At 41.0% G+C, this 72,089-nt stretch overlaps 1 protein-coding gene across 1 annotated transcript; it reads right to left on the bottom strand.

Moving 5' to 3' along the window:
• Positions 1 to 6,913: 6,913 nt before the first annotated feature.
• On the bottom strand, positions 6,914 to 32,617 carry MYOG (myogenin). The gene is made up of 3 exons (XM_073615651.1): positions 32,021 to 32,617; positions 19,042 to 19,120; positions 6,914 to 9,844 (listed from the first exon to the last, which is right to left on the bottom strand). The coding sequence occupies exons 1-3, from the start codon at positions 32,525 to 32,527 to the stop codon at positions 9,723 to 9,725; spliced, it is 708 nt and encodes a 235-aa protein (XP_073471752.1). The 5' UTR covers positions 32,528 to 32,617; the 3' UTR covers positions 6,914 to 9,722.
• Positions 32,618 to 72,089: the final 39,472 nt, after the last annotated feature.

A 72,089-nucleotide genomic window follows, 5' to 3' on the forward strand; every position in this document is an offset into this window, starting at 1 on the left:
GAGCTTCGAGTTCGAGTCGAATTCATGTTCGACTCGAACATTGGCTGTTCGCAAGTTCGCCGAACAGCGAACAATTTGGGGTGTTCGCGGCAAATTCGAATGCCGCGGAACACCCTTTAAAGTCTATGGGAGAAATCAAAAGTGCTAATTTTAAAGGCTAATATGCAAGTTATTGTCATAAAAAGTGTTTGGGGACCCAGGTCCTGCCCCAGGGGACATGGATCAATGCAAAAAAAAGTTTTAAAAACGGCCGTTTTTTTCAGGAGCAGTGATTTTAATAATGCTTAAAGTCAAACAATAAAAGTGTAATATCCCTTTAAATTTCGTACCTGGGGGGTGTCTATAGTATGCCTGTAAAGGGGCGCATGTTTCCTGTGTTTAGAACAGTCTGATAGCAAAATGACATTTTGAAGGAAAAAACTCATTTAAAACTACCCGCGGCTATTGCATTGCCGACAATACACATAGAAGTTCATTGATAAAAACGGCATGGGAATTCCCCAAAGGGGAACCCCGAACCAAAATTTAAAAAAAAAATGACGTGGGAGTCCCCCTAAATTCCATACCAGGCCCTTCAGGTCTGGTATGGATATTAAGGGGAACTCCGGCCAAAATTTAAAAAAAAAAATGACGTGGGGTTCCCCCTAAATTCCATACCAGACCCTTCAGGTCTGGTATGGATTTTAAGGGGAACCCCGCGCCAAAAAAAAAAAAAAAAACGGCGTGGGGTCCCCCCAAAGATCCATACCAGACCCTTATCCGAGCACGCAACCTGGCAGGCCGCAGGAAAAGAGGGGGGGACAAGAGTGCGGCCCCCCCCCTCCTGAACCGTACCAGGCCACATGCCCTCAACATTGGGAGGGTGCTTTGGGGTAGCCCCCCAAAACACCTTGTCCCCATGTTGATGAGGACAAGGGCCTCATCCCCACAACCCTGGCCGGTGGTTGTGGGGGTCTGCGGGCGGGGGGCTTATCGGAATCTGGAAGCCCCCTTTAACAAGGGGACCCCCAGATCCCGGCCCCCCCCTGTGTGAAATGGTAAGGGGGTACAAAAGTACCCCTACCATTTCACTAAAAAACTGTCAAAAATGTTAAAAATGACAAGAGACAGTTTTTTGACAATTCCTTTATTTAAATACTTCTTCTTTCTTCTCTCTTCCTTCATCTTCTGGTTCTTCTGGCTCTTCTGGTTCTTCCTCCGGCGTTCTCGTCCAGCATCTCCTCCGCGGCGTCTTCTATCTTCTTCTCCTCGGGCCGCTCCGCACCCATGGCATGGGGGGAGGCTCCAGCTCTTCTCTTCTTCTTCATCTTCTTCTCTTCTTCTTTTCTTCTCTTCTTCATTTTCTTCTCCGGGCCGCTCCTCACACATGCTAGCATGGCGGGAGGCTCCCGCTGTGTGACGGCGCTCCTCGTCTGACAGTTCTTAAATAACGGGGGGCGGGGCCACCCGGTGACCCCGCCCCCCTCTGACGCACGGTGACTTGACGGGACTTCCCTGTGACATCATGGGGAATGCCACAGGGAAGTCCCGTCATGTCCCGTGCGTCAGAGGGGGGCGGGGGTCACCGGGTGGCCCCGCCCCCCGTTATTTAAGAACTGTCAGACGAGGAGCGCCGTCACACAGCAGGAGCCTCCCTCCATACCAGCATGGATGCGGAGCTGCCCGGAGAAGAAAATGAAGAAGAGAAGAAGAGAAGAAGATGAAGAAGAAGAGAAGAGCGGGAGCCTCCCCCCATGCCATGGGTGCGGAGCGGCCCGAGGAGAAGAAGATAGAAGACGCCGCGGAGGAGATGCTGGACGAGAACGCCGGAGGAAGAACCAGAAGAGCCAGAAGAACCAGAAGAACCAGAAGATGAAGGAAGAGAGAAGAAAGAAGGAGTATTTAAATAAAGGAATTGTCAAAAACTGTCTCTTGTCATTTTTAACATTTTTGACAGTTTTTTAGTGAAATGGTAGGGGTACTTTTGTACCCCCTTACCATTTCACACAGGGGGGGGGCCGGGATCTGGGGGTCCCCTTGTTAAAGGGGGCTTCCAGATTCCGATAAGCCCCCCGCCCGCAGACCCCCACAACCACCGGCCAGGGTTGTGGGGATGAGGCCCTTGTCCTCATCAACATGGGGACAAGGTGTTTTGGGGGGCTACCCCAAAGCACCCTCCCAATGTTGAGGGCATGTGGCCTGGTATGGTTCAGGAGGGGGGGGCCGCACTCTCGTCCCCCCTCTTTTCCTGCGGCCTACCAGGTTGCGTGCTCGGATAAGGGTCTGGTATGGATTTTTGGGGGGACCCCACGCCGTTTTTTTTTTTTTTTTGGCGCGGGGTTCCCCTTAAAATCCATACCAGACCTAAAGGGTCTGGTATGGAATTTAGGGGGAACCCCACGTCATTTTTTTTTAAAATTTTGGCCGGGGTTCCCCTTAATATCCATACCAGACCTGAAGGGCCTGGTATGGAATTTAGGGGGACTCCCACGTCATTTTTTTTTTAAATTTTGGTTCGGGGTTCCCCTTTGGGGAATTCCCATGCCGTTTTTATCAATGAACTTCTATGTGTATTGTCGGCAATGCAATAGCCGCGGGTAGTTTTAAATGAGTTTTTTCCTTCAAAATGTCATTTTGCTGTCAGACTGTTCTAAACACAGGAAACATGCGCCCCTTTACAGGCATACTATAGACACCCCCCAGGTACGAAATTTAAAGGGATATTACACTTTTATTGTTTGACTTTAAGCATTATTAAAATCACTGCTCCTGAAAAAACGGCCGTTTTTAAAACTTTTTTTTGCATTGATCCATGTCCCCTGGGGCAGGACCCAGGTCCCCAAACACTTTTTATGACAATAACTTGCATATTAGCCTTTAAAATTAGCACTTTTGATTATTCATGTTCGTGTCCCATAGACTTTAACGGTGTTCGCATGTTCGAACGAACTTTTTTCCTGTTCGCATGTTCTGGTGCGAACCGAACAGGGGGGTGTTCGGCTCATCCCTATTAGGAACATTTAAATCCTATACTCACACCACGTGTTCAACAGTGAAACAAAACATGTGTTATTAATTACAATGTTACTTATGAAAATCAATCCGCAACAATGTAGTGAGCACCCTGAAACATATGTTGCTAGTAACAATGTTACTTGTGACTATCAATTCGCAACAATGTGGTGAACACCATACATATCCAAATTAGTGCTAAAAATGTTTATCAGTGGGACACTTATTCCCCTTGAACATCTTAGATGTAGAAACAATGATCAGTCCTTGATGGAAATATGCTAGGTTGATATTAGCACCAATCTTCTTTATAGAAAGAGACACACCGATATTCCTCCTTTTCACAAATATGGTAAAAAAGGCCGCTTACCGGATCAGATGGATCTCAGGTTAGCGAGATCAGATGAGCATGTTGCATTAGCCTGCCGGCCTTAGATTATCACCTGGGCGTTTTCCTGGGAGATTTCCCAGTGGAAGCCTGTTTAGGGGAAACGTGTCGGGTGGAGCTAGAGGCTGTGACGCCATCACGTTTGTCTGGTCTTTCTCCATGCAGTCAGCCGGTTTGCTCCCGCTCTGCATGTATGCTGATTTTTAGCTAATTTTTATCTGGTTCCCATTTTTTATCTGAGTTCCGTTTGGTGTATACTTGGGAGTTTTTTGATTTGTAGTTCCTGATGTGCAGTGGAGTGTTGCTGTGAACATTTGCAGTGGAAAGAATTGTTTTAAAGTGACTGTGAAAGAGATTTTGAATAAATCTATAAAACACATTTGCACTATGGAGCCCTTTTCGTTTTATTCCCACTGAGGTGTATCTTCTGTATGGATGAACTAATATTTTGAAACCGGATACATTGTATCAGTGAGGATAGATCTGCCTGTGTATTGGAGCGCAGTGGCTGAGGAAATCTCCCAGGAAAACGCCCAGATCTGCCTGTGAATTGGAGCACAGTGGCTGAGGAAATCTCCCAGGAAAACGCCCAGGTGATAATCTAAGGCCGGCAGGCTAATGCAACATGCTCATCTGATCTCACTAACCTGAGATCCATCTGATCCGGTAAGCGGCCTTTTTTACCATATTTGTGAAAAGGAGGAATATCGGTGTGTCTCTTTCTATAAAGAAGATTGGTGCTAATATCAACCTAGCATATTTCCATCAAGGACTGATCATTGTTTCTACATCTAAGATGTTCAAGGGGAATAAGTGTCCCACTGATTAACATTTTTAGCACTAATTTGGATATGTATGGTGTTCACCACATTGTTGCAAATTGATAGTCACAAGTAACATTGTTACTAGCAACATATGTTTCAGGGTGCTCACTACATTGTTGCGGATTGATTTTCATAAGTAACATTGTAATTAATAACACATGTTTTGTTTCACTGTTGAACACGTGGTGTGAGTATAGGATTTAAATGTTCCTAATATAGAAAAATAAGTCAATTTCACGATTTTTTAAATATATGTCTATAGTAATAACGTTTTTCATGAGTTTTTGGCTGGATTGAAATGGCTTTAAGTGTGGTATACCAATAGTAGTCATAACTATCGGGATCACTTATATTTAATACACACTAAGATATGATGCGCGCTGGTTACACTATTTACTAGTGTGTATTGAATAGTCATTGGGCTAGGAGACGTAAAGTCTTAAACCCAAAGGTCATGTCTCTGAGTCACCTAGTCTGGGTAAATGATTTAGTAAACTAGCTCATGTTAATTAGGTTAGAGTTGTATTGTTAGAGTAATATGAGCAGGAGGGGGGAACCTCCTCTAACGGTATATAAAGACTTGTAATTTTGGTTCTAATAAAAAACAGTCCATGTTAGCAGTGAAACAAGTCTTGTTTTGTGCTTATGAGCGGTTGGAATATCTGATATCTATATCCAGACTGGAAGGAAGTGGTATACTGACGGAAGCACTCAAGCGGAGTGTGGGACATTCCATGACGGGGGTACTTCCTGTCACCAACGCAGATGCTGGAAGGGGAGTTTCCTACTCCAACTGACTTTAACCCTGGGGACCAACAGGCAGGACTATGTTGCATTCTCCTGACCTTTGCTCTTTGTATCTTGTGCTTTATGTTTTACATGACTGACTGTTACATTGTATATCCTGCAATATATGACACATAGCTAACAACATTACACATTTCTGACCATAGTGTTTATTCTGTCAACAATTGCTGGTTGCTCTGTAGTCCCTAAATATATTATTACAATTTTTCTTAAGGTAGGATCAAAGTGTTAGCCATCTGTCTATATAATGTGCAGAGAAAAGCATGTGTTATGAAAGAGTTTCAATTTTACATAATGATCCTTTGTGCTGAGGTTTATGTGTGTCTGTAAAAAATTCATTTGTGCCACTGCAATTAAGGAGTATTTTGTGAGTATAAGGGCTGCAGCATACGTGTGCAGAGTATATGCTAGTAGCTGCAGGGTCTAGTAAGCCGCACCCAATAATAACCATAATTTAAGTATATGCACTTTTAGCCACGGCCCTCTGTGAATGCCGCTGGTCCTCATCTCTCTAACAAGTCTCTTTCTAAAGTTTGGATTTATGACTAATTGGCAGTCCCTTGTTTTAGCTGATGCGTACCACTAAATAGTAATTAGCTATACCTTTAATGCTTTCTTCTTATTGTGATTTATTTAATTACTTCAGTGTTAAGCTTTTGTGCATATCCATTATTTTATTCACCCTTTGCAACTTCCCATAAGCAGCAGTCACAGTCCAAAAATTATAATATTTACACCCGTTCCAAAAGTGATATTTTATTCCTCTGTTTTCTTCAAAGCTGAAGCTTAATCTGTACTTATTTTGATTTTCATTACATGCTTTATTTTAGACCCCATGAATTCCTCATTGGGTCTCTGCTTCTCTGTGCAATGCAGACAGTTCGTAAATGATGGGAATGGCCAGCAGGTGCTATTCATAGCACCCTGTTTCAGTGCTATTGTCAAGAGCCCTCAGCACTAATGCAAACAGTGGGATTACTCTACCGAGAGGTTTTGCTCATTTTAAACTGTCTTGATGGGTAAATATCCATCTGATGTAGTTGGAGTTCCTAGGCAGGCTGCATTTGCATGCAAACCACCCTAAGAAATGATACCATGTGATATTGAACCTCCATGATTGTAGGAACTGAAATCCAATGGATGAAAGGGGTACGCCAAAGGATAATCATGCTGGAGAGGAAGGGTTGGATAATGCTGGATGTACTCCAGCCAGGAATTTAGGCTGGCTCTATCTGACTTGCTGTAGCTTCTATTGCACATCTCGAGAAGCTCACATATTGCACTAAATTCAGACTGAGCATTTTTAGTACAGGAGATCAGCCTGTACAACTGTGTAAGGTTAAGGTTGGAGTGTCTGCTTCAAGCTTCAAAAGATCCCCAAAAAGTTCTTGCACTGAACCCAGAGCTGATATGATAATGTGTCATTCCGTCATATAACTGCAACTGTGACAAGATATGGAAAGGGGTTAACACGTTTTGCTAAATATATCCTAGTGCCGGAATTATATGAATTCTAAAGTAATACAAGTCAAGTAAGCAAGGATTTTGATGGTGCTGGAATAATTTGCAAACACTCACTAATATAATTAAGAGTTAAAGCCATTTCCATTGGCACTTGCATGCTGCTCATTACCTCGCCACAAATTTTCATCCATTATTTCACCCATATATTTTTCACACGCTATACATTGTCCTTTGACCTGATTCATTTACTGTAAGAACAGTAGTGGCTGCTCCTCAGGTGTGACTTTGGATGTCCTAGTTCCTCTAGACCGTGCAACCCAGAGCAAGGTGCTAAATTGAACCTCAGCTTTGTTAATGTATGTGTCTAATTTACAATGGTAAACTGTGAATGTTTAAAGAAGTGGCTACAGCACAATGTTTAATCAAACAATCTTTATTAAAAAAAACATACAAATAAGTTAGCAAAAATAAAAAAGGCAAACCCACACATTTATAATAAAAAAATGGCTGTTACACTAACATTGGTCAAACAATACTGCAATCAGTAAAAACCCATTGGCCCCAGTGAACAATAAAAAAAAAAACAACTTTATTTAAACCACATCATTTTATATAAATCCAACCCCTTTGATAAAAATATAATACAAAAAAAAAAAAAAATCTGATACCAAAAGATGGAATTTATATGAAGTTTTTTTAACGTTGTCCAAACCATAATTAATATTAGTAATAACTTTGTGGTGTTTTAATTTTACTCCTTAAGGATATTATTAATAAATATAAGCTGGGTTGAGTTTTAAATAAAGTTAAATCGAGTTCTCTTTTTTTAAATTAATTAGGTGTAATCATATTTAATTTAATAATTTAATTAAATAATTATGTGCTATCATGGCAACATTTAAGGCCAGTTTCTTAAATATGGCACATAAAGGAATATTAATAATTATTTAAATAATTCACAAAACAATAACTGATCATAATCAATTAAGAATTTCTGTTCTTGTAGGAAGAGCTGTCCAACACATATCTTAAGGATTTATTTAAAGGTGGTTTACAGTAGAAACAGAATTTTGTATAAGGTTATACATATTTACAGCAGACAAGTGCTACGAGTTTACAGATTTTCATGCTAGAAACCCACTAGCATGCATTTCTAGGTGTCATTTGCTGACACAGCTCACATGAGACTCAATTCACAAAGATAGCACACCAAGACGGGGATCCCTATTTTAAAAACAGTGACTTTTTTTTTTCAGCTGAGGTTTGAAAAATTAGTCACATGACTGAAAATAAAGAGCCATGCAGTTGTGTTAAAGCTTAGTGAATTAAGTCTAATGTGTTTCATTTGTTACTCTCCTTGGATTGGGTTCTCACTACCAGAACAAATGCCGGTATGAAAATATTTCAAATCCAAACCACCAATATAGTTAACTTAGTGCATTTATAAAAAGTATGTCTTCCAAGCTGTGCATTAAATTGTATCTACTTTATCTATCTTATAGCAGGCAACATGCTATGAAGAAGTGAAACAGAGCACAGCGGAACTGTTATTTTGTTTACATTAAAGAGACTTAATCACTTTGCCCATTCAACGAAAAGCGATAAGTTGTTTTAACAAGAACCCCCTTCCTACTTATATTCAACTTCACCAAGCCTCCCCTCAGCTGTCAGAACTGAGAGTTCTTGGTGAGGTCACATTCTCTCACATGCTTGGAAGCACCGGTTATTTACTAAGGGCTCAGATGGAGCACGGAGGTGGCAAGGGGAGTATGGCAAATGGGAAAATAAGCAGGTGTTGGGTTAATTTTACAAGACAAGCTGTCAAGTGACATATACTCTTTAAACATTGTTGTAATATCCACACTGCAATGATAATGTCAATCACTTATTAATTATCTGGTGAAACTAAAACTGTGGTATTCAAGTACTGTAAATAATTTGGCCTAGATCCCTTTTGCCTGCTTCCTTAACATTTTTTCAGGGATCACATAAGGATTTATTACTTTAGGACATTGTTTTGTGCATAATAATGTCTGAAAAAGTTTTAGCACTAGAATATGTGTGAAAATATGTTGAGTACCTTTTGCATGCAAACAGTGTGGAATAAACTCCCAGAAAGTACTATTTCAGTGACAGTAATTTCACTATTCCGAAAGAAGAATGTTATTTGGTCAACCAACAGACCATTTCTATTTCAATTGCCGCTAGGAGCCAGGCCCATCGGAGCATTTGTAATGCCCCTCAAGCTATATCCAGCATAGCTAACCCAGGCACAACACTGTACTTCTACATAAAAGAATCCCAAGCAGAAGCCTAACTGAATAATTGTTACCAATACAAATGAGTGATTATACAATAACTGGTACATTTGGATGTGTCTTAAGACAAGCATCATGGGAAGTATAGGAAAGTTCACTTCCCTGAGATGAAAAATCTGCTTTGCTTGGAACACATTCCAAACCAACTTCCTCTGAGCAGGCATTAATGACAGACATAAGTGGTGTAAATGTTTTGCCCCTCTGCACCAAAAGAAGTTTGAAAAAGAAGACTTTGCTGCAAAGAAAATATTTCTGAACAGGCCTTAAAGGTCTCCCAGTCCTGGAGACATTTGCATGCTGTATTTTTAAAAACTTGAGGCCTGGCATGATCAGGTCAAACTTGGTAAATATTCCCAGGTTTTGGTATTCTCACACTGCTCCTGAAATAGACCAATTTTTACATGCAAAAGAGTACTTTTAATATCCCTCAACCAAAGTGAGTGGTTAGTGGATGTTTAACTTAATACTGCCCTTTTGTTGACATCTATGATATTCTGTGCAATTTTTAAAATACTCTCACATTACTTTATTTTCTGTCACATATGCTTAGAGCATTCAGCTTAGAAGAAAAACTTAGAAAATAAAAGCAAAATATACCAAATATTAGCCAGTGGTATGAATGTCGCTCTTCAGTCTCTTGCTACGTGAATAGTAGAGGCAAGTTTCATTATTAAATATCTTTATCCTAAAGATTAGGTTGGACAAAACTTATTGAGAGGATCTAGGTTTAAATATGTTATCCATTTCTCCCAAATACCTTCTATGTCACTTAATACCCTGTACCACCAAATGTCGATGGCGTCACTGAGAGGAGATTTCATTTCTAAGTCATTTTATCAGACAACAGTGCTACGAAAATCGGTCCATAATATGTTACTTCCAGTGTGCTATTAGCTTACAGGAAGGTCCACAAACAACATCTTGCATAATTTAGTTTCCAATATGCTGCTCAGAATAGTTTATAGACACCTCTCCAGATGTGATGCTGTCAACGATCGAAGACAATGAACTTATGTCACGTTGCTCTGAGGAATCATCACTTAGAAGGTTTTCTGCAAGAGGAAACAGAAGGAATTAGGATGCCAGATAGATAGCAAATATGTATTCTATAGAGACATATAACTACTAAGTACTGCATCTTTGTCAGATTATCATTTTACCTCCACATATCTATGATATAAATCTCATGTTCATTTATAAATAATTATTTTATCACTCATTTGTAATTTCTTTACTCATTTACCTTTCAGCATTCAGTAGACATTAGGGATGGGCTTTATGTTCGGGTCGAACATGAGTTCAACTCGAACATTGGCTGTTCACCCGTTCGCCGAACAGCGAACAATTTGGGGTGTTCGTGGCAAATTCGAAAGCCTCGGAACACCCTTTAAAAGTCTATGGGAGAAATCAAAAGTGCTAATTTTAAAGGCTTATATGCATGGTATTGTCATAAAAAGTGTTTGGGGACCTGAGTCCTGCCCCAGGGGACATGTATCAATGCAAAAAAAAGCTTTAAAAACAGCCGTTTTTTCGGGAGCAGTGATTTTAATAATGCTTCAGGTCTGATATGGATATTAGGGGGACCTCGCACCAAAATTAAAAAAAAAAAATTAAAAGTGGCGTGGGGTCCCCCCCAAAAATCCATACCAGACCCTTATCCGAGCACGCAACCTAGCAGGCCGCAGGAAAAAAGGGGGAGACGAGAGAGTGCCCCCCTCCTGAACCATACCAGGCCACATGCCCTCAACATTGGGAGGGTTTTGGGGTAGCCCCCTAAAGCACCTTGTCCCCATGTTGATGGGGAGAAGGGCCTCATCCCCAAAACCCAGTGGTTGTGGGGTCTGAGGGCAGGGGGCTTATCGGAATCTGGAAGCCCCCTTTAACAAGGGGACCCCCAGGTCCCAGCCCCCCTTGTGTGTATTGGTAATGGGGTACAAATGTACCCCTACCATTTCACAAAAAAAGTGTCTAATTCCCTGTACACACGGTCGGATTTTCTGATCATGTGTGGGCTCCATCTGACTTTTTCCGTCTGAATTTCCGACACACAAAGTTTGAGAGCAGGCTATAAAATTTTCCGACAACAAAATCCGATCAGTTAAATTCCGATTGTGTGTACACAAATCTGACGCACAAAGTTCCACACATGCTCAAAATAACTTAAGAGATTAAAGCTATTGGCTACTGCTCCGTTTATAGTCCCGACGTGCGTGTTTTACGTCAACGCGTTCAGAACAATCGGATTTTCCGACAACTTTGTGTGACCGTGTGTATGCAAGACAAGTTTGAGGATTTTGGATTTTGTTGTCGGAATGTCCGATCAATGTCCGATCGTGTGTACAGGGCATAAAAGTTTTAAAAACAAAAGAGACGTTTTTGACAAGTCCTTTATTAATTTCTTCTTCTTTCATCTTCTTTCTTCTGGTCTTCCTTCGGTGTTCTTCTTCTTCCTCCATCTTCTTCTTCTCCATCTTCTTCTTCTCCATCTTCTTTTTTCTCCTCTCTTCTCATCCCGCATCTTCCTCCGGCTTCTTCTCCGCTCCGTCTGCACGATCCGTCTCAGTGGGAGTCTCCCGCTGTGTTGTCAGAGGAGGGCTGGGTCACCCGGTTACGTAAGCGGGTGACCCCGCCCCCCTCTGACAATACGGGAAAGCCATAGGGAAGTCCCTGTGAAATCCCCGCGCGTCAGAGGAGGGCAGGGTCACCGGTTGGCCCCGCCCTCCATTATATAAAAAGTGTCAGAAGAACCGAAGCCTCACACAGAGGAAGACTCCCACTGAGGCAGATCGTGCATACGTAGCGGAGAAGAAGCCGGAGGAAGATGCGGGATGAGAAGAGCGGAGGAAGAAGAAGATGAAGAAGAAGAACATGGAAGAAGAAGAAATTAATAAAGGACTTGTTAAAAACCATCTCTAGTGTTTTTTAACCTTTTTGACACTTTTTTTGTGAAATGGTAGGAGTACATTTGTACCCCATTACCAATTCACACGGGGGGTAGGATCTGGGGATCCCCTTGTTAAAGGGGGCTTCCAGATTCCGATAAGCCCCCCGCCCGCAGACCCCCACAACCACCGGGCAAGGGTTGTGGGGATGAGGCCCTTCTCCCCATTAACATGGGGACAAGGTGTTTTGGGGGGTTACCCCAAAGCATCCTCCCAATGTTGAGGACATGTGGCCTGGTACGGTTCAGGAGGGGGGGTGCTCTCTTGTCCCCCTCTTATCCTGCAGCCTGCCAGGTTGCGTGCTCGGATAAGGGTCTGGTATGGATTTTTGGGGGACCCCACGTCATTTTTTAAAAAAATTTGGCGCGGGGTTCCCCTTAATATCCATACCAGACCTGAAGGGCCTGGTATGGAATTTAGGGGTACCCCCATGCATTTTTTTAAAATTTTGGTTCAGGGTTCCTCTGTGGGGAAATTCCATGCTGTTTTTATAAATGAACTTTGTGTATATGTGTATTGCTGGACCGACAATTCATTATAGCTGGCGCTAGCGATAGTAGTTTTACATTACTTTTTTTCCTTTAGAAATGTCATTTTGCTGTCAGATTGTTCTAAACACGGGAAACATGCGCCCCTTTACAGGCATACTATAGTCACCCCCCAGGTACAAAATTTAAAGGAATATTACACTTTTATTGTTTCACTGTAAGCATTATTAAAATCACTGCTCCTGAAAAAACGAGCATTTTTAAAACTTCTTTTTGCATTGATACATGTCCCCTGGGGCAGGAGCCAGGTACCCAAACACTTTTTATGACAATAACTTGCATATAAGCCTTTAAAATGAGCACTTTTGATTGTTCATGTTCGTGTCCCATAGTCTTTAACGGTGTTTGCGTGTTCGAACAAATTTTTTGCCTGTTCGCATGTTCTGGATGCGAATCAAACTGGGGGGTGTTCGGCTCATCCCTAGTAGACATAGGTTAACTCAAGTCTGGCTTTAATGGGCCACATCTGTCTTTCCATTTCATCCAATGCTTAAACAGGAGTTACATTTGTGAAATCAACTACAAAACTGACTTGATTTTGTATTGGTGCCTTATGACACGGGAGAAAGTTTATACTTGTGAATAATTCAGGTTTTTTTTTTTTTTTTTATAGTTTTCCTAGTAAAGTTATCCTACCCATCATAGACCTCTTGATAGTAAAAATTCTTTGAAATAGAACAAGAAAATTATGTAAATTTTGTAGCTTTAGAAAGACAGAAAGCTCTCCTGAGTGTGATTCATCTGATATCCTAACAGGGCTATTTGCACATAATAAAAGGGACAGTACTGCCACTTTTGCATTGTTCAAACAATGTGGTGCAAGCTGAAATACTTATTTAGAACATGTATGTTTTTATAGTATTGTGCTTGAAGCTACAAAAAAGTAAAAAAAAAAAAGTTATTTTATTTTTTAGCTGATAACATATTAAGGAAAATATCTAGAAATACACTAAGGAATGTTTATAGTTTGTTTTATATTTTTTACTTTTCATATTTATGACAAAGTAGTAAGGCCCAGAAACAATGGTGTGCCTTTTGCTTTTTATTATCCTACCTAAACACACTGACTCTGGCAATAACTGAGACTAATACTAATTAAAAAAAAGTGTTTTTGTTTTTTAGATCCTACCTAAAATATACTGAACCTAACCTTTTACTCTGAACTTGATCCTTGACTATAAAGCCTTGTATACACGATCGGATTTTCCAACAGGAATTGTGTGAAGACAGGCTGTTGGCGGAAAATCCGACCATTTGTACGCTCCATCGGACAAATACTGCAGTTGCTGACTTTTAATAATCGGACACTTACCTGTCCCAGGGTCCAGCGATGCGGGGGATTGGAAGCCCCGCTCCTCTCCCCTTCCGCTCGGTGGCGCTGGCATTGCAACTGTGGCTTCACAGCCGGGCACCTACTGTGCATGCGCGAGCGGTGGCGCGCACACTGATTGGCCGCGCAATCATATGGGACCTGTCACGTGTCCCATATGATTGACAAGAGGGAGGGGGCAGAGCTGAGCCCTTCCTGTGCCAAGGGGAAGTGATGTCACCAGCCCAGGCACTGAAGGAGGCAGACTAAGAGGGACCCCCTAGCAACAGGCATTTAGAGGTGAGTAAAAAAAAAAACATTTTTTCCAAATATTTTTTTTTTTTTTAAGGCACTTTTATGCTTTTTTTTTTTTTTTTGGGGGGGGTGGAACACCACTTTAACCAAAAAGTGCATTCTATGAATCCAAAAATGTAGAAAATATACCAAACCAAATCATTATTCAGCCAAAAAATAAAATAAAAGCCTCATGCATGTGTCCTGCTTCTTAATATAGGGGGTCAACAATGCCAAGAGTTGGTGAAAGCAGGGGTCCGTCATCCGGAGATAATTCCAAAAATCATTGAAAAGCGCAAAATGAATATCGCGAATCAACATTCACCAAACTTCTACTAACAACAAATTAGCAGAAGGTGCGCAAAGGGTGGCGCCTGACAATTGAACTTCCTCTTTATCGGCTCGTAGTATGTCTAGTATGTCACTACGTTCATGTTTGTTGGCCGACAATTGTTTGCCGTTTGTATGCAAGACAAGTTTTTGGCCAACGCCCTTCGAACAAAAGTCTGAGGCTTTGTCTGCGGAAAACTTGATTGTGTGTACGAGGCTTTATTCTAACTCTGAAACTGACCCATATCAAACCTTGATCTGTCTATTTTTTTTACATATTGTTATTTTTTTATACACACTTTTGCTTATTTACTTTTAATATCAAATTATATTTTTGTTTTTTTTAATCAGGTAATTATAAATAATTACTTTTAATTTTTTTTTATACTTAGATGTTTGGCCAGCAGTGGAATACTATTCTCCTTTTACATGTAAGTATATTTTTGACTTCTCTATAAGGCCGGTTAGAATCTGGGTGGGTTCATCAGGAACTGGCCGAGATTCCAACCGTGTGTGGGCAAGCTGAATGTACCAAGCTTATCGATCGATGAACATGGGTGCAACTAGCCTGCCGGATTCACTTGTGATTATCGCTAGCGGCTGCTATAGTTATTGTCTGTGTTGATGGGGGAATTGTGTGAATTTACTTCCTGCAATCCACGGTTGCAGGAAAGAAATTCACACCGTCTGTGGCCTGCCTTAAAGCGGAAGTAAATCCATCCATAAAACAGTTTATTTTCCAGCATGTGCCGGAAATGTAACACTACCATTGGTTATGCTCTCAACCAAACTGTCAAGTCATCCAATGGCTGGTGTCTAAACTGATCACATGTGCAGCATCATGGCAGTTGTAGATTAAACAGAGGCAAAGATGGCAGCTTCCTTGGCTGAAAACGATAGGGGGGTTTACTTACACTTTAACAATATAAGCCTGTTTTTTACAGCGATTTATATCTCAAGGTCAAATTTAGATAACTTATGAGTGATTCATCCCCCTCCCTCATTACTCTTTTTAGACAGGATGTGCACATTCTCATTCAGAGAAAGAGCAGCTGCATCTCTGTAAAACATTTTTTTTTTAAATTGTTATAAAATTGTTGTAAATATTACATTTCAGTTTCCAACCTGAAAGGAAACACAATAGCAAAAAATCATAATTGTAAATGCAACTATACTACATGGACCTGTTTTACTAAACTGTAAAACGAGGTGAGGAGAAGCTCTTTTTTAAGTCCTCTGTACATGATTGGATATTAGTAATAATTTTCCTTCAATGTATTTCACCTAAAATATATATACATTTTTTTTTCAGTGGAAGTTCTTCTTTTCATTTGGAGCCTTTTATTCCAAACTAAAGGAATACAAAATTAAAATTGAAGTGAATGTATTGCATTATGGAAAAACTCTGATTATGAATTGTAATCTGTAGCTGACACATTTTCATGCATTTAATATGGCCCTTTAACACTCTGTGGGGGTTATGTACTAAAGGCAAATCCACTGTGCACTTCCAAGTGCACTTGGAAGTGCAGTCACTGTAGATCAAGAATGCAAGGGAAATAAAAAACAGCATTTTTGCTTGCAAATGATTGGATGATAAAATCAGCAGAGATTCCCCTCACTTCAAATCTTCCCCTTGGATCTACAGCGACTGCACTTCCAAGTGCACTTGCAGTGCACTTGTAGTGCACAATAGGATTTGCCTTTAGTAAATAACCCCCAGTATGTTCTCCTTTTTGAGTCACATTGTTTGAACACACAGCTGGAACTTAACTGATCTATTGTTCTTTGCCTGGCACTCTGCATCAGTGTATATTACTGCAAATATGACCTTCACAAACCATTTATTGGGGGCATGTGATTTTTCTAAACAGAGCATATCATTTGTAATGCAGAATCTGAGGCCTGAAGGGATTTCTGTTCCTATTTAATCCATTAACATAAAGTACGGAATTTTGACCTTTGCTGGAAGAACAATTCATTTACACTTCATGCAAATCTGTTCGGATCTGTTGTGCACAAATACAAAGCCCATGGACCCTCTCAATTAATTACACATGTCGGTCTTTCTCAATACTTTATGTTAGCTTTAACTTATCTTTCCTGATAAAATAGAGAATATTTATATGAGGTTAAAAAGTGGTTGTTCAATTGGAACATTTTAGGTAATGTTGTAGGTGCTCCCGTATGTAAAGCTTTTATTGCTTTTTAAACAAAATAAAATAAAATTACAAAACTTCCGGATTTAAATGCATTTCAAAATTCTTCTTGATACTCAAAGTTTCAAAGACATCTTTTCTCAGATGTATGTATAATCATTTAGGCTAAAGGACTCATTGGGGCTGATTTACTAAAACTGGAGAGGGCAAAATCTGGTGCAGCTGTGCATGTTAGCCAATCATATTCTAACTTCAGCTTGTTCAATTAAGCTTTGAAAAAAAAAAACTGGAAGCTGATTGGTTTCTATGCAGAGCTGCGCCAGATTTTGCACCCACCAGTTTTAGTAAATCAACTCTATACTGTACACTCGGACAAGAAAAAGTATAATATCCACTCAATTTGGAGAATCTCTCACTTTGCTATGACATGCCCTCATTTGCTGATACTTTTGCTACATTCCCTAGCAGCTCAGTTGCTTGGTCGGAGCCCTATGTAAATACTTTGTCAATCTCAGTATAAAAGAGCATCTGATTTCCTCCCAGATGTATGCACTTCATTAAGCTTCCTTACTTTTTGATTCCTGTATTGCCAATTCAATTTCCTAGACAGCTCTGAGTTTGATTCATCGCTTTGAGAAACTTCCTAGTAACAGTTGGGCATATAAGGAGCAATCTGCTTAATTTCCCATACTAGTCATCAAATGTCAGTTTAATGAAGTCAGAACAATGAAATGTTACTTCTGATTGGTTGCTGTGTATTACATTAGCATGTTAAAAAAGCTCAAATATTGCCTTTCTAATAATTAGAATTTACATTTCTTTTTATTGATGCCCTGCAAAGGTCATAATAGGTAAACAGACAAGACAAAGAAACAGGTGATTGTGTTCATTAGGTGGGGACATCATTAGCAAACCATTTTAGTTTTTCCTTACTGATCATGTTACATATGTGCGCCCATATTCACATTTCACAGTGTCACACAGGGATGACTGACAGCTTAGAATTTTAAAGAGTAGGTAATTAGGTTAACTTGAACTGAAGACTTAAAACCTAGAGATGTTGAGTTTTTAAAATCAATTCTTTGTACAATACCAATTTATATACTGATAAACTAAAATGTAAAGTTAATAAACTTAAATGAAAGGAGTAGATAAAAAAGCGTTAAAGTGCCTGTACAATTATTTTTTTCTTTTTTTGCTGTCTGTGTCATGTTGGGAAAATTTCCTCAGCAAAAGAAAGTGAGAGGAAATCTCTGGAAAAAGAGGGGTATCCCCATATTAGAAAGTTTTTACTGTAAGACCATTGGAAGATTTTCCATCACCTATTGTTCTGATAACAATGGTAACATTTAGATTTCCCATCACGTTCAGTCTCAATGGGGGTCAATTTGATATACTGTATATATACTGTGTGTATATATATTGGGATCATTATCATGTTGGAATACTGCCCTGCGGCCCAGTCTCCGAAGGGAGAGGACCATGCTCGGCTTCAGTATGTCACATTACATGTTGGCATTCATGGTTCCCTCAATGAACTGTAGCTCCTCAGTGCCGGCACCACTCATGCAGCCCCAGACCATGACACTCCACCACCATGCTTGACTGTAGACAAGACACACTTGTCTTTGTACTCCTCACCTGGTTGCCGCCACACACGCTTGACACCATCTGAGCCAAATAAGTTTATCTTGGTCTCATTAGATTACAGGACATGGCTCCAGTAATCTATGTCCTTAGTCTGCTTGTCTTCAGCAAACTGCTTGCGGGCTTTCTTGTGCATCAACTTTAGAAGAGACTTCATTCTGGGACGACAACCATGCAGACCAATTTGATGCAGTGTGCGGCTTATAGTCTGAGCACTGACAGGCTGACCCCCCACCCTTTCAACCTCTGCAGCAATGCTGGCAGCATTAATATGTCTATTTCCCAAAGACAACCCTTGGATATGACGCTGAGCATGTGCTCTCAACTTCTTTGGTCGACCATGGTAAGGCCTGTTCTGAGTGGGACCTGTCCTGTTAAACCACTTTATGGTCTTGGCCACAGTGCTGCAGCTCAGTTTCAGGGTCTTGGCAATCTTCTTATAGCCTAGGCCATCTTTATGTAGAGCAACAATTCTTTTTTTCAGATCCTTAGAGAGTACTTTGCCATGAAGTGGCATGTTAAACTTCCAGTGACCAGTATGAGAGAGTGAGAGCTATAACACCAAATTTAACACACCAGCTCCACGTTCACACCTGAGACCTTGTAGCACTAACGAGTCACGTGACAACGGGGAGGGAAAATGGCTAATTGGGCCCAATTTTGACATTTTCACTTAGGGGTGTACTCACTTTTGTTGCCAATGGTTTAGACATCAATGGCTGTGTGTTGAGTTATTTTGAGGGGAAATGGGAAATGTGAGGGGTGTACTCACTTGTGAGATACTGTATATATATATATATATATATATATATATATATATATATATATATATATATATATATATATATATATATATATATATATATATATAAAATTTTTTTTTTTTTTTTTCCTCCAAAATTTAATTTTTTTCTAGCAAATATAGATGTACTATGTACAGTACTACACAAATGTGGCCAGCTATCACTGAGAAAAATGTTTCATGCCAGTGAAGGGAAGATTGAAGATCGTTCCTCTTACCACTTTGACTTCCACTGAAGTCGGACTCATTCCACTCAGGGCTGCAAGATGAAGAAGTTGATCCACATTCACTGGATACCTAAAATAGAATAGAAAAGAATTACATGAAATTGTGACTTCAAGTTGACCCTAGCTGAGGCAAAGGATCAGTTCACTTATTCAGTCATTTATTTTCTGGCATATGTATGCGGCATATGTATGAACTATTTTTCTTCCTCATTGTAAGCTGGAATGACAGTTCACCTACTTGTTGTTTATGATCATAGCAGCAGTTTGGGTTTTTGCACCAGATGTGAAAAGTGGAGTGATAGATATGACTTGTTGGAAAGGTAGAGCTACACATAAATGGGGTTGCAAGACATAAGTAATATTTGACTGGTGTTCAGGAGAGAAGCTCCACTGTGGCAACAGTGGCTGTAGTAGACAGGTTGTATGGATTCTACTTGACACACCAATATTTCAGGCTCCAAAATACATAATTAGAGTACAAATAATATAAAAATGTTGTCTTTGTGATACTTTAAGTGCCCATAACCAGTCATAAAGATCTGGACCTTACAATAAGGAATACGCACTATATAAATCTGTACAGATTTGGAGATAAAAGTTGTAGCTTGATAACAGGCACCCCTAAAGCCCTGTACGCACGATCTGAATATTATACAAAAAATAACACTTTTGAAGCGATCGTACGATAATCTGATCGTTCGTACACCGCTGTCGTCTGAAAATTTCCAAAGGGACAAACAGGAAAAACTTTCTTGTATGATACCAGATTGTACGATTTTTCAGTTTTTTCAGATTCAGTTTAATCAGTACAGTTTTCATTCAAAAATACAATACAAATACACTATCACACATTACATCACTTCCGAATTTTTATTCTGTCGTATGAGAATTTACTTTACTTTACTTTAGTAACCTATTCATTTTCGATATGGAGATAGCATTTACATACTTTTAAATGTCAATATTCACCTCACATTCACATGACGGGGCCCTATAGCTGTGGAGGGACAGTTAAACTCCAAACTTCAAGCTTACCCTATTCAACCTTTATGAATACAAACTTTAGTTAATGGTCACATAAACAGGTTGAAAAAAAAACTGCTGTCATATGCTTTGCTATACAGAAATGCTGTATTGCTTCCTTTTTCACTATTGTCACTCTTAGTGGTCAGCATGGTCTTGGTCAATAAACTTTTTTTCCAAATTCAACAGCCTATCTAGTTTACCATTTCCTGTACTAACATACTGCTTTATACTGAGCAAATTATAAATGCAACACTTTTGTGTTGCCCCTATATGCCCCTATTTATCATGAGCTGAACACGAAGATCAACAACTATGTACACAAAAGGCCTATTTCTCTCAAATATTGTTCACAAATCTGTCTAAATCTGTGTTAGTGAGCACTTCTTCTTTGCCGAGATAATCCATCCATCTTACAGGTGTGGCATATCAAGATGCTGATTAGACAGCATGATTATTGCACAGGTGGGCCTTAGGTTGACCACAATTAAAAAGGCCACTCTAAAATGTGCAGTTTTACTGTATGGGGGGGGGGGTCAGGGGGGGGGTCTGAAAATCAGTTAGTATCTGGTGTGACACACCATTTGCCTCACGCAGTGCAGCACATCTCATTCACATAGAGTTGATCGGGTTGTTGATTGTGGCCTGTGGAATGTTGGTCCATTCCTCTTCAATGGCTGTGCGAAGTAGCTGGATTTTGTCAGGAACTGGAACATATACGCTGATCCAGAGCATCCCAAACATGCTCAATGGGTGACATGTCTGGTGAGTATGCTGGCGATGCAAGAACTAGGATGTTTTCAGCTTCCATGAATTGTGTGCAGATCCTTTCAACATGGGGCCGTGCATTATCATGCTGCAACATGAGGTGGTGGTTGTGGATGAATGGCACAACAATGGGCCTCAGGATCTCGTCACAGTCTCGGTGCATTCAAAATACCATCAATGAAATGCACCTGTGTTCATTGTCCATAGTATACGTCTGACTAAACCATAACCCCACCATCACCATGGACCACTCAATCTACAGCGTTGACATGAGCAAACTGCTCACCCACACGATGGCATACATGCTTTCTGCCATCTGCTCTGTACAGTGAAGAGAACACCTCTCTAAAGTAGCAGACGCCATCGAATGTGAGCATTTGCCCACTGCTGGATGTGGAGGTCCTGGGCTGGTGTGGTTACACGTGGTCTGCGTTTGTTAGGTCGGTTGGATGTACTGCCAAATTCTCTGAAACGCCTTGGGAGACGGCTTATGGTAGAGAAATGAACATTCAATTCAAGGGCAACAGCTCTGGTGGACATTCCTGCAGTCAGCATGCCAATTGCGCGCTCCCTCAAAACTTTGCGACATCTGTGGCATTGTGCTGTGTGATAAAACGGCACATTTTAGAGTGGCTTTTTATTGTGGCCAGCTTAAGGAACATCTGTGCAATAATCATGCTGTCTAATCAGCATCTTAATAAGCCACACCTGTGAGGTGGATGGATTATCTCGGCAAAGGAGAAGTGCTAACTAACTAAGATTTAGACAGATTTGTGAACAATATTTGAGAGAAATAGGCCTTTTGTGTACATAGAAAAAGTCATAGATCTTTGTGTTCAGCTCATGATAAATAGGGGTAAACACAAAAGTGTTGCGTTTATAATTTTGCTCATTGTACTTTACAGTGTACCTTTTATCATCAATGCAAATTAATCTTATGCCGCATACACACGAGCGGACTCCTCATCCGCCGGAACTCCGAAAGACTTTTTGACGGAGTTCCGGCGGAGTTCCAACGAAACGGACTTGCCTACACATGATCACACCAAAGTCCGATTGTTTCGAACGTGATGATGTACGACCGCACTAGAATAAGGAAGTTCATAGCCAGTAGCCAATAGCTGCCCTTGCGTCGTTTTTGATCCGTCGGACTAGCATACAGACGAACGGATTTTTCGATAGGAATCAAGTCCGTCGGAAAGATTTGAAACATGTTCTATTTCTAGGTCCGTCTGAATTTTCGACAGAAAAGGTCTGTCGATGAAGGTCCGATGAAGCCCACACGATCAGAATGTCCTATCAGACCTTTTCTGTCGGAAAGTCCGCCTGCCGGAAAGTTTGCTCGTGTGTACAGGCCAATATTTGTAGTAATCATACAAATATTCTAATACAATCTTGGCTCAACTAAAGCAGAAACCAAGCAGCCAACAGTTTGTTTTTGGAAGACCAGAAGAACTGGAGGGAACTTACACAAACATAGGAAAGAAGATACAAGTACTTGGTGCAGCAATGAACCTGGTGGCATCTAAACAGGACCATGAGGCATCAAGGCATCAATGCTAACTATAGCACCACCAAGCTGGCATTTCCATGGGGAAACAAATGTAGGTTCCCTAGTCTAGTGAGATTATCTTAATCACCTTCTTGAGTTTAACTATGGCCATAACTAATACATATGTGGCACATATTTTTTTTAATGTAAGAACGGACTTCAAGACAGTTTTCACTAATGGAACCTCCTATTTCTCCTCATTACATACCATTTGTTAATTCTACACAGATATTAATACACTTTTCCACTGAATAAAATTATAATTGTTATGTTTCCAAGAACTAGCTATGCATATAAATGCAATGTGTACTAACTTGGGAGTCAGCTCAGTCACAGCCTCAGGTTTGTTTGAAAAAAGGCCCATTGATTTCAATACACAGTGATGTGAATATTATTTTGAGCACCAGATTTGATACATGTGATTAGCACAAGGGAAGAAGCATTATTTTGTACATTTTCCTGTTTCCCTGTTTCAATTTAAAATAAATACTTTCAGGTGATACCTACCACTCATTATAGAAGTGATGCATGATGGGATAAATTGGATTTAGGAAAGCCTTGTATAACCTATGTGTCATCCTACCTTGTTTATAAATGCAGTGAGTTTAACTGAAGTCTCCTGATAATTGTGCATCAGTTTACCTATTGATTTTTCTAAATCTAGTCAGCCTGTTTGTGTGTGCCAATACATGTCATTTCCTAATATATCTGGTAAGGAAAGCGGCAATAATCTAATCTGTACATTATTAAGAGTTATAATGTATTCTGTAAATTTCTTCAGAAATATACTTATATAACTAGCCTGTATGTCATTATTCATTATATAAAAGAAGCTTTTAGGATAAACTCAGGGCAGCTAGTACACTATGTAATCTATTTAATACATTTATTAAAAAGTTGCCAGCTTTATTTTTATGTAAAACTAGTATAATTACCTGAATATATCTTGATGTCTGGCTCTCATTATTCTCTGAACAGACACCACGAAATGGGAGAGCAGAAGTGGCACTGTGAGCCAATATTTCATTGAACATTGCTGTCATCCTCCCTTCCTAAACATACTAACAGGATAGAAGAGCAGAGGGATGGCCTCATCAGTGTCTGGCTGCTCCACTCAGCAGGGTGACAGTGGTGGGTGAGGGCAGTGGGCTAGATTGGAGAGCTACAGTGGTGGGCAGGAGCAATAAACAAACCTGAGTCTGATGTCAGAGAGCACCAGATGTAGATATCTTACAGACTCTGCTAAACATCCAGGCCTTTCTGTGTTGAGCACAGGACAGTGTGACCACATACCATTAGAAATGTTGAATTGAAGGTAAATGAGTGAAAGGATGGGTCTGGTCCATCCAAGGTGAACTTAACACAAAGGAGAAATGTAAGGTCACCAATCTATTCATGCTGTCTGGAATGGGTTCCTAGATCACAAAAGCGGCTAAACAGAAATAAAATATTTTGGATGGTAAGATAGTTCACATGTATTTATTTCAGCTTCATCTTCATCACACAGAAAATAATCTTAGGGTGTGGATTTTATGTTTCTTTATAATATAATATACAATTTAGAATTTTTTTTTGCAAAGTTTAAATACTTAAATAGAGAAGTATGGATGTACAAAAAAAAACACCTAGGTGGATGCAGCATTGATCCGATGCTGCATCTGTCCCCCGTCAATTCTGCAGTGAGAACTGTGTGAGTGTCAGTCACTGACTCTCCTCTCTGCCCCTCAAGCACTCACTGGAACAGGGTGCTGTGGAGGGGCCGGAAGGGGCTGGCCCAGTCTCTCAGTGGATCACTGAGAGGCTGAGCCAGGTGCCAGTCCAGGCATCTGGGTGGATCCTGACTTATGGTCGAAATCTTTCCCGAGCCTGGACTGGCTGAGTGAAGTCAACCCTATAGCAGACTTTAGCCCACTGTTGGCTGAAAACGGGTCACAGGAGTGAAGAACAATCTGCACTCCTGTGACCTACAGGAAATGTAAAGCCAAAATAGCTTTGGCTATACTTCTCCTTTAACCAAAATACTGGTAAATATTTGGTGTACAAAACCCATTCATTATTTTTTCTAGCATAATTAAAGGAGATTTGTGTTGTAAAAAATATAAATATGCTGATCTGGAGTTTAAATTTATCAATGATTTCACTGGTTGTACACTTGTTCTGGATCAGTGACTCAGAACTTATCAAAGCCTTTGTGTCTACATACTATCCAGGCAACCAGTGTTTTCAGAAAGAGGTAAGATCAATGCCACCTTATGTATTTCTCCCAGCATATGTTCCTCTTTCAGTTCTGTGAATAAAAGATTATGTACTCTTATTTTGTCACTTTACTGGGCTGTTGCTGTTAAATTGTGCATGATATAATTACATGATTTTGCAACTAGGGGAGCTATACAAAGATGTACAAATTACATTTACAAGTCTCTACAGCCTGTAGTACATGACATGACTATGTACGATCCTTCCTAGGCAATGGAAACTAGACGGGGAGAACATAACTCCAACCATATTTCAACTGATCGAATGAAATTAATACGTTTAACAAACAAGATGGAACCGCTTAAAGCCATAAATTATTATGCAGTCTAAAGCCAAGTGTTTGTCTTTAATTTCAATTGAAATTACATGTTAATCGTTTTAGGCACTTCCAGCAATAAAGCTCATTGCCTTAAATAATACTGTGAAATTGAATAAATATACAGGAATTACTGCAAGCCTAATGAAAAACAGAAGTGCCTGCGCACTTGAATCTACGTAACGTTTATCCAAGCATGCTGAGAAAATGGAATTGTGATAATAGCCAAAATGATTTTCCAATAGATATGGAACGTAGCTAACTCATTTAATGCACACATGACGTAGAGTGACTCAACCAGTGACACACATGTACAGCCTGTTGCTGTCACTCATCAGTAGGTAGGCTTTGTATGAAAAGGGTTTATTTTTCTTAACTAAAAAAAAAATAAAGATAGAAAAAAAGATACAAATAAATAGTGTGAAGAGTGAGAATGTACACAGTGTTCTAACCCACAGTAGCTATTCAGATTACTGAAATTCTCACTTTAGCAACTTCAGCTCCGGAAGATTTACCCCCTTCATGACCAGGCCATTTTTTGCGATACAGCACTGCGTTATTTTAATCGACAATCGTGTGGTCGTGCGGCTCTGTACCTATATAAAATTGATGTACTTTTTTTCCCCACAAATAGAGCTTTCTTTTGGTGATATTTGATCCCCTCTGCATTTTTTTTTTTTTTTTTTGTGCGCTATAAACAAAATAGGCCAATAGTTTTGAAATATAAAGAATGTTTTTTACATTTTGCTATAAAACTTATCCAATAAAAAAATGTAAAAAATGTAATTTCTTCATCAGTTTAGGCCAATATGTATTTTATTACATGTTTTTGGTAAAAAAAAATCCCAATAAGCGTATATTGATTAGTTTGTGCAAAGGTTATAGCGTCTACAAACTATGAATTTTTATTTATTTAATTTTTTTACTAGTAATGGCAGTTATCAGTGACTTATAGCGGGACTGTGACATTGCGATGGACAAATCGGACACTACGTGAGTTTTGATACTTTTTTGGGGACCAGTGACACCAATACAGTGATCAGTGCTGTACTAATGACACTGGCATGGAAGGGGTTTACATCAGGGGAGATCAAAGGGTTAAATGTGTCCCTAGGGAGTGCTTGCTAACTGTGGGGAATGTGCTGTAACTGTGGGAAAACAGAAATCCGTGTTCCTCCTTAGCAGAAACACAGGATCTCTGTCTTCCCTGCTAACAGAATGGCGATCTGTCTCTGTCGGTAAGTGGATCCCAGCAAACATCAGATTCGCCGGACCCTCTGATTGGCTCCCGCGGGTCGCCAGCGGTGCCGTGCGTGCCCCAGACCCGGGAGTGCAAAATCACATACCTTGCACAGGAGAGCAGCCTTGCCACCATACATGTACAGTATATGATCAGCAAGAGGTTAAAATATATCTAGAGACAAAACTTTTTTTGTTTTGGATAGAATGTTGACTGATTAAAACCCCTATCAGTTTTTTATTGTGCTAAATGTTAACCACAATGCGAGCACCACACCAATTATGAGAGATTCCAGAAATCTAAATGTATTAGCCCTTAGTAGAGATGATACAAAATATTGCAACAAATGCACCTTCAGGGGTTACAAATGCCCCCTCCCCCCTTCATCAACACTAAAGGATTAAAAATAATAAATAAACTAAAAGTATGAAATGGAAAGTATATAGAATAATAAATAAACTATAAAAACTAATATTAATTAGAAAATGAATGAAGATGGCTCTGAAATGCATAGTCTGTAACATCTTGTGTCATTTTGATTAAGGAATTTTGAACAATATAATAACTGTGATGCTCAATTTGTGTTTCTAAACATATACTGGGAAATTCATTCATAGTATTTTTGTCACTTTTCTGGCAATAGTGCCCTTTAATACTACCTCCACCTAATTCAGGCAAGCATTTCCACCAGCTTTGGTACTGACATGTGCATAAAAGTTAGGTAGTTCCTACTACCACTGCCAGTTTCAAAACCTGTAGATGTGGCAGTAACATAATTACTGCCAATTCACAGATTAGAAAACTGGCAGTAATTAAGACCAGCTCTGAGCTGGTGTACAGAGGTATACCGATGTTCAGATTGGGGCATACCTATGCTGTGAAGCTGTCATGAATGTGGCTCTATCCCAAGAGGATACTGGTGATGTCATTACCCAAATATAACAATACCCATATTTGGGACATGACAAGCGACAGAGAAGGCAGACCTGATGGTGAACTAGTTCCTATGACCAGAGCACCTCTTGAGTGGGTGAAGCCCAGTGTAGAACTGAGAGACTAGTTATCCATAAGGTATGCCTTACTTTTGATTGACATTGGTTGGCAGTGGGTGGATTCAAAAGCCGCTATTAGAATTAATGGCTATAGATATGCTCACTGCCATAAGCTGTCAAAGAGGGAGCACAATGAGGCAGCAATGTCAAGTGTGAACACTCCAACCTCAGTGGTGACTGATTTATGTACCTGTTTCTGACAGGTACATGAATCAGGCACAATTACTGACAATTTTGGTGTGGAGGCCCAATGGAATTCTAAAGCATGTTTACAACACCCTTTATGAATTCCCTCCCTAGATTCTTCCATAGGCATTCTTCAAGGCCCCCTGGTGTATGTGAGCTACATCAACCACAGCATTGTGCTTCACAAATCATGCTTTTTTCCTATGATAACAGAGTAAAAAAGCCTAAGATCTAGCGCAGCACACCCATAACCATCAAACTTTTGTTTGTTTCTCATTGTCTGTATCCCCATTAGGCAGATTTACTGTAACTGTCCAGAAGACTCTTGCCAAAGGAAATACACAACTTTGAAATGTCACCCAAACAGATATAGAGGGCACATCTTCTAATGCAGACTCTTGTTACAATGATAAACTAAAGGACATTTGCCTCACTTTACAATGATTTCTTCATAAATTATAATATGTCTACAGCAAGTAAAGGGAAAATCTTCCCAAATTGATAGCAGTTTTTACAATCCCTACTCTATCCAAAATAATAAAAAAGTTTGGCTTTCGTTTTATTATAAGATATGTTTTCTGATCATGGGTTAATGCTCTTGTCATGTCCTCCTTCACAAGTGTATGTGGATGTCCCTACAAGATGCATGTGGTCAAGAGAACCAAATTAATTGTCGTCTTCATCTAGAGTATTTCATGCCATCTACATGATCTCTATATATTTATGTAGCTCTAAATACCCACCACTCCTATATTAGTGAAAGGTTACTTAAAATATTGGCAATTATCCAGATTTTCTTGCTTCTCAAAACAATTAATTCTGTCATTTTCAGATAGCTCATCTAAAACAAAAAATATGAAGGTAAATATTTATTAAAGATTAGCAAACTGAAAAGGTTGCCTAAATCCCGAGGATTTTTTTTATAATAGTAGCGATTCATAGGAAATTGTTTCAGGCGATTTACAAATATCAGACACTAAAAAGACCCCAAATGCACAGATCTGTGTCTCTGGCAATTTCATTCTATAGTGTCAATTATCTCTGCACTTACAAGGGAGAAACTGTGGAAAGGCAATGACATTTTTAGCACTATTTGTCCAGCTGCCTAAGGTTGTGCTGGATCTCCTGTGGACCAAAAAAGAACACATTATTGCACAAAGACCCCCAAATCATTCATACAATATAGACAAATGTAGGCTCCAGCTCTACAAAGTATCTGGCCTCAGTAGTCAGAGACATTAGATGAAGGTCAGAAAAGTCAGAGCAGAGTCAGAACCCCTCATCTGCATATTTATTCCAGGTCAGTGATTTCGAAAGTATTAAATAACCTGAATCAAGATAACAGCCTTTGCATTTTCCGCACACGTGGTTAGCAGCGGCAGCCTTCAGTTCCTAACTACAGGTTTCCATTAAAAGGAACCTATCATCTGGAAAAGAATGCTTGCTTAGGGAACATTTCAATAACTAAGCAAGCTTAAAGCTTTTTTTTCTGAATCTGTAACAGTCCAGGATAATGTTAAGTTGCCACCAGATATAAGATGGTCATCTTTCCTGATCAGTGGGATTGGTAAACAATTGTAAGTCAGCAGGTTCTTCCAGACCAAGTTTCTGCTAAGTTTCATGCACTTATTTTACCTTTTTAAGTGCTTTTTTCCTGTAAAAACACCAACCACACATAGGATGCATACAGACAGATTGTGGGTTGTGCGGATTTAAGCATATGTGCTCCAGTATAAGCATGCCAGCCAATATAGCCCTCAGCTTTAGGTGGATGCATCAAGGGTGCAGCAGTAAAATTTGTAACCCCCCCTCCCATATCAAAACTTCCTGTTAAATTAATGAACCAATTAAATATAGTAGGATAGTAAATGGTTCAATATACTGATTTTCCATTAAAAATCTATATTACTGGAATCTTGCCTTCATAAAAGCAGTAATTCATTAATTGGGCGATGTAACATGTTGCGGCTGAATAAGATTATCGTTAAACGGTCTTGTTGAATAATTTGCTGTAGTGCTCAGCTATGACTCAGTACATTTGTTTTTATAATTTTACGCAAAAGGTATTAAAGATTTAAATAGGACCTACCAAAACTGCTAAGTTCCAATTCTGATTACACAGCAGTGATTGTGTAATTTTAAAAAACTAAAAGTAATTTAAGTGGTTAATAACCTGATCTCAAATGATACATCACTTATGACATATAATCTATTGCAGTTGATCAGTTTAAATAAGGATAGGTTTGTTTTAACTAAAAAGCAGAAGTAATTGGTGGATTTAGTTTACACATGGAGGATTTTATCAAAGTAACTGACTGACATACTGAGCAGTAAACATAACAGCCATTCAAAGCTGATTGCCCAAAGTCCCATGAGGATTAGTACCAGCAAGGCTGCTGCATGCTGTTTACTGTCACCAGCCACTCACTCTCTACCCAGTGACCAAATAACCTTTGCTAGTCCAGGCAGTGATGAGGTCACACATAAGCCCTACTAGCATTGACATACTAAGGAGTTCAAGTGCTACACGAATGTGGAAGGCAAGAAACCAGCCTAATGACAGCAATGTGTTTGACACGCTTGTCACCAATGACAGAATCCACAACATGTGTTGTCTTCACAGTCTCTAAACAGTTCAGCAAAATCTTAAAATCCCATTAAACCACATCTGTCCTATTATATAAGAATTATAATTATATATAGTAAACATTTCATTATTTTTTTTATATACAACCGACATAGTTTACTATATTGTACGTAACATTAGAGAATAATTTTAATACATATAATCCATTATAATCCAATCTATATAGAACAATGCAGTTTCACAAAGTATGATAAAAATATTGTATTCTTCTGTTACAAACCTGTTCTACTTGCTTCAGATTTTTAATGCATGGACCACCGTAAATTTTTATATTAATGGTCCCAATAAAGCACACAAGTTGTATACTTTTGGAATATACATCATAGAACCTCTCAAGTTTTGTTTCTGCAACTTCTGTTTAAAATAGAATTTACTATATTGTATAGTATCTGTGTTATCATATTATCTATGCTGTCTATATTCATAGCATTTGTTCACCTTTAGTATAGTGGTAAATAACTTTTGAACAAAAAAAAAATCCAGACAATCATTAATTTAGGAATTCCGTAAACTTGTGTTGCACAGGTTAATGGAAGAAGCATATTTATCAAGCTTGGGATATTTGTATGACAAGAGTTAGGTGTTCAACTGTTTATAATAAGCATTATGCATTGACTTCTTTAAATATATCCCTATTTACTTTACTGTCCCTACAGGATAATGACTTTCAGAATTAAAAATGAACTTCTTGTACTGAGTGGTCTGCATTGTTATGCTGCTAACATCCAGGCTTGGTCAAGGTCAGCAAGGAGAAATTGATTGAGATGGTGCTCTCTGGTTAAGTAGGCAAAGGATTTCATTTAGGAGAAAAAATCAAGATAAAAGAGAATGTGTAAGGTTGTTCATACATAAGTAGATCTCTCACCAAGAATGGCAAGTGGTAATAGATCTACCGTATTTGCGTGAATTGTGACTTTCCTAGACCTGATAAAACCCTCTTTCCAATTTGCCTGATGTGTAAATGAAGGAACATGCGATGTATTGTTCCTTTTTAAACTAAGAAAAGCAAATTATTTAAAAAGCATACATCAGCCATTTTCAAGATGTTGGAAAACCTCAATGTGTGCAAATAAATACTTCTGAATGCTTGCTGTTGTTCATTATTGCTTCATAAGGGGCTTGATTATTACAACTGAAGTTTGTACAAATCAAGTCAGATAACAGCAAACCTTAGAATGATCACTTTATATTCAGCTTGATAATCACAAGACAATATATACCAAGAAAAACAGGTTAGGCATGATTTTAAAGCTGGCCACCTGATTGCAGTGTGTACTAAACCTGTGTAAATAAGATGCCTCGTTTTCTTATTAAAGACGCATTAATTATTTTTATTGCTGTTTTCATAGTGGGAAAAGTTGTCTTTATCTTATTTTATACATGAAACCACATCAATACTCCATATTATTCCATTAACTCCCAGCAATAATGTTAATTGTTCTGATTTACTCATGCTTGTATATAGATTATTTAGCAAAATCCAAATCTATCATACTAAAATGTAAGCTGTAAAACTTCTGTATTTTAAGGATTAGTTATACAGGAAATAGTTCGTATAGACTTGTTTGACAAGGCAAACAGTAATGTACACAGTGCAGTACTTAGCAAACAATAATTAATCATCTAACAGTGTCCTGATTGGTCTACACTGATGAAAAGTAAAATATGATTGGGTACTGTCATTGTCTATAAAACTGTACATCATCTTTGCACACTGGCACACCTTTATTGTTTCCCCTGTAGGATATTGTGAGTAATGCCAGGGTGGTATCTGATGCCATGGTAGTATCTCTATTACTAAATGTACAGTGTATGTTTTGACATTAAATATAATGTACCGATTCATCAATCTTAACAGGTATTCTATTGATAAAGAACAAGCAAAGTATTGTATTTATATGATTAATTTTCCAAAATCACTGATGCTTACCACACGCTGCCCTCCATTCGTTATGTATAGCAAATCTCTTTGGTCCCTGTCTTGCTGGTTAAGGGATGCCAGCAGAGCTTGCAGGCGTTCTATGTACTGGATGGCACTCCTCAGGATCTCAACTTTAGGAAGTCTCTGATTAGGGTTTAACAAAGTGCTTCTTTTTAAGGCTTCAAAAGCTTCATTTACTTTCTTCAACCTGCGTTTTTCCCTCATCGTAGCTGCTCGTCTTCTGTCCAAAGACACTGTCTTCCGTTTGCACATTTTGCAGGCCCATGGCAGGCATTGCCCGGGACAGTGGTCCTGTTGGCCTACGCTGGCATGAGGAGATACCTTCTCTTCAATGCCTGCTCCTTGCAGTATAACACCATCAGCGCAAATACCCATGGAGCCACGATCTTGAAATCCAGTCTGATCATAAGTGGGGAGCCGTGTGGAAAAATAATTTTCATTGTCAAAAAATCTTTGCTCTGGGAAAAAGTAAGGGCTGGTTTCAAAGAGTTCCATCGTGTTTGACTGTTAAGATGTGTTTCCCTTCAATAACAACACAGCAACTGCACTTCTCCCCTTCACACCAACTGCTTGATGCCATTTAAACCCTCTGCCCAGCATTAAATCACAGAGATAAATATAGAAAAAGGCTCACGAAACCTGATCCACTTTTTAGCTGTTGCCTGACATCAAAACTTTTTACGTCTGAATAGACGGGATTCTCCCTAGAGGATTCTTTTTTTTCTAGTACAAGTACAAAGGAAACATTCCCTTTTAAATTTTAAATACCACTATTAGATAGATAGATAGATAGATAGATAGATAGATAGATAGATAGATAGATAGATAGATAGATAGATAGATAAAGCGGGATAAGCTATATTACTAATAGAAATAAAGGCAGTTAACTCATGTTAAAAACAGTTAAAACTGATGGACAAAATAAAATTGTGTAGATGGATATCATATACAGTATTAGCAGTGCATTGATTTACTTATGAAAAATAAATGTTAACTATAATAAGTAGATAGATAGATTCTTCAGCAATAACTTTAGCAGCAGTTCAACTATCTTATGATAAAAAGCAGTACAAACAATAATAATAATAACTACAAAGATAGATAAAACTGATTTATTTAGATGTGTATCACATATCATTAGTATTAGTATCACATATCACATAGTATTAGCAGTATTTTGACTTACTTATGATAAAGATAGATAGATAGATAGATAGATAGATAGATAGATAGATAGATAGATAGATAGATAGATAGATAGACAGATAGATAGATAGATAGATAGATAGATAGATAGATAGATAGATAGATAGATAGATAGATAGATAGATAGATAGATAGGTAGATAGATGCTTATCTTGCCTTCAGCCCTATCAATAATGTTAGAGACAGATAGATAGACATGTACACTATAAATAGGTATAGAAAGTTGTGATACATTATAAAACTAATACAGAGATAAAATTGAGTCACGGAAAAATATGTTTTCCAGCGTAAATAGCAATCTTCATGGCTGGACCTTTCTATGCAGTGAATGTCTGCCCATAGACTTGTGAATAATGTATGTTTGTTTTATTCATGGTGACATTATACAGTATGGATGAGACAGAGATGTATCAGGAACAAACAGACTGTGACATGCATGCCAATTTCTCCACACCTTCCATAATGTAAAATTGGGGAATCGCACACACCGTGGTGACTGACCTCTGCTGCTATGGTGACTCATAAGACATGACATGACATGAAATGTCCTCATTGTAACATTGAAGTCCTCAGTCTTGGCAGTGACATCCAGTTACTTTTTTTTTAAAGAGGTCACCACCGTACATCTATGTTCCCTATTATTTTGTATTGGCGATACAGTATGACTGCATTCAAAGAATCATTTTCCTTTGATTTATCTTATTGTATAAAAATAGAAAACCCATATGCTAATTTGCTGGCTTTATTCTGGATTAGTACATTATGTTTGCCATTTATATCTAAAATAATATAGTATAAATTATACAGTGTGGTTGATTTAGTAAAGCAGCAAAAGCATATATTTGCAAATAAATTTTCACATGGCTTAGTGAATGAGGTGAGGCTGTGCTGACTTTTATCTCCAATAATGAGCAAGCATAGAGCCTTTTTTTTGTGGAAGAAAAGCCTAAAGCCCCCTACACACGTGCCAAATGTTGGGAGACATCGGCCGGTTAAAAAAACAACTGGCCGACATTCAGCCTGTGTGAAGGCCACCCTGTCCAACAGAAGCTGTTGGCTGGCTTTAATCGGATGAGCATGCCAGAAAACCAGCAGCCGGCCGTTCCCGAACAGCACTCTCCGTCAATGGCGGAGAGCGCTGATCGGAGTGTTCTGGGGCAGGGGTTATCCCACCGTCAGAACACAACAGCTCAGAAGGGGAGATCGCTATACTAACTTGTCATAGTTAGTACAGTGGCTCCGACTGGAGCTGACAGTTTTTTTCGTTCAGCCCTCCGGTTGAATGAAAAAAACTCAGTGTGTACCAGGCTTAAGGATATCATCACATGGGCTTTCTGACCAGATCTGCCTGTACATTTTTCAGGTGGACCTGGTTGGAAACTCAATGCAGCTCTATGGGCAGACTGATGTAAACAGTCAACCCGCCACCATCCTTTATGTAAATATGCACACAAACTGAATGGGCAGGGATGTCAAAAAACTGACATCCGTCCTGTTCAGCTCCAGTTCAGCTGGGGATCTGCTCACGGATCCCCTGCTGAATAAAGCAGAGCAGCTCCCTGTGAAAGGGCCCTAAGTCTAATTATTTTTAAACATGTTTTCATCCTCCTCCTCCAGCGTAATCTGCTCAACCTGTATAAAAAATTGTGTGTTCACTGACATATATTCTTGACTTACTTTTGAAGGACTCAAACACTTCACATACAACCAAGAAACAAATTCAGCCCCTGACACGGAGCTGTACCAATACATACAATTGCACCACTTCGTCTACTTCCCTTTGTCACAAAAACACATCCACTCCCACTGTAATAATGGCCTTTGAGAGTAAGTGCTGAACAACACCCCATACTCCAAATCTCATCTACTTAATATTAACTACCCTAAGACACATTATTACATGCTTTGATGGAGGGAGGAACTTGGAAAAACCCTACCTGAGGAAGATTGGAGGAAAGATGGTCAGCGATGGCAAAAACCTTGTGTAATATACTGACTGTACAAGTTTCTTTTGTGATAGTACCTCACACCCAGGGGCGTTTTTTCTTATGGGTGCGCTGGGCAGTTGCCCGGGGGCCCCACTTGCCTGGGGTGGCCCACCTGCCCAGCGACCCCAGCCAGAGCCGGACTGGCCTCCCGCATACCTCCCAACAGTCCCGGATTGCACCCTTGTCCCGCAATTCCGCTGTGTGGGAAGTATGCGAGCAGTGCTTGGCCGCCGCTGACTTTTTTTAATAATATTGATGACTCCGCTTGCATGCACCTGGCTCAGGCTGTAGGGCAGACCATTATATGCAAAAAAAGTTAAGGGTTTTTATTTAATTAGCTTTGTAACCATTGCTTTATTGCAGGCTTTTTAAGTACTACTATGCAGTATTTACAAAGCCAGTTATACTATTTTTTATGCTGGTTTTTTGAGTGCCTGGCTTTGTACTAGGGGATAGGGGATGAGTTGGACATGGCACCACAGGGCTCGCCAGGTGGCTCTGATCACTGCTAGAGCTGTTCTGCACCTGGGGTACATTGGATCCAAGCTGGCCAGACAATTGTCAGCCCCATGTATGGACAGATCAGCAATGTGCAGCTCCAGGGAGGACTTTGGTGGAGGGTTTGGGGCTGCCAGGCTCCTCCGGGGGGGGGGGGTTTCCAGTGCCATGTGTCAGCTTGCCCTGTCGTTGCACACTCTGTACACAGCTCATTCGAGAACCCTGCACTCTGTACATAGCTCAGAACCCTGCATGCTGTACGTAGCTCACGCCAGAACCCTGCACGCTGTACGCAGCTCACCCCAGAACCCTGCACGCTGTACGTAACTCACCCCAGAACCCTGCACTCTGTACGTAGCTCACCCCAGAACCCTGCACTCTGTACGTAGCTCACCCCAGAACCCTGCACTCTGTACGTAGCTCATCCCAGGACCCTGCACTCTGTACGTAGCTCACCCCAGAACCCTGCACTCTGTAGGTAGCTCACCCCAGAACCCTGCACGCTGTACATAGCTCACCCCAGAACCCTGCACGCTGTACGTAGCTCACCCCAGAACCCTGCACTCTGTACGTAGCTCACCCAAGAACCCTGCACTCTGTACGTAACTCACCCCAGAACCCTGCACGTTGTACGTAGCTCAGTAAAGCTGCGTTTGATGGGCAATCGTGCATGATTGTGTAGACAGGGCCCCAGTGCACTGTATTGCCCGGGGGCCTATAATGCTCTTAAGATGGCACTGCTCACACCCTCCCGAATTGCTACATTTTCAATATTCACCATTATATTTCTGTGCTTGTGGACAGGAAGCTACAATGCTTCATATTTGGTGGACATGTCCAAAGGTACACAAGCTCTGGATCTGGGTTTAAACTTTAACTTACACACTATTAAGCTGTAGCCCACACAAAAAAACCCAATAGAGGCTCTACTGAATAAACCACCATAGGTTTTTTTTTTTCACTTTCAACGGCGAAAATAATTCCCTTCATAATTATCACCACAAAGCAAATGATTGCCTATTCATGGAAGTCCACCATACTAAATTTCCACTCCTGCCTAAATTGAACCATGAAACGAAAAACTGTTGCCCTTCTCTTTAGATACCCATACAAAATTTCTAAAAATATGGTCACCATGGATCACATGCTCACAACCACCACAATGCACCTGTTTAGCCTGTGGGGGAAAGGGGAGTGGGGAACAGAAAGAGGCCGTCGCTGGCAGGGAAGGAGTTAACACTAGGGGGCGATCAAGGGGTTAAATGTGTTACCTAAGGAGTGATAACAACTGTATGGGGAGGGGACTGACTAGGGGAGGAAACTGATCGGTGTCCATACTTAGTATGAACACACAATATATGCCGCCGAGAAGCCGGAAAGCCGAGGATGTCATATGACGCCTGCCCAGGATGGGAGATCCCATCTGTGGATGTCATATGACAATGGGGGGTAGGGAAGTGGTTAATCACGGTTTTTGGACTTTTTTTTTTCCTTGAGCTTTTTTGAATGGACTTTTTTTTTTCTTTTAATATTCGGATTATACATGTATTTCTTTGATCACTGAAAGTACTCTATTAATGTATAGTAGGCATTAACCTTTTGCACTTAGCACTTTTTCAGCATAGATTGTTTGCTCTTTTTATTAGTATTTGCACTTTTTACTGTGATTTTTTTTTACGCATCGCTTTTTATTCCAGATACTGGATTATTGTTTGCATAGAATTGGTTATACACTACATATGTCTAATTAGTGATTGGGTTGAGCAGTGGGTGTATTAGTGTTTGATTGTGTGATTTTAGATTTGCGCTGCTTTTTCCTCCTTTCCTATTAATACCAGTGGATCACTTGCATTCTAGTGGCAGCATTCTTGTTCAATCCCTCAATCATTTCCATCAATATCTCTAGCGCTGAATCTTCTTTGTTTTTCCCATTCTCCTTTCTCCCTCTCTCCTCCCTTCCAATTAAAAGCACCTGAATGACGGTAAAGTATGAGCATGAGTGATGGGGAAAGTGCACTTTTGCTTTCTGACAATTCTTTGAACTTTGTAATAATTCTTTTTACAAATAAATTATAACAAAATACAATATCCAACTGGGCATTCCGTAATTGTGTGTGGAGCTGAACTATTTATATAGTGTCTGTGCACCCTTGTGGAGTCTGCTCCACAGGCTTGAGTAGCCGGTGGCTGGCCCATGACCCTCCTAGGGAAAGTTAGAATTTTGAGGGTTACAGTCCTGGCCTAGACTGTAGGAAGAATGCAGGACTGTATTTTGTTGTCAGAGTATTGAAATTATGCGCTGGAAGCTTCTCGTTTGCAGCAATAGCTTTGCTTTTATGGAGAAATAGCAGAACATATCTTACAGCATGTCTTTATCATGGAACAGGAAACAGAAACTGAATAACAAGCAAGTTGTCAGGTACTCACCAGGGCTGAATTGCTGAGAGTGGCTTCCCTTGCAGCTGGGTGCATGGTACCCCTGGAGGTGGCACAGCGGGTATTGGGCACGGAGAGGCACGGGTCGCCAGCAGGTGAAGAGGTAGTAGAGGTCCTCTGGCAGAGAGAGAAGATCCGTGCAGGGTAGACTTGACACTGGACTGCAGCAGGCCGGCAGAACACAATCAACTGGAACTGGAGAAAGAGGCTGGATGAGGATCCGAGAGGAAGCCTTGAGGCAAGCCGGGGTCATACACAGAAAGTCAAGCAATAGCGAAGCAGGCTGATGATCACACACAGGGATCAGGCAAAGGCAAAGTCCAGGAGAGGGCCGAGGGTCAAATACAGGAATCCAGCAAGAAAAGAAGTCCGTAAGGTAAGCCAAGGGTCAGGTACTGGAGAGATTCAGAGGTAGTCAGGTCGATCCGGGTCACAACGGGTAGGCACAGGAACAGAACACAGGAAGCTGAAAAGACGAACCAGCAATGAGACAAGAAACAAGACTGACTTTTATAGGCCCGCCAGGGAGACTCACGCTGTGCGCACAGAAGCGCGCACATGCCAATGCAGTTGCGTCGCATCCCGCACTCGCGAGCGCTGTACTCGTATGCGCCATAATGCTATTCTACCACGCAGGCGCACAGTGAAGTGCCGACGCTGGCAGGTAAGATTTCTACTGTTCCTCTGACACAAGTGCACACTTAGATACAGAAGGTACATCCTATGATTACATTACCACAGAGAATACACACTATAATACTGTAGTGCCACTTGCTGCTTAGATAGGTATAATGCATGCAGTATTGTCAGTTTATTAGCAACCATGCTGTTGTTCTTTCCAGCACCCCTTCTCAACAGCATGTGCTTTGTCAAATTACATTCAGCTTCTTCTGGATATAATTATGACGTTCCTTCATCTAAGGCTTGGTGAGTGCATCAGCAGTCATCTCCTCTGACGGGCAGTATTGAATGTCGATAACACCTTGCTCTTGATTGTCCCTCAGTAGGTGGTACTTGACGTCGATGTGTTTGGTCCTAGGATTGACCCTTTTTGATTGCGTAAGCTTTATACATCCCTGGTTGTTTTCAAACCTGGGAATTGGTTTTTACATGTCTACCCCAATGTCCACAAAAAGTTGACAAATCCATTTTGCTTCTTGACATGCAAATGCTGCAGCAATGTACTCTGCTTCAGTTGAAGATAGAGCGACAGTTGCTTGCTTTCGACTAGACCAACTTATGGTCCCTTCCCCATACTGGAAGATGAATCCACTTGTGGATTTGCGGTTTGTGCAGTCCCCGGCCCAATCAGCATCCACATACCCAGTATTCCCTTCTGCATCTTACTTTACTTTGAAAGTCCACTTACTTCCTATAGTTTTGCGCTTAGGAGGGAGCTCTGTAAGTGTCCAGGTTTTATTTTCTTGAAGTAACTTTAATTCTTCTTCTACCTTTCTCCATTGATAAGCTTCATATTTTGGCAGTTTTCTATGTCTTCCCAGGATGTTGGTTCAAGTACGCTGTGTGTTTTGAGTGTTTGAAAGCTTGCGGGGTGGTATCCCCTTTGTAGTCCGAGTGGATCTTCTGATTTCAGGCAGTTCAGCAGGATCTGGTGGGGAACTTGATTTAGACAATGTGAGTTCCACCTCTTGTTCTGACTCCTGCACAGGTTCACTTTGTTGGTTTGCTGGGTATATTCACTTCACAGCTCTCAGGGATTGGTGTTTCTGGTGATGCACTCTTATCAAAATAAACACTAATGTATAAGTGAATGTGAGAGATGACATCACTGAGGGAGCTAGGGAGGAGGTGGAATCCTTATGAGTAGAGCTCCAAAGGGATGAAGCTAAGGGGAAAATAATACTGGGAGTATGCTATAGGCCCCCTAACCTGAAGGAGGAAGTGGAGACAGATCACCTATCACAATTTGGATTAGCAGCAAGGATGGGAAGCGTTATCATAATGGGGGATTTTAATTATCCAGCCATAGACTGGGCGGAGGGAACCGCGCATTCATTTAAGGCTCGCCAGTTCCTTAATATCTTGCAGGACAATTTTATGGGTCAGATGGCAGACGCACCAACTAGAAATAAAACATTACTGGATCTACTGATTACCAACAATACAGACCTGATCACGGATGTGGAAATACGGGGCAATTTAGGTAACAGCAATCACAGGTCAATTAGTTTCAGTATAAATCACACAAATAGGAAACATAAAGGGAATACACAGACACTGAATTTCAAAAGCGCTAACTTTCCTAATCTACAAACCTTGCTAAAAGCCATAAATTGGGATAAAATATTAGGAACAAAGAACACGGAGGAGAGATGGGTTTGCTTTAAGAGTATATTAAATAAGGGCATTAGCCAATGTATCCCATTGGGTAATACATTAAAAGGGCGAACAAAAGTCCTGGATGGCTTAACTCCAATGTAAAAATGCATATATAAGCAAAGGAGAAGGCCTTCAAAAAATACAAGGTTGAGGGATCATCCTCAGCATTCAGACTTTATAAAGAATGTAACAAGAAATGTAAGGGTGCACTTAGGACGGCTAAGATAGAACATGAAAGACACATAACGGAGGAGAGCAAAAAAAATCCCAAGAAATTCTTTAAGTATGTAAACAGTAAAAAAGGGAGGACTGACCATATTGGCCCCATAAAGAATGAGGAAGGACATCTGGTTACAAAGGATGGGGAGATGGCGAAGGTATTGAATTTATTCTTCTCCTCAGTCTTCACGAGTGAATCGGGGGGCTTCAGTAACCAAAACTGCAGTGTTTATCCTCATGACACAACACAGGAAGCACCTCCATGGTTAACAGAGGACAGAATTAAAATTAGACTTGAGAAATTTAACATTAATAAATCACCGGGACCAGATGGCTTGCATCCGAGGGTACTTAGGGAGCTCAGTCAAGTGATTGCCAGACCATTGTTCCTAATTTTTACAGACAGTCTACTGACTGGAATGGAACCAGCTGATTGGAAAAAAGCCAATGTAGCACCAATATTTAAAAAGGGCCCCAAATACATCCCTGGGAATTACAGACCAGTTAGCCTAACATCAATAGTATGTAAACTCTTGGAGGGGATGATAAGGGACTATATAAGATTTTAGTAACGAGAACGGTATCATTAGCAGTAATCAGCATGGATTCATGAAGAATTGTTCTTGCCAAACCAATCTACTAACCTTCTATTAGGAGGTGAGTTGCCATCTAGATAAAGGAAGGCCCGTAGACGTGGTGTATCTGGATTTTGCAAAAGCATTTGACACAGTTCCCCATAAACGTTTACTGTACAAAATAAGGTCCGTTGGCATGGACCATAGTGTGAGTACATGGATTAAAAACTGGCTACAAGGGCGAGTTCAGAGGGTGGTGATAAATGGGGAGTACTCGGAATGGTCAGGGGTGGGTAGTGGGGTTCCCCAGGGTTCTGTGCTGGGACCAATCCTATTTAATTTGTTCATAAACGACCTGGAGGATGGGATAAACAGTTCAATCTCTGTATTTGCAGATGATACTAAGCTAAGCAGGGCAATAACTTCTCCGCAGGATGTGGAAACCTTGCAAAAAGATCTGAACAAATTAATGGGGTGGGCAACAACATGGCAGATGAGGTTCAATGTAGAAAAATGTAAAATAATGCATTTGGGTGGCAAAAATATGAATGCAATCTATACACTGGGGGGAGAACCTCTGGGGGAATCTATGATGGAAAAGGACCTGGGGGTCCTAGTAGATGATAGGCTCAGCAATGGCATGTAATGCCAAGCTGCTGCTAACAAAGCAAACAGAATATTGGCATGCATTAAAAAGGGGATCAACTCCAGAGATAAAATGATAATTCTCCCACTCTACAAGTCTCTGGTCCGGCCGCAGCTAGAGTATGCTGTCCAGTTCTGGGCACCAGTCCTCAGGAAAGATGTACTGGAAATGGAGCGAGTTCAAAGAAGGGCAACAAAGCTAATAAAGGGTCTGGAGGATCTTAGTTATGAGGAAAGGTTGCGAGCACTGAACTTATTCTCTCTGGAGAAGAGACGCTTGAGAGGGGATATGATTTCAATATACAAATACCGTACTGGTGACCCTACAATAGAAATAAAACTTTTTCGCGAAAGAAAGTTTAACAAGACTCATGTCCACTCATTAAAATCAGAAGAAAAGCGGTTAAACCCTAAACTACGTAGAGGGTTCTTTACTGTAAGAGCGACAAGGATGTGGAATTCCCTTCCACAGGCGGTGGTCTCAGCGGGGAGCATCGATAGTTTCAAGAAACTATTAGATAAACACCTAAATGAACGCAACATACAGGGATATGCAATGTAATACTGACACATATTCACACATAGGTTGGACTTGATGGACTTGTGTCTTTTTTCAACCTCGCCTACTATGTAACTATGTAACTACGGCTTATTGTCACTTTGTCAGTCTTTGGGTGTAGGATTCTGTAACCCTTAGTTTGCTCGCTGTAGCCTACTAGAATGCCCTCTATAGCTCTGTTCTCCCTCTTAGATCACTTGGAATGTAGGCATATGCTTTACATCCAAACACTCTGATATGCCCTATGCTAGGCTTTGATCCATGCCATCTCTAATGGAATACTATTAATGGCTCTTGAGGGTAGTCTGTTCTGTAGGTAGGTTGCAGTCATGACTGCTTCTCCCCAGTACTTGTGAGGTAGGTTGGCATCCGACATCATGCATCTGGCCATTTCTATAAGAGTGTGATTTTTCCTTTCTGCTACACCATTTTGTTCAGGAGTGTATGGTGTGGTTGTCTGGTGTACTATTCCTTGTCTCTTCAGGTATGAGGCCACTTCTTTGCTTATGTATTCTCCCCCATTGTCGGTGCGTATTATTTCTGGTTTCTGTTGAAATTTGTTGCTAGACATGGAAACAAACTCTTGAAGTTTCTCTGATGTTTCATTCTTGTGTTTCATCAGATAAGTAGTTGATGAGGGGAGGAGCCGAGCCCGTCATGTCACGCAGCCACGGGGGTGAGGGAACGGACAATATTGAATTGTATACATGCTGGTTTTATTCTATTATCCTGTAAGTGTCTTTTTAGCTGGTTTTAATAAATCTTTTAAAGCGGAGAGCACTATGTATTGTGTGTTTGTAATTGCATGACACTGGAGCGATATTCCAAAAGTGGAGGAGAGTCTTAGGAGTAGCGGGGTAGTGTATAGGAGAAATCTACTCTTTACCTATTGGAGTCACATGGGAGGCTGGTGAAGCAGAAAAGGGCTGATATTGAAAAGCTGACCCACTGTGGACGAGAGAGACCGTAGAGGAGTGGGAGTAAAATATTTATATCTGAGTCTATCTGACTCATTGTTGAGGTGAGCAGGTACAACAGCTGGTGGAGGTGTGCACAACCAAGCAATATCTTTAGAAGAGCATGGTGGTGATTGATATAATGGATGTCCACAGCTCAAGAATTTACACATATGGTTGCAAAAGGACTTTATTTAATGGGAGATTATGATGACTGTACTGTTTGATACATGAACATAATTTTGCACAATTTTTGGTATTAGAGTTATCACGAGAGTAGCACTGCACTATATATATCTATATCAGGCCCTCCACTCCCTGCTTACCACTATCACTTGTATTGTAAACACTGAAGTTCAGCATCCGTGTTTACAAGTGACCTCTTGTCTCCCAATGGCTCCCCCAGATCTGATCATCTGAGCGGCTCCCACTGAGTGCAGGATGGGGACAAGGGAGATGCAGGGGGGCAGTGCAGATGCCAACACCTCAGCTGAATACAGCAACAAAAGTAAGACATGTGGAAGATGGTGGAGCTCTTAAGGAGGGGGTAGAAGATGGGGCGGGGGTAGTGGGGGGGGATTGCATGCCGAGGTCAGAGCTGAAGAGGAGTGAAAGTGAGATGTGGATGAGGATGCAGAGGTAAGCAGTTGTGGAAGAAGACTGAACTCTGCACTTTGTGTGTAGGGCTCCCCTGAACTCTGCACTGTGTATTCAGCGCACCCCTGAATTCTGCACTATCTGTGTAACCCCCCAGAACTCTGCACAAGGTGTGAGTTTGGGGGGGGGGATTTGGGGGGTCGTGGTTGAGTTCCTGCACCTATTTTCGAAGAAAAAAAGCCCTGATCTATATATTTATTAGTTGTGTACCTGGAATAATCATCAATGAAAGTCAGTAGATATCTAACTGCAGGCACATCATGGAGTGGCACCTTTATAGAAACTGCCGCCTGACTTGGAAGTTTTCATTGGACCGCATACGTCACTGTGTATGAGCTGCAGGGGGTGGGAAGTTTTTCTTTGAGATGCCTGTGGAAGGGGAGCATGTGTGGCTTTTGCTTCTATACAGCACTTGCATTTCATAAACACTTTGCAAGTCTCTATTGTTAAATTTTCTGATAAGCCTCTCTTTGTAATGTCCTGTATAGCTTCTGGACTTCTGTGCCCCAGCCGCCTATGTCATAAGTGAATACATTTGCTGTGTAGCTCATTAGAGACTATATTGGCTTGCTGGTCTGTTGGTGATGAGCCTGTATAGGTGATCATTCAGGTTTCCTGTTGTGAAGAGTAGCTTATTATTGTGAATTGTGCATTCATCACCCTGGAACTTAACTGTGAGACTGTTGTTCACTGATAGAAGGCTGCCTTCTAGTTCTGGAACATACTGCTCATTCTCTACAAGGATACTTTGCTTGCCTTGTGGTGTAATGCAGTTCAGGAAGCCCTGCCTTTACCATCTGCAGTGATGCTTTTCCTGCTTGCTAGGAAAACGTCTTTTGCATTGTAATTAATGTTTGTGAAGAAGATCTCATTGCTAGTCATGTGGCTCGTCACACCTGAGTCTATGCCGCGTGGCTTGCGCTTCTGTGTTACTATAAAGGTGCCACTCCATGATGTGCCTGCAGTTAACACTTTGTGATTGCTTTGACTCTTTCTTTTGTGGATAGCTCTATCTTTCGCTGCTCAGCTTCCAATTAGAACAGTCCTTTTTTAAGCAATCGATCTCTTTTGAATGAAAACAGGCTCTGCTTTCTTTGTTGTGTTTTTGGCCTTTGTACATCTTAAGAGCTTTGTCATCATGGTGCGTATTTTCTTTACTTCTGTCATATTCATCAATTAATTTGCCCTTGACATATTCTAGTGTCAGCTCCTGCTTGGGTCTGGTTTCTAAAGCATTAATGAGAGCAGTATATGTCTCTGGAAGGCTGCAGAGGAGCAGGGCAACAATATGGTTATCTTTGATGTCCTCTCCAATGGTGTGTAACTGGTCTATGATCTCTAGCATAGCTTTCACGTGGTCACACATTTGCTGGCCTTCTTCTAGTCTCATCTTATACAACTTTCTTAGCAGAAAGGGCTTACTGTTGAGGCATGAATGCTCATGCAGTTTTTGTAAAGAAGTCCACATACCTTTGGCCGTTTTCTCTGTTCTGTGGATAAGCTGGTCATCTTCCACTAGTAAGCCTCTAGATGCTTTTGCCTGTCTATCTTTCCTGTCCCAGTCCTCCGTCTCTCCGTTTGTGGGTCTGTCTGTAGTCAGAATTTGCCGCAAGTCATCCTTACTTAGAATCATTTCTAGTTTAAACTTGCACAGCTAGTAATTGGCATTGTTCAGCTTTGCTGTTGCAAACTTCACATCTGAACCACTTGCCATCTTTCAGCAGTTTGTATACAGTACTCACTGACTCACTGTAGAATTCTTTCCAGTGCCTGGGCTTGTAGTATGCTCTCCAATTCCCCTGGGTACCCTGGGTGCTGCTGGGTGATGCTGGGTGCCTGGGACACAAAACCTGTTGTGAGAGGATTGAAATGATGCGTTGGAAGCTTCATGTTTGCAGCAATAGCTTTGCGTTTATGGAGAAATAGCAGAATATATCTTACAGCATGTCTTTATCACGGAACAGGAAACAGGAACCAAATAACAAAGAAGTGCATACTTAGAAACAGAAGGTACATCCTGTAATTACATTACCACAGAGAATACACACTATAAAACTGCAGTGCCACCTGCTGCTTAGATAGGTATAATGCATGCAGTATTGTCAGTTTATTAGCAACCATGTTGTTGTTCTTTCCAGCATATTTTGCATCATAAGCACAACTAAGCCTTTGTAAATGTACAGTGAGACCTTGTGAAACATTGTTTGTACTATGCAGATTGTTCTAACAATGTTAGCGCTGTCTCCAAAAACAGGTACCTGAGCATATGCTATTATATGTAACTACAATGACTAAAGTAGTAAATAAAGTGAGAAAAAGGTCTTGGGCCACCCACAACCAGGCTCACTCTGATAGCCACCAATATGGTGGTAAGAATCCCATCTGCAAGGGTGATCAGGCTTTGCCCTTGTGTTAAAAGTTTGGCGTAGTCGGCAGGATCAGGTTACCGGACTGCTGGTTGGTTGGAATGTGTCAGATGTTTGGATTGGCAGAAACAAGGAGGACAGAGTAGAGTGGAGCATCTTGCTCAAAGAAAGACATGTGGTGGCCCACTAACTTTCTTTCTCCATGCAATGCTGCTCAGCTCTGCAGGAGAGCACTCTGTGCAGAGCTGAGCAGCATAGCAGCATAGCATGGAGAAAGAAAGTTAGTGTTAGGTTTCAAAATTTTACAATCCATACAAGTACACAAAATGAATTACCCTTGATAGAAGACTGATGTTCGTTCCTATGCTAACACTGTGTTCAGTGTGTAAAAGGGGGCCATAGAATGCTTATCCTGGGTGAGATGTGGATCTTGCCTTTTTGTTTGACACATAAGTAGAAAATGGAGCCTGGGAGGAACTGTCAGTTATGGGAGTGACAGGATATCTGAATTCCCTAATGTGGAACTTACACAAAGTGGAAACCTGGACTGTTATGCTGAATACCTCAACAGACATGGAGGTAGAGGAATGTCCACTGTTGGTGGAGAGTGTTGGTCCCCATGAGTGGGCAGAGTGGTCTCTGTAGCTAAAGGAGAATGCTACTGCTTCTTGCCTGGGTGGGAAGTCCAAGTCAAGGAAGTGTTTTTGCTTTTGCTGTGAGGAGCTGGACTCTTCCGTACACTCATGTCCAAAGGGACTTTCTATTGTCCAAAGAGCTATGGACACATATCTCCTTCCCTGGTAGAGACGAGGAAGGCGCTTGACCGAGTTGTTCTGAATGCAAAGGTACTTGAACAGGTTAGTGTGGAATGCTAGGGGTATTAATTTTAACTTTATAGACCAGGAAGAAACATAATGTGAGTATAATTGAAGTTGAAATGCTTTCACTTTGCATGTACCCAGAACAGATGTTACAGGCTGAAAAGGTCCACATGTTTGGACTTTGGGTAAAGCATGTATCTATATATATGAGAGGGAACAAAAGGAATAAGGTCCAGCTCATGTTTCTGTCTACAGTGTCAGTGAGGATGATGGCTCTACAGTGCAGTTTGACAAATGACAAGGACTGTCTGTGTTACAGAGGAGCAGTGGTGCATAAACTCATTTGTCACATGCTTTTGCGAAATATCTAGCCACAAAATAAACCTGCACTGAGTGAATTTAATAGCTGCCATTGATGACTTTCCTTCATAACATGCTAATACTTAGTTTTATGTTTTTTAACCGATTCAGCCCCGGAATATTTTACCCCCTTCCTGACCAGAGCACTTTTTACAATTTGGCACCGCGTCTCTTTAACTGACAATTGTACGGTCATGCAATACTTTACCCAAACTAAATTTGCGTCCTTTTTTTCCCACAAATAGAGCTTTCTTTTGGTGGTATTTGATCTGATTTGAGGTTTTTATTTTTTACGCTATAAACAAAAAAAGAGTGACAATTTTTTAAAAAATATATATTTTTTTACTTTTTGCTTAATAATAAATATCCCCAAAAATGTTTTTAAAAAACAAATTACTTCAACAGTTTAGGCCAATATATATTCTTCTACATATTTCTGGTAAAAAAACCAAAAAAATCGCACTAAGCATATATTGATTGGTTTGCACAAACATTATAGAGTCTACAAACTATGGGAAAGATTTATGGCATTTTTATTATTTTTTTTCTTTTTTATTAGTAATGGCGGTGATCATCAATTTTTAGCTGTACAGCAACATTGCGGCGGACAGATCGGACCCTTTTGAAAAATTTTTGGGACCATTGACATTTATACAGCGATCAGTGCTAAAAAAAATGCACTGATTACTGTGTAAATGTCACTGGTAGGGAAGGGGTTAACACTAGGGGGCGATCAATAGGTTAAATGTGTTCCCTAGTTAGTGTTTCTAACTGTATGGGGATAAGACTGACTGGGGGAGGAGACATATCGCTATTCCTACTTACTAAAAAGGAACAAACAATATGTCACCTCTCCCCTGACAGAACAGGGATTTGTGGGTCTACACCCACAAATCCCATGCTGGCTCTCATGCCTGCGATTGTGGGTGGCCGATGGCATTCGTGCTCGCGGACCACACGCATTGGGTCCCTCACCGTGAAGCGCGCGTGCCTGCGGCGGCTCTTAAGGGGAACAACGTACTCATACGTTGTTTTGCCCAGCCGTGCTATTCTGCCAACGTATATTGGCATGAGCCGGTCAGCAAGTAGTTAAAGACTGATTCATTCAGCTTGGTGTGTAATGTGAGCTTTTAGTTGGGCCTATTTACAACACAGACTATTAACAGTATAATAGTAAAGTTTGCCCTGTAAAAATGAGCAGATGAGGAGTGGGAGCATTGAGCTACACCTGCTGGTTGCAAACTATAAATATTTCTATGCAATGTTTTATATTAAAAAAGAATGAATAAAATATTTTTTACAAATTGCATTTTCAGTTCTGAATATAATTACTATAAATGCTACATGATAACAATATAATCTATAAGCAACCAACTTTTTTACATTTTTGCCTGTACTATATATTTAAGAGTAGCTTAGCTGTAAAGAATGTGCTGGTATTTTCTTATTTTGTTAGTTAAATATCAGCTTCATTTAACATTTTATATGAACATAGTTTAAATAAAACATCACCCTTGGTTTGATATTCAAAATGTCTACACAGGCAATGTTTTATTAATGTATATGTGACCTCTATAGTTTCCGTTGGTCACAATGCAAATATCATCAATCATTTCTAATACATAGTCTTCTGTTACATTCTATCTTTCTAAGGTAATTTTTCAGAAATTCACTGTTCTGCAGTTCTTCATATATTAAAACACACGAGGCCTTATAAGTGAATCTACCAAGTCCTAAGAATAGTATAAACTAATACTGCTAAGCTGCAGACAGCGTGTGATGTTAAATTTCAAATCAATTTTGGTACCTGGGGAGCATCTGTTTTCCTGGCATACATTTTACACAGTTCCTCATCAAAACTTACCTCTTAGTGGCCTGTACGACCTACCTCTGTCGTTGGACTGTTGAAAGTTGTGAGGGGCTTAAAGGGTCAGTCTACATAGAAGCGATATTTTACAAATAGAGGAAGTCTAGTGGCTGGGCAATCTTTGGTTATATGGTATGGATAATCCAACAGCCAGAAATCCCTATCATAAATTCCAGCTTTGTTGCTGTCCACCTGACAGCTTTAATTGTTCTCACTCACCTTTGTGTGATCCTGCTCCTCCTATTGAATTATCCATAACATAAGCCAAACAGAGTGGAAACTCCTTATAATGACCACAAGAAGGTTGAAGCGCTTTGTTCACCTGAAATCCAGGGGCTCCTTGATAAAAATGGGGATTTGCAGATACTGCTAGGTGCTTACAATGTACTACTATTTTTTGTTTGGAAACCTTTTAGGACTTGGCAGGTTCTCATAAATGTAATAACTAAATAATTAACTAAAACTAACTAGCTAACTAACTAAATACTAGCAATAAAATGTATTGCATTGCAGTAACTTACAGTAAACTTTATTTTGACTACCATCCCAAAGCACTGTTACATTAGCGGCAAACACCTCCACACTGAAGTGCACTGCAAGGCACATGCCATATACTGAGGTACGTTAAAAAAAGGATCAGGAGGGGGCGTGCCTGGCCACGGAGCAAGATGGCTGCTTGATCCATAAGCTCCGCTCAGCTTTGGGACACAAAGCAACCCTCTGCCTGTCACAGTCTCTCTTCTCCCCTCTCCCCTACATTGGAGGGGAGCCATTACACAGGGCGTCTGGACGGTATGTCCAAAAAGAAACACCTCTGCCCATACAAGTCACACGACTCACAGACTTTTTCACACAGCTGGCCATGCAGCACAGACAAGATGGTGCCAGAGCAGCGTCTCCTCCGTCTCTGCCGTCAAACAGTGAGACACAGGACCCTGCTCCTACCACAGAGCATATGGACAGCACGGAGCATGCTTCAGCCCCTTACCAAGGCTCACCTACTGACAGAGGTAAGCGGGCTGCACAATCACCAGTACTCTCATCTAACAAAGCCCCACTGTACAAAAAACAGCACTGGGATGCCTCATGGTGATGAGGATCTGGAACACCTACCTGCACATCCAGGCAGTGACCAACCCGCCTCAGAGCAACTCCTCAAGCTTATGCTCCTTTCTCTACAGAAAGACTTACGAATGAGCTTTGCTCATCCTTATTCTCTGTACACACTAGATTGGAACATGTAGAGGAACGCACAGACATGCTGGAAAGGCAGATTACAGAACATGCCTCCGTTCACCATGAGGTTTCTGAAGCCTTCTACTAACACTCTGAGGAAATTTGTCTATTGCAAGCTAAAGTGGCAGATCTCAAAGATTGCTCAAGAATAAATAATATCAAGTTTAGGGGTATCCCCGAAACTGTTAAACCTCCAGATCTGATCCACTATATACAACAATTATTTCTCAAGCTCAAGCCTCAACTCTCACAAGCTGATATAACTATTGATCGCACCCACAGGATTGTCAAACCTAACTACCTACCAGAATTGGTCCCACGTGATGTCTTAGCACGTATCCATTTTTTCTAAGTAAAAGAAAAAATTATGGCTGCAGCACGCTCTACCGCTACATTAGCGGAAAAAGCTGGTGTCCTCATCGCTATGCGTTCCACCATAGTGTTCCAACTACTACTCCATTCTGAGAGCGATCCCTATGAAAAATATGTTATCTTACATGCCTCCATTAACAACCACATTATGACTATTGTCAATATCTATGCCCCGAATAACCACCAAGGCCAGTTTTATAAAACTATAATGGGGAAAATAGAACCCTTACGAAAAGAAACCCTAATTATATGTGGCAACTTTAACCACATAGTAGACCCAAATTTAGACCCCTCAAACCCACCTTGCAAACAATACACTGCTCTCTCCTCTTTACTCTGATCTGAAGACCTATATGACCCCTGAAGATGCCTCCATGACACTGAGAAGGATTACACCTTCTAGTCGCACATGCAAAAGTCATATTCCAGAACAGACATGTTTCTGGTAGACAACCACACCCTCCAAACTGTCCATGATGCTAAAATTGACACTTTTACGTGGTCTGACCACACCCCAATACTGCTCAAATGGTTCCCTCCTTACCCCATGCAAAAGGGAACCATGTGGAGGCTCAACGCTTTTCTCTCTCACCCCTATCTCCAGAAACATGTCACATCTGAGATTGAAAACTACTAATGCTGGCTCTGTGACGGACCCCACAGTCTGTTGGAATGCGCATAAGGCATGTATCAGAGGCCTTTTCATTATACTTGGCGCTCACGAAAAAAAGAAACACAATGCTACCATCTATAAATTATTAGCACAAATACGATCCCTTGAAATTGCTCATAAGACTCAACCCTCTACACTCCTAGAAACTGAATTACACAATGTGAGACCATCACTTAGTGACCACCTACATGTAAACTTCGCCTTATCCCTGAAAAAGCTTAGGTTGCACTTCTATGCACACCACAACAAACCTGGAGCTAGCCTTGCAAAACAACTTAAACGCTACCTAATCCACACCATAATATCATACCTCACCTCCCCCACTGGTGCCCATCTCTCCAACCCTAAAGACATCGCCAACAGGTTTAGTCAGTTCTACACCAAGCTGTACAACCTCGCCTCCTCAGGCGAGACTTCCCCCCCACTTCAGAGGATCTAACTCGGTTCCTGGAACATCTACCATCATTATCCCCAGAACAACTGCAAAGCATCTCTAGTCCCTTTCAACTATCTGAAATTGAACAAGCCATTGCTTCCCTCCCTTTACATAATGCCCCTAGTCCTGATGGATTTAGCAACGAAAATTACAAACAATTTTCCAAACTACTTGCCCCCACACCTCTGCCTATCTTTCAATTGTATTGTCTCCACAAGCGCCATCCCCAATAAAAGCTCTTGAAGCCAACATAACCACAATTACAAAACCCGGTAAAGCACCTGAGGACCCAGCCAGCTACAGGCCTATCTCCCTATTAAACACGGACACAAAACTGTATGCCAAGCTTCTAACCACGCGACTTTCCTCCATCATTACACACCTGGTACACCCAGACCAGGTGGGATTTGTGGCTGGTAGGCGAGTGTCTGAGGGCACCCGTCTCTACATCGACCTACTACAATGGGTAGAATACCATCGAACCTAAGTTGGATGAATTTAAGGTGTCCCCTCCCCCTTTTTCCTTAGAATACCATCGAACGCCTTCTCTGTTCATCTCCTTGGATGCAGAAAAGGCGTTTGACAGAGTCAACTGGAACTTTTTAGAAGCAGTTCTGACAAAATTTGTCTTCTCCGGTCCGATCCTGCAAGCAATCGTGGCACTTTATTCCTCCTGTAGTGCTAAAGTTCTAAGGTCAGAAATTCTGTCTGACCCCTTCCATATAACCAATGGAACTCGTCAGGGCTGCCCCTTGTCTCCTCTATTCTTCACTATCATCATGGAACCACTGGCCCACTCCATCCGCACCAACCCTCTTATATCTGGCATCAAAGTTGGCGACCTCCATCACAAAATCAGCCTATATGCCGATGATGTGATCCTATCCATAACAAACCCCACACAATCACTGGCCTCCAAACAATTGGAGATCCCTATAAAAATTCCATGCTTCTTTCTTTCCAACACCTGCAAAAAAGCCATCACATCCCTTCAAAAGACAAATATCTCAAAATTCGCTCTGCCCTCTCCCGCACATCGTGGTCAGAAAACCTCTTTTTCTGGCACTTTCTGAAATTTTATGACATGGAGAACCCCCACCAGAGAGGCATATCCTATATCTACAAGTGCATCACTGACCCTGTAGTCAAATCTAAAATGTCTGCAATGCTACACTGGGAAAGCCTTATAAACAGCAACTATACACCACAACAATGGGGTCAAGCCCTTCAAAAACCATTAAAAATCTCCAGATGCATACTGCACTGGGAAACCATACATAAGATTCTAAATAACTGGTACCTGACACCAACCAAACTGGCAAGGATCTACCCCTTTACATTACCTACCTGCTGGAAGGAATGGGGACATCATGAAACCCCCCTACATATCTGATGAACTTGCCCTCAATTGAAGCCCTTCTGGTCTACCCTATCTGGATTTATCTCCTCTATCCTTTCAACCTCTATTTCCTTATCTCCACAAAAGGTCCTCTTAGGTCTAGACTTAGACCACTGGCTCCCTCGGGCCCACATCATTCTATCACACATCTTCATTGCCACACGTCTGGCTATTGCTAGATACTTGAAATCCCTAAAACCTCCATCTATCACGGAAGTAATACTATCACTAAACAACCACTGTTTAATGGAATATATGTATGCCAGGCCCCCTTGCAAATCCCTGCATTCCTAAAAAAGTGGAACTCCTGGCTTGCCCATCCTAAATGCTCACCCTTGCCTTGATTCACTCTTTATTTACTTTAATGCCAAATCTCAAAACCTAACAGGACCACCTGCTCCGCTACTCTCATGTTTACATTTCTACTCCCTGTAGGCAGTACACATTTTTGCACGTGCTCTACAACTTTCTTTGTTGTATTACTTTATTTGTTTAATAGCAAAAACTACCACAACATGCCTTGTATACCTGCTTGTTTCGTGTGTACCTGCTTTCTAGCTACCTGTTGCCATGAAAAGCTTTATTGACTCTGTATCACTAAAATACTTAAATAAACATCAAAGTTTTAAAAAAAAGGATCAGGAATGATTTTCAAGCCATTGGTATGCATTGGCAGCCTGTTTATCAAAAATGAATTGCTGTAATGCAACACACATATTGGAGCAGATGAATGTGAATAGGCTCTTGGTCCCTCCAGAATTTATATTTCAGTATTAGTATCTTAGGAACTCCTTTCCAAATGTCACTGCTGAATCTCATATGTATTTCAAATTATGATATTTATCATGATTTATTAGTACATTTTTTAAAAATCCTCAGTTCAGTAGCATAGGTCCCACAAGATAATGTGCAGAACATCAGCCTTTGAAAGATTTATAAGTTATATGCCGTTAGGGACAGATGTTGTAAAGGAGTTTACAGCCATTTTGTGTTTCTTTGGTGCTGTAAATAGACTTTACTAAACATGCATTCCTAAACTCTTGTCCAATATACATAAATACATATACAGTATCTCACAAAAGTGAGTACACCCCTCACATTTTTGTAAATATTTTATGATATCTTTTCATGTGACAACACTGAAGAAATGACACTTTGCTACAATGTAAAGTAGTGAGTGTACAGCTTGTATAACAGTGTACATTTGCTGTCCTCTCAGAATAACTCAACACACAATCATTAATTTCTAAACCTCTGGCAACAAAAGTGAGTACACTCCTAAGTAAAAATGTCCAAATTGGGCCGAAAGTGTCAATATTTTGTGTGTCCACCATTGTTTTCCAGCACTGCCTTAACCCTCTTGGGAATGGAGTTCACCTGAGCGTCACAGGTTGCCACTGGAGTTCTCTTCCACTCCTCCATGACGACATCACGGTGCTGGTGGATATTAGAGACCTTGCGCTCCTCCACCTTCCGTTTGAGGATACCACACAAATGCTCAATAGGGTTTAGGTCTGGAGACATGCTTGGCCAGTCCATCAACTTTACATTCAGCTTCTTCAGCAAGGCAGTGGTCGTGGTCAGTGGTCTGTGAAGGGAGGGGATTACACTCTGCTTCAGTATGTCACAGTACATGTTGGTATTCATGGTTCCCTCAGTGAACTGTAGCTCCTCAGTGCAGCACTCATGCAGCCCCAGACCATGACACACCCATCACCATGCTTGACTGTAGGCAAGACACACTTGTACTCCTCACCTGGTTGCCTCCACACATGCTTGACACCATCTGAACCAAATATCTTGGTCTCATCAGACCGCAGGACATGGTTCCAGTAATCCATATCCTTAGTCTGCTTGTTTTCAGCAAACTGTTTGCGGGCGTTCTTTTGCATCATCTTTAGAAGAGGCTTCCTTCTGGGATGACAGCCATGCAGACCAGTTTAATGCAGTGTGTGGCGTATGGTCTGACCACTGACAGGCTGACCCCCCACCCCTTCAACCTCTGCAGCAATGCTGGCAGCACTCATATGTCTATTTCCCAAAGACAACCTCTGGATATGACACTGAACACGTGCACTCAACTTCCTCGGTCGACCATGGTGAGGCCTGTTCTGAGTGGAACCTGACCTGTTAAACTGCTGTATGGTCTTGACCACTGTGTTGCAGCTCAGTTTCAGGGTCTTGACAATCTTCTTATATCCCATGCCATCTTTATGTAGAGCAACAATTCTTTTTTTCAGAACCTCAGAGAGAGTTCTTTGCCATGAGGTGCCATGTTGAACATCCAGTGACCAGTATGAGAGAATGAGAGCGATAACACCAAAATTAATACACCTGCTCCCCATTCACACTTGAGACTTTGTAAAACCAATGAGTCACATGACACCTGGGAGGGAAAATGGCTAATTGGGCCCGATTTGGACATTTTCACTTAGGGGTGTACTCATTTTTGTTGCCAGCGGATTAGACATTATTGGCTGTGTGTTGAGTTGTTTTGAGGGGACAGCAAATTTACAATGTTATACAAGCTGTACACTCACTACTTGACATTGTAGCAAAGTGTCATTTCTTCAGTGTTGTCACATTAAAAGATATAATATAAAGTTTACAAAATGTGAGGGGTGTACTCACTTTTGTGAGATACAGAATATAATCTTTGGGGTGATCTACCTTACCTGTGGCTGTACTGCCCTGGACAAAGGCACCAATCATATCAAATTAGATTTTATATTTGATTGGGTTGAATTGTGTGGTGGTTGATCATGGTTTTTTGCCAAATTGCCAACTTGAAGCCTACATTTTTTCTAGGCTTCAAGTTGGCAATTTGTCTCTTTGTTTTCACAAAGAGAAAAGAAATCTGTGACTTTCTAACACTCTCATGTTGCCAGTCACCAAACTGACAACAGAGGAGCCTACTAGCCAGCCTGCATTTTTCGTTGTACTTGTGTTTTAGCAAGCTAGCACTGAAAGCCTGGAGGTATGGCAGAGTTATTAATTCCTTTTGGAACCATAATGGTTCCCATATCCATGTTGGTCTCTAAATGCAAATAAATGATTGCCACAATTTCCAAGCACAATTACATATGAGTTTAAAGTGACTCTGCATAGAGGCTGTTGTAAATGCTCTTTTTCTTCTTCACACATGTTACGGCTCTCTAGCAACTGCTGGATAGTTGTGACGTTCTGTGTAAAACTGACCTTACATTTAAACAATTGATTTTTTTAGTCTTTGTGTTCAGTCTGCTGGGATAAAATGGCATCATACTTTATTTCACTTTCCCTTCCTGTAGCCATCTGTCATCATCCATTGGCTAGAAATATAAATATTTTTTTACTGGCTGGGCCAATAGACCTGAGCTAGTAGGCCAAGCCTCAGGTCTGTGACAAAAGGTTTATGGTAAAAAAAAGTTGTGAGCATAGCTCATATTTTTGCATACACATTCCTGAAAGTGGTTGTAAACCTCTGACATGAAAATGAACAAAGCATATCTCTCTATAGTGTGTGCGTTTCTCAATCCAGAGCACTAAGTATAATTTCTGTCTGCTGCCTCATTGCTTTGCATGAGTCACTTCTGACAAGTTTTCCTGACATCAAGAGATACAAAGGTGACAAGGGAGAGATCTCCAGTTCACAGACTGTGATTGACAGCCTCGGCCCTGTTCCTGTGTGCTGTGTGAAGAGGGGGGGGGGGTGGGTCCCTTCACTCCATGTAAATTCTACAGAGTGTAACTTCAGCTCCCCACCCCCTGCTTTCTGAAAGCTCAAACAACCTGTATAAATTCTGCACCTTCCCAGTCACTTCACTGGGTATCTGTAAGGGTTTACAACCATTTTAAGCCAACTGTAGTCCAGCAGTGCTTACCAAATTAATTAGAATGAATCGTCTATTTGTTGACTGCAAAATAATTTTATTTTTTTCAGATGTCCTTATAAGCTACCAACAAGACAGTTAGACTGAGAAGACAGCTGAACTAGTTGACTTTCTTACTTTCGCAATCTCGGCAGAATAATGACAGCTGACAAATCCCACAGTGACATGTTCACTTGGAGCCAGAGGGCCATTCAGTCCACTTTTTTTCATGTCGCTACTTTTTTAATGAGCCCATAATATCACAAGTGGTATTAACATGACTGAACTGTATTTTGCATCTGGGTGTAAAATACAGATGCCACAACAAGCTCTGCTTCAGGTAAGGGATCTTACTCAGTGTCTGGCGGCAGTGACAACAAATGTAGATGGGGGAACCATCAGGTGGATAAGGAGGATCATGACAAAACAGATAAAGTAGATGAGGGAAGGCTCCTGCCTCTTTTTTTCACCCTCTTTTCTAAAAATCTTTAATCTTTTTCCATACTCACTAGCCCAACTCCAGCAAATAACAAAATTTAAATACTGCATTGCATATCAATTACCTTACTCCTTAGTCTTGGCTCTCAACACCACTTTTTAAGCCATCCTGCAGTTTGATGGATCACAGTTACAGTTTCCTCTTTAATCCAAGCTAACTTCCAGCCGGGGGACCAGGCAATTGCCCTGCTTGTTAATTTCTAGGGCACTGGAGCCTATGATAGAGAACCTGACTATTAAGCAAGTGTTTCCTCCACCAATAGGTTTGCACATAAGCAAGCAGTGATGTGCACACCTGAAGGATGACCCAGAAAGTAAACAGAAAAAGAGAGAAGAATCATCTTGTGGTCACGGCTTCAGTTAAAGCAGAACTAAACCTATCAATTTAACTATTTCCCAAAACAGTTAAGCTAGCCATAGAAGACTCCTGCTGGCTGATCGAAAAAAAAACTGAACAGATTTCCCCAACCACGTAAGCAAGGTGGATGGGGAAATCCTCCCCGCTGCACTATTGTATTTTGACAGTGGGACTCTTCTGATCAGTATTGCAGCCTATTGGCTGTAGGTTCTGATTGAATGAAAATTTAACATAAGCCCCATTAGAGAAGAGTTGATTATTGGAACAACTTTGCTCAAATGGGAACGGCCATAGATGGATCAAAATTTGGCCAGTTCCTGTTGAACTGGCCGGATTTTGATCCCTCTATGGCCAGCTTTACATTCAGGGCATGCTGTAAATGATAACTGTCACAAGTGCTTATGCTCTCAACCAAACTGTCAAATCATCAAATGGCTGATGGTCCTAGCTTGTCACATGTGCAGCACCCTGATAACTGCAGAGCAAACAGAGGATGACAGCTTCCCTGGCTGTAAAGTAAAGGAGGGTTTAGTTCCACTTTAACCACCTCCCACCCGGCCACTGCACATATACGACCGTGTGGGCACTTCCTCCTTCTGAGTGGATGTTCAGGAACATCCCTCAGAAGGAGAGGGATCGTGCGTGTGCCCGTGCAGCTCCGCGATCCTGATGCGCTTGTGTCACCCAGACACGGCGCATCTCGGATTGGCAGGAGGGCTCTGGGATTGGCCCTCCTGATCACATGATGGCTGTGTCCAATCACAGCCGTCATGTGATGTAAATAGAGAGCTGGCTGCTAGACGATCGGCTCTCCTCTCCTCACATGGAAGTTGTCAGTGAGGAGAGGAAAGCAGGTCGCTGAAGCCAGCCGGTGATCAGTGAGTATGAGCTGTTTTTTACAGCTTTTTACACACTGATCACCGGCCCAGTGTCCCCACACAATGTAAACACACAATGTCCCCAAAATAGTGTCCCCAAAACACTGTCCCAACACACATGTCCCCATACACATGTCCCTACTCAGTAAAAACACCTGTCCCCCACATATGTAACAGTAAAATCATGTCCCAATGATCATCTGCACACATATGTCCATGATTATCTGCGCACATCTGTACATGATCATTTGCATACATATGTCTGTGATCACACAAACCAATTATTATACACTTAACAGGACTTTTACCAAAGACATGTAGCAGAATACATTTTGGCTTAAATTTATGACAAAATTTGATTCTATTGGATTTCTTTTAAAACAGAAAGTAGAAAATATTGTTTTTTTTTTTAATTTCTGCTCTTTTTTTCACTAATATCGAAAAAATAAAAAAAATGATTTGTGAATAAATACCACCAAAAGAAAGCTCTATTTGTGTGAACAAAATGATAAAAATTTCATTGGGGTACAGTGTTGTATGACCGCTCAATTCTTATTGAAAGTGCAAGAGCGCTGAAAGCTGAAAAGTGGCCTGGGAAGGAAAGGGGCGAAAGTGCCCTGTATTGAAGTGGTTAAGTAAAATGCTAGTTTTTTTTTCAAAGAAGCATGTTGCCAGATGTAGTGCCCTTAAATCACTAACCCCTCCTGTGGGAATGTAGTGGATAGAGTTAGTGCCCCTTTATATGCCATCTGTGGGTGGGGCCTAGTGGAGTTGAGGTATGGGAGTAGGCCACCCGTGATCAGCAAGATGTAGTGTTGTGCTTGGAGAAGAAAGAGGGAGAGAACCTTCTGCAGGGCAGAACAGCCAGATTGACCAGAAGAGGACACATAGGAATGAGATGGAGAAACCTTGCCACCACCGACTTTTGTCCAGCAGGTCCTGTGGCTTGGTTTTGGGACAGACTCAGGTCTAAGTGTGAAGCACCCTATGTGTGAGGATGGAACAGTGTGAGCCACCTGTGGGAAGAGGCTGTAACACCTGGGAAGATGGCGGCAATGGTACTGTGACTGTATCAAGTGCTGTGCACTAAGAGACAACTAACAGAAAGTCATATAATGGAGGTATAGTGTTCTGCACTATAGGCTACTATCAAGGAGTGATATAAATGAATGTAATGTTGTGAAGAAAAAATATTATTGTGCCAGAATGAATATCTGAATGATTTGCAGTAGAAAATGCTTTTGGACTGGACATTCTTTATTTTGGGTAACAGGCCTCATGCCAGGAATATGTGAGTGGGCAGGCCTCAGGCCAGGAGAAGAGTGACATGACAGAGGATCTCCAAAATGAGAGATAGGTGACTATGCTATCCAAGAAGAAGTGGGGCAGGTCCAACAGAGTGGGAGCTGCCATCCAACGAGGGACCCTTACAAACAGATTATTAGAGGGGTGTGGAAAGATGCGGTGGGATGGAGGTTGCTAATATTCTGAAGCTGAAGACCAGGATTTTAGCAACCACTAATACCACTACTGGTGCTGTTACATCTACCTCATAGAAAAAAAAAAAACCTTAGAACCCCTATAAATATTATTTTACTTTAAAATCTAGGCTTTACTGACTTGGCTAAGTTTGTATTCCACCTATTTGAATTTGCTCCAAAATATAAAAAAAGTCCTCAAAACACATCCAACCTAAGCTGTTATTATGGCAACATATGTAAAAGAAAACATTGGGCCTAAACAATTGTTGCAATGTGAGAGCAGGTGAATCATGCTTTTTTATGTTTATGTGTATGTGCATCAGCCCTCCAGACTCTCTCCAAATGCTGTACCCAGATGGAATTATTAACCAAAATGATTGGAGCAGTTAACACATTGCATCAAAATGAATGTAGCCTGCAGTATCTGGGTCCACGTCACAGCATAGACCATTTAATTTTTCATTCCCCTCCCTGGAGGGCCCACTTACTAGCCAAGTTCATCAGGCCATGGAAGCTACATGAGATGGATGCACTTTTCATCCAGTGCTTGTGTATACAAAATCTTTGGATCTAAAGGAAGCAAAGCTGGATTTTATGATAGATGCAAAGTGCACAGCTAACCCTTTTTTTGATAAATTGTGGACTCTGTGACTGAATTACTGAAAATTTTGTAACAGGGATATATCCAGGTGAATAACATACAGAAGATGTGAACTGAACCACACAATATTTTTGTATTTATCATTTTAACTTTTAGTGAATGATGTAGAATACAAATTAATTTAGCATGCAGTACTGAAGAAACCAGTGGTTTAGACCAATAATGTCCATTCGTATCTGCAAAATTATTTTTTAGATGACTGAACCTTTAAAAAGTTAAAGCAAAATCACATATATAATATTCATTTTTTTAACAACTGCTACTTAGTAGTAGAAATTACCATAGAAAACATGAATCCATTACTTGTCATCCATTTGATATTCTTGGCTGCTTCTAGTTGAGTATATCAATAAATACGCTACTATTGATAAAAAAGATAAATAGCAAATACACAACATTTACTAAGCAGCAATTAATGAAAGCTAAGCAAACAGCTGTCAGATAACTGTATGCACTACACATGTTTAATGTCTCATACTTCCTTCTGTATTATTATTATAAAATAAGATGGGCAGTGATTATTAAAGAAATTGCATAACATCGCAAATGCAAAATGTGCTGGAAACCCAAAATCCTAGCCTAGAGATGGAAAAGCTGACCATACGTAGCAGGATCTAACAGAGCAATAATGAATGAAAAATCAAAACTTTAGAAGAAACCATGTTCACATGACTTGTACATGAAGCAAGGTTCTGCTTCTCTACCAAGATGGTCACCTTCACACAGAGACACAGTGAGGAACAAAGCATGGTAAGTCAGTAATGGAAAAGATCAGTTGCCTGAAGCCTACAGACAATTTACCCTTTCCCTTTTTGAACACAGCCTACCAATTGCAGATCCTTTAATGACATCACACCTGTTTTTCTATTTTCTTATATAGTAAAATACTATTTCATAATGTATGCTGACACATCTGACCTACTGACAATAAATGCAGCCCCTTGGTGCATTAATGGATATTCTTGATTCAATTATATGAAGAAGACATTGACAGTCGTGGTGCATAATAGAATGCCACCCTGTAGAAATAAATGAAAAGAGCTGCTTTTTATTTTAAATACGGCTGAGAAATTATTAAAGAAAAATTCATTTAAACAGTAGTTGGTGTATAAGCCCCAGGATAAACAAGTCCTAAAATTTCTCAGTAAAATCCTGGACCTGTGGGTTTAAAAACCCTCTTGGTGAAAAATTCAGGTAATAAATTCCTCAAAGGAGAAATAGAGAACAGTTAATATTACAGTCTAGAATGTTTTTTAGTACAGATTATATACACCAAACTACTAATGTATAGAGGTTCCATGTACATGTCTGTAGACAGGGACATTCCATGTGTGGGTGCTAGCTATATTTGGGTTTGTCTGAGTCCAGGAAACAAATATGAAAGATAAGCAATGAGTTATATTCAGAGCACTTTGGATGACCCACCCTCCAATGTGGGTGGCTTCAGTTGCAGCAAGCCAAGCAAATGAAAAATCAAATGGAATTCAGAGTATGAGGAAATAATTACAACTGGGATATGTATGAAGGAATTGGAAACCAGACCTTTGTACATTGCTTAGTACAAAGAGGAATGACTAAACATTCATTCACAACTCTTTCTGGTATGTGTGGGGCACTTTGGACCTATATTGGTATTACACGGATAATATTTCAATGAAATATTAATCACACAAGGCTGAAGACATGGACCATTCCTTATTCATTAGTTTTAGATCGATTTACTTTCAAAATCTGCCCCTGAGTATCAAGATTTTTACCCTGTCTCTTTTATATTATGTATAATTAACATAACATATTTGGATCAACACTTGCAGAAAACCCCAATCTTTCTCTTAGGTTACATACATACAAATGTAGCTTCTCTTTACCAGAAAATATTTATTTAAAGCCAGTATGAGCATTGCTAAAAAAAAATCTGTTGCCAGGAGAGGTGTCTTCATATTGTGAAGGATTTTAGTTATGCCTGACACCAATGAACTGTTTGAGAAATTTGGAGGCTTTCATGGGCTTGGGAAAAACATGCTAGACCCCTAAATTTAATGTTGGTAGGTCAGATGTGTCAGCAAGGATCATTGTTATCTTAAAATATAATGAAATAGAAAAATAGGTGTGGAGATAGTAAAATTGGAAATAAGGAAGCTGTGCCTCAAAAAGACTAATTAATAGTAGCATTGCCTGTAGGCTCCCTGTGGCTGATCTTTAACCCCATTACTGACTTACCATGCCTTGTTCCCCACTGTGTCTCTGTGTAAAGTTGGTCATCTTAGTAGAGGAGCAGGACTTTGATTTCACAAGTCAGAGTTGCCCTCATGATAACTCTTGGGGGAATACTAAAGAACCAGCACGGAGACTCTTGTACTGTAGTTCCTCAGGTACCGTTTCCTCTCTAGCAAGGAGAACATTAAAGCAGTAGTAAACTGCACCTTTTAAAGAAAAAAAAAAAAAAAAGAAGCCCTGTAAGACAATGGCATAATGTGCTAGTATGCATCACATACTGGCATATTATGAAAGGCTTACCTTAGAATGAAGCCCTCCAGCGTTGCCTCTCACGCTGCAGATAAATGGCTATTAATTGTAGGCACAGAAATTGCATTGTTATCTTTATGCAGAAATTAAGAAAAAGGGCAAATATTTCTAGGTAATGCTTAGGCATAGTCTTAGCATTAGTTCAGGTCCACTTTAAACTGAAAGGAAACAATTTTGGAAAAGCTCACATCAAAGCACATTAGCACAAAAGCCTCCTGATGAACTAGAAAAATGTCCCTAAAATTGTACCTAAAAAGTGTCCATTGAGCAAATTGCATTGGTCTATCAACCAGCTCTTTGATGTTTCTTTAGCTGTGTGATTAAACTACTATATTGGGAGAGGTAGTTAGCCTTCAGTGGCACTTAACATGAATATTGGAAGTAAGCCTAGAATATAATTTTACTTGGAAGTTGGAATACCACCACGCTGCTTAGCGGAAGGGAACACCAAATAAGAGGAAACAAAAATAGTTGTAATGTTTGCTCAGAAGTTTTAAAGTGAACCTGTCAGTTACTTTAAACATCTAGAAACAAAAGTCCTGTATTGAGGTAGAAGAAATATTAACTTTGATTTACTAAAGAAATTAAGTGTGTTTACTTTGCATGGGAATTGTCCCTTAGCATTAAAAATATGGTGAAGATTCACTTTTCAAAGAATATCCATCCAGGTGGAAGAAAAATTTAAAAAACAGGATTTTTTGCTTGCACATGATAGGATGACTGAAGTCAACACAGCTTCTCAACATTCACTAAGCCTAAGTAAAAATTCCCTTGCAAAGTAAACATGCTAAACTCCTTTAGTAAATCAGGAACATTGACAGGTGACACAGTAATTATCTATAGTATCTAGTCACACCAATCTCCAACTGCCATCCCTTGTCCAATAAGCGTGTCTCAATGGCCAAAAGGGGCATTCGTATTGGACAACAGGATGACAGATGGTGGAAGAACTTTAACGTAAAATGTTTAAAATGGCTAAATGGTGGGGGCGTGGCCTGACACTGAATGGAGTAGGACGTGTGGACCCAGAGCTCCATCCATTACTCCTGTAAAACAATTAATCCTGGGCATACTGACCGGCTGACTGGCTGGACTGCCTCTCTGGGACACCTGGGGCGGCTGGACCTGACTCCTGGAGGAGGGAGACGCACGGCGGCCCGAACGGAGCGGCGATCTCCTGTTCGGCGGGTAAAAAAACGAATCGAGACCGCGGCTTCGGCCTACAATCGGAGGCCGCGGCCATCTTGGTACACCTCTATCTCGGCCCTGCCTGGATCCAGCCCCACAGAACAGGTACCTGGCTACTAAATAGCTCCCTGGAGGAGCTGGACTGTGCTCACTCCTCCTCCCCCTGGCCTGCTCACCCACCTGGGATCCAGAGAGATTGCCACCCACAAACGGCCTGACTGGCGGTCTGGGCCTACCTCTGCTGACCGGCGGCCATTTTGGCACACCTGCCCCCTTTGCCTGTGCTGTACACACAGACTGCGGCCCTGCTATCCCCCTGTAGAGGCGGTTTCTCCTGGAGACGTGGCCTGGCAGTGGAATAGGACACATTCCTGAGAAGATCTGTACATTAATCCTGATTTTACTCCATCCTGTACCCGCAGACCCCTCTAAACAAGCTTAGTAGCTCTCCTTTTGTGACTGCTGAAGAATCCAGTCAAGATGTCTCCCACAAAGGCTCAGAAAGCAGCGACGGCGGCAAAACTAGCTTAATACCGTCGACACGAGGGAAAGGAGATGGAGGAAGATGGTGTCGCGGAGAAGCCTGAGGAGGAACGTCCGGCGGGAGATACGGATCGGCTTCTCGAGGCAATCACATTCTGCAGAACTTCACTAACAGCACAGATAGAGGAGATAAAAGTAGATACATCTCTCATCCGGCAAGATTTACATAAACTCCGGGACTGGGTTAAAACGGCAGAAAACCGAATCAGCAATGTGGAAGATGCCATCCCGCCCCTGCAAGAGGGGACAGAACGTATACAGCGCCAAATCCAGCAACTGTTCTCCAAGCAGGATGAAATGGAAAACAGACTGAGGAGATGCAACCTGCGATTAATCGGCCTCCCTGAAGGCGCTGAGGGAAAAGACCCCACCACATTCCTCGAGCAGCTACTCATCACACACTATGGCAGAGAGGCATTCTCCCCAATGCTAGCTGTGGAAAGGGCCCACCGAATGCCTACCAGACCGCCTCCGCAGGGAGCACCCCCACGCACCTTTATAGCCAAGCTCCTTAATTACAAGGATCGGGATGCGGCCCTGAGAATGGCGCGAGAAAAAGGCAACATTCAACTAGGGAACAGTAAAATCGCCTTATTCCCTGACTTCTCAACAGAAGTACAACGCCGCAGACAGGGGTTCACAGAGGCCAAACGCAGGCTGAGATCAAAGCAAATTAAATATGCTATGTTATTTCCAGCTCGACTCCGAGTGGAGCAGGATGGCAGAGTTCACTTTTTTGAGGACCCCGAGGAGGTGATAACCTGGCTGGAACGCCGGGGGACACCGGAGAGAGCAGACTGATACCGCTGTAAGTACACCTTTTGCTACCACTCACCACAACCAACACAGCATACAACTCCTGACACTTACTGCAGACCTGATTAGAAATTAACATATATGCGCTGTGCATTAAAGCGGACATATGCAGATCAAACTGCTAGATTTAAATACTCCTCGCATTAGCCCATTTATTCGCTCAGTGAGCCAGATGGAAAACCCGCCAGGGAACTGTGAGTTATATCCTTACTACGAGAGTCAAGTTTAGCCTAACAGTCAACAAGCTGATTTTTCCCTTACCCACATTTTTACTTTAATTTGTTTTCCCCTGACATCTTATGTGGCCCAATATATGTTTTTTGAGAAGACGGAGCCCCAGAGAGGGCACAGTCCTACCCCTTTATTGAAAAGTGCAGCGAGACTTTACCCCACTCAACATCAGAAAATGTGACGGTGGGATTGGGAGCCACTGCAATGAACACTTATATACCGCTCCTCCAACACGGAGTGTAACCCGTCAGCACTATCTAGTGCGGTGGCCCCAATTACTCACGTGTTTATTGCTTTATCGTGCAAAGTTATGTATTACCTTGTTGGGGATCTTCAGCCGGTTTTGGGATGATGCCTGCAACAGTTGGGGAGGTTGCAAGGCGGGGTGGGGGGTGGTGGGGGGGACAGTTCAACCGTTGAACAGATTTGCATGTGTTATAACCAGATGGTACACCAACCAAAGTTGGACATTGTTGTTGCAGACACTAAATGTTAAGCTATACCTAGTAAAGTGCACACTAAATACACAGTACAGACATCTGAGAAGGCTAACCAAAAAACTAGATGTATATAAGATGACTGGAATACGTAGCTGTATAGAAGGGAACACATGGGGACTCTAAAGTTTCTTACCTGGAATGTGCGGGGCTTGCGTGAGAAGATAAAACGCTCGGCGGCCCTCACATTCCTTAAAAAACAACACGCTGACATCCTAGTCTTAGTGGAGACTCATGTGGAAGGGAGACTGCAAATGGCTCTTCGCCGACCTTGGGTCGGATGGGCATTTCATTCAACCTACACATCACACGCACGTGGAGTATCAGTTTTGGTGGCCAAATCAGTACAATTTGAACTTATAGAGGTATCCACGGACCCCCAGGGAAGGTATGTCTTTTTATCTGTCAAGCTGTATGGGGAACCTTTTCTTATTTTGGCTTTCTATGTACCCCCCCATTCTCCATACCCATAATCTTAGAGGGCTTCACATTCATGACCAAACACCCCACAGTCCAGGCGGTCTGGCTGGGGGATTTTAACACCACACTAAACCCATCGGTAGATAGACTTCAACCCTCGAATCCACATCCAATAACCAACAGAGAAACCAAATTTGCCAAGCTAATTTCCTCCTTTCACCTTGTGGATTCTTGGAGATACAAATACCCACACAAACAATCCTTCTCTTGTTTCTCTTCCTCCCACGGCTCTATGTCTAGAATTGACATGATATTGCTATCACAAAGTCTCACACCCCGACTACTAGAGACGACCTTTTCTCCCAGACTGTTGTCTGACCATAGCCCATACTGGATTACACTAAATGTGCCCACTGACAAACCAAAGCGGAATTGGCGATTAAACCCGTTCTGGCTCTCACTACTTCCTGAGGATGATGAACTTATGAATGAGTGGAAGTTGTTCTTCAGGAACAACGATCGCTCAGCTCCCCTGGCAGCAGTCTGGGAGTCTTTTAAATCTCATGTTCGCATGATACTCCCAACCCGCATTAACAGAATTAAAACAGATTCCTCTGGAGAGCTTGATAGAGCGATAACGGTACTATCCCAATCTGAACAAAATTATATAGATGATCCCTCTTCCGCAAATGCAGACCTACTTAAACTTCAGACCAGAGTAGTAGCCCAACTCCAATATGGGAAAGAACGACACAAAATGTTCTTTGCTAGACAAAAGCTGTTTGAGCACGGGGAGAAGGCTGGCAAGCTCCTGGCGTATCTAGTACACAATGAAGATAGACCCCCTGTGGTAATATCTTTACTCGGTCCTGGCGGTGAATCCATTACTAATCCCCTCATAGTGACATCTATGTTTAGGGTTTTTTTTATTGACCTCTACACCTCAAAAAGTCCTGAGGATAAGGGCCCAATGAACTCCTTTTTGGAGGAGACGGCACTCCCCCAATTAACAGAAGACCAGGTTAATCTCCTTGAGGCACCACTCACTGAGGAAGAAATAGCGTTGGCTATTGCTGGATTTGCCAGGTCCAAATCCAGGGGCTCGGACGGCCTACCAATAGAATTTTACTCCCAATTCAGCGATTTTCTGATCCCAAAACTCCTAACTTTATATAACCACCTATTTGAGACATTTACACTTCCCGCTTCCATGAGAGAGGCAACAATAGTCCTCATACCCAAACCGGGAAAAGATCCAGGATACCCCGAATCCTATCTCCCTATTACAAGTAGATATCAAGATACTAGCCAAGGTACTCTCCCTCCGACTCAATCAAGTCATTCTCTCTCTGATACATACGGATCAGGCGGGGTTCATGCCTGGTCGTAACACCTCGTTCAACCTACAAAAATTGTTTATAAATTTACAGGCTACACATGAAAATGTAGGATCCCGGGTGATTGTGACGCTTGATACGGCCAAGGCATTTGACTCTGTAGAGTGGGGATACTTATGGCAATGCTTGGGAAAATATGGCTTTGGCCCCAGATTCCTTAAGTGGATCAAACTACTTTACCAAAGTCCCACAGCTAGAGTGGTGGCGAACGGGTGGCCGTCTCAAGAGTTTGACCTCAGTCGAGGTACGAGACAGGGCTGCCCTCTTTCCCCACTTCTTAGCCTTAGCTGCAGAGCCTTTGGCTGTGTCGATCCGTGCAATCGATCGTGGGTCTACAAATGGGAACTCTAACTGAAAAAATTAGTTTATACGTGGACGATACTCTATTATATCTCGCTGACTCAGGCCCATCCCTTCAAAAAGCATTACAGTTGATCGAACACTTAGGAACGTTTTCCGGTTTAAAGATGAACTGGGAAAAGTCTCAGATACTACCTATAGACAGCTTCCCACCATCTGAATCATGGACAGACACCCCACTAAAAAGAGCAGACACAATCAAATACCTGGGAATCCATATATCCAGAGACCCGGCTGATTATATTCCCCTCAACATTGAACCCCTCTTTTCACTAGTCAAAACCAAAATACGTACTTGGGCCCGTCTACCACTAGGAGTATGGGGTCGCATAAATCTGATAAAAATGGTTCTTCTCCCAAAAATACTTTACATATTGTGGCATACCCCACTCTATCTCCCATTAAAACACTTTAAGTCTCTCGAAGCTTTACTCAAACCCTTTGTGTGGGGGACTAGCAGACATAAAATCGCATGGTCAGCGCTTAAAAACCCGACAGACATGGGGGGGGAATGGCTCTACCGGATCTGAACCTTTATTACATTGCATCACAATTATCACAACTATTCCATATAGACAAGACAGACAATGTACGCTTCCTGACCCTTCTTTGCTCCAAAAGTGTGCAACTCACAGGCGATTCTCTTTACGCAATTTCGGCGGGATCCAGGAATACTAAAGTGGGGGGAGACAAGAAGTCCTTGTTACACCATTATAGACGCATTTGGGACCTTGCTTCTACCAAATTAGAAATACCAAGACTACACGATCACACACCGGTATGGCACAATAGAGACATGTCAGAATTCATTTACATGCCGGACTCGGAGTTGTGGGAGTCTAGGGGAATTTACTATATACATCATCTGCTGTTCAATGGAACTCTCAAAGCTTACGATACACTCAAAGAGGAGTTTTCTCTTCCAAACTTCATGTTCTTCAGATACCTGCAAGTAAGACATGCAACCCAAACACAATTCTTGCAGGTTGGGGCTCCGCCTACTCTTCATCCCGTTATGGCTATTATTAAAAATACAGACCCACGTGGACTAATATCCACATTTTATAAGATGCTTCTAACTCCTACCTCGTCAAAAATAGTGTTTGATTTGAAGCCTCGATGGGAGAGAGAGGTAGGCCTGATGGAAAATGAGGAGTGGGAGGAAGCCCTCGAGACATGCAAAGCAGTATCACCAAAACTATCAGACAGACTCTCTCAGATTTACATAACACATAGAACATACCTCACCCCAATTCGAGTAGCCAGATATAAGCGTAATCAGTCTACTCTATGCCCGATGTGCGGCCAAGAAACAGGTACGTTCTTTCATTTAATATGGACATGCCCCAAGATTCAACAATTATGGAAACAGGTCATAACATTTCTACACGACACCATGGGTTCCCCAATAACGCTAGAACCAAAACAATGTCTCCTAGGGATATTTCCAGACACAGTTGATAAATTTACCAAGGTATTCCTACACGAGACTCTATTCTCCGTCAGAAAAATTATTGCAAGAAAGTGGATGAGACCATCCCCTCCCAGTGTGACAGAGTGGAAAATAGAAGTTAACACTACCTTGCCATACAAAAAACATATTTACATTAATAGAGGATGCCCGACCAAATATAACAAAATTTGGGATCGATGGTTGCAAGAACCTGAAACTTGCACTTAATCATAAATTCGCTCAGTAATATAACACGTGGATCTCTGTAGCTAAAACTCTATTCCAGATATATACAGAGAAAGTGTAAATCAAAAGACATTATGGTTCATGTTGTTCTCCCAAAATGGTCATGTCTGTACTGAATACAATATATCCCATATAGACTTAAAGGTATATAACACATAAGAGAGCGTCACATTATGCATATACATATAACGTGTACTATAATAAAATACAATTTAAACCAAATATGTTCAACGGGGGGGGGGGGGGAGAGAGAGATAAAACTACACATTATGATGATAGTAGTTCATAGTGGTATACATTTATTTGTACATTAACATATATTACCCCTAATGTTGACTATATTAACAATGTATACTTTCCTTGTTTAATACGCACTTTTATGTATAAATATATACTAGTAATACTATGTATTTATATGCATCATCTTTGCTTAATAAAACCTTGTTTTGATGGAAAAAAAAAAATGGCTAAATGGTTTAAAAAAAGAAAAAAATATTAATGCAGCATTTAACTGCTTGCTGACCTCCCTATAGCACATTTACTGCTACAGGGTGGCCACGCTGTGCAGGATCACATATATGCTGTGAAAAAGTATTTGCCCCCTTTCAGATTTTTTTTTTTTGCATATTTGTCACACTTAAATGACTCAGATCATCAAACAAATGTTATTATTACACAAAAGATAACCCGAGTAAATACAAAATGCAGTTTTTAAATGATGGTTTCATTTATTAAGACAAACAAGCTGTCCAAACCTGCCTGGCTTTATGTGAAAAAGTAATTGCCCCCTAAACCTAATAACTGGTTGTGCTTGGCGGCAACAACTGCAATCAAGTGTTTGCGATAACTGGCAATGAGTCTTTCACATTGCTGTGGAGCAATTTTGGCCCACTCTTCTTTGCAGAATTGTTTTAATTCAGCCACATTGGAGGGTTTTCCAGCATGAACGGCCTGTGTAAGGTCACGATACAGCATCTCAATTGGATGTAAAAGGGAGTGCGACCCAAAAATGGAACTTCCGCTTTTCGGATTCCCCCCCCTCTG

Source organism: Aquarana catesbeiana, linkage group LG02, assembly GCF_042186555.1.
Source record: "Aquarana catesbeiana isolate 2022-GZ linkage group LG02, ASM4218655v1, whole genome shotgun sequence".
In the NCBI taxonomy this organism is placed as follows: domain Eukaryota; kingdom Metazoa; phylum Chordata; class Amphibia; order Anura; family Ranidae; genus Aquarana; species Aquarana catesbeiana.

Excerpts from the sequence above, each read along its gene's own strand:
- MYOG (XM_073615651.1), bottom strand. The coding sequence starts at position 32,527 with ATGGAACTCTTTGAAACCAGCCCTTACTTTTTCCCAGAGCAAAGATTT. Across the intron at positions 19,121-32,020 it reads CGAATGGAGGGCAGCGTGTG|GTATCCAGTGAATGTGGATC; the intron begins GTAAGCATCAGT and ends ATTCTATTTTAG. Across the intron at positions 9,845-19,041 it reads CTTCAGTGGAAGTCAAAGTG|AAAACCTTCTAAGTGATGAT; the intron begins GTAAGAGGAACG and ends TTCCTCTTGCAG.